The 60,948-nt window shown below is 46.8% G+C and overlaps 1 protein-coding gene across 1 annotated transcript; it reads right to left on the bottom strand.

The window, feature by feature from the left end:
• Positions 1 to 2,239: 2,239 nt before the first annotated feature.
• Positions 2,240 to 33,432, bottom strand: ZNF687 (zinc finger protein 687). The gene is made up of 9 exons (XM_082275145.1): positions 33,357 to 33,432; positions 18,002 to 20,250; positions 11,502 to 11,680; positions 11,239 to 11,415; positions 9,106 to 9,283; positions 8,684 to 9,010; positions 7,742 to 7,854; positions 6,428 to 6,563; positions 2,240 to 3,028 (listed from the first exon to the last, which is right to left on the bottom strand). Exons 2-9 carry the CDS (start codon positions 20,228 to 20,230, stop codon positions 2,582 to 2,584), a joined length of 3,786 nt encoding a protein of 1,261 aa, XP_082131271.1. The 5' UTR covers positions 20,231 to 20,250; positions 33,357 to 33,432; the 3' UTR covers positions 2,240 to 2,581.
• Between the last annotated feature and the right edge of the window lie 27,516 nt (positions 33,433 to 60,948).

Raw genomic sequence — 60,948 nt, 5'->3', positions numbered from 1 at the left:
GGGGGCCATACTGTCACATCTGTGGAGGGGTAGGAGGGTTATACTGGATCAGGGGGAGGAGCAAAAAGAAAAGAGCACTTATCCTTTTACAGCACAACTTCAGCAGGAGATACAGGCAGGACAGGTAGACAGGTATATCAGAATTGGGAAGCAGGACAGGTGTATCAGGAGAGAGAGAGGCAGGACAGGTGTATATCAGGACAGGTAGACGGGTATATCAGAATTGGGAAGCAAGACAGGTATATCAGGAGGCGGAGGCAGGGCAGGTATATCAGGAGAGGGAGGCGGGACAGGTGAATCAGGACAGGGAGGCAGGGCAGGTATATCAGGAAAGGGAGGCAGGACAGGTATATCAGGACAGGGAGGCAGGGCAGGTATATCAGGGCAGGTATATCAGGACAGGTATATCAGGAGAGGGAGGCAGGGCAGGTATACCAGGACAGGGAGGCAGGGCAGGTATATCAGGGCAGGTATATCAGGACAGGTATATCAGGGCAGGTATATCAGGACAGGGAGGCAGGACAGGTATATCAGGACAGGTATATCAGGAAAGGGAGGCAGGACAGGTATATCAGGAAAGGGAGGCAGGACAGGTATATCAGGACAGGGAGGCAGGGCAGGTATATCAGGGCAGGTATATCAGGGCAGGTATATCAGGACAGGGAGGCAGGACAGGTATATCAGGACAGGTATATCAGGAAAGGGAGGCAGGGCAGGTATATCAGGAGAGGGAGGCAGGGCAGGTATACCAGGACAGGGAGGCAGGGCAGGTATATCAGGACAGGTATATCAGGACAGGTATATCAGGACAGGGAGGCAGGACAGGTATATCAGGACAGGTATATCAGGACAGGTATATCAGGAGAGGGAGGCAGGGCAGGTATACCAGGACAGGGAGGCAGGGCAGGTATATCAGGGCAGGTATATCAGGGCAGGTATATCAGGACAGGTATATCAGGACAGGGAGGCAGGGCAGGTATATCAGGACAGGTATATCAGGAAAGGGAGGCAGGACAGGTATATCAGGAGAGGGAGGCAGGGCAGGTATATCAGGGCAGGTATATCAGGAAAGGGAGGCAGGACAGGTATATCAGGAGAGGGAGGCAGGGCAGGTATATCAGGGCAGGTATATCAGGAGAGGGAGGCAGGACAGGTATATCAGGAGAGGGAGGCAGGGCAGGTATATCAGGAGAGGGAGGCAGGACAGGTATATCAGGAGAGGGAGGCAGGGCAGGTATATCAGGGCAGGTATATCAGGAGAGGGAGGCAGGACAGGTATATCAGGAGAGAGAGGCAGGGCAGGTATATCAGGGCAGGTATATCAGGAGAGGGAGGCAGGACAGGTATATCAGGAGAGGGAGGCAGGGCAGGTATATCAGGGCAGGTATATCAGGAGAGGGAGGCAGGGCAGGTATATCAGGAAAGGGAGGCAGGGCAGGTATATCAGGAAAGGGAGGCAGGGCAGGTATATCAGGAAAGGGAGGCAGGGCAGGTATATCAGGAGAGGGAGGCAGGGCAGGTATATCAGGAGAGGGAGGCAGGGCAGGTATATCAGGAAAGGGAGGCAGGGCAGGTATATCAGGAAAGGGAGGCAGGGCAGGTATATCAGGAAAGGGAGGCAGGGCAGGTATATCAGGAAAGGGAGGCAGGGCAGGTATATCAGGAGAGGGAGGCAGGGCAGGTATATCAGGAGAGGGAGGCAGGGCAGGTATATCAGAAGACAGACACACTGCGGGAACTTTGCCATTTTATTACAGAGAATACACTGACAACGAGCCGTCCCCTTAGGAGCTCACACAACCCCGCCCTCCCGGAGCTTACTCCGCCCCCTGGAGCTCACTCCGCCCCCCTGGAGCCCCCCACCGTCCTCCAGCCACCATCAAACCTTTCCAGCATCAGCCAGAGTTCCCCAATCACCGGTCCGGGCCGGAACACGCACTGATTGGTGGTCCCCGAGGACTCGTCTGCCAATCACCTATCATTACATTATTAGTAAAAACAATTAAAAAGAAATCTCAGTTCCATTCTCCGGGGCCCCGAACTTTCCCACAACCGATAAAAGTCTTAGAACCGGGAAGTGGGTGTAGTGACCCTCCAGGACCAGAGGTGGCGCTGTGTGACCTCCCCTTAGTATCCAGTGTCCCCAGCCCGGCCCACCGGCACCAAAGGCCTTCCGCAGGCTCTCATAGAGAACATACCCCTCCCCTCCCCCCACCTACAGCATATAAATTAAACAATAACACGTCATTACCCCTCCCCCGCTGTAAATACAAAAAAAAAACTGGAAAAGAAAAAAGAGCGGCCGATCGGAGAAGTGACGCCGACTATTCCCTAGAAATTCTGTGCAGAAAAATAGACATTTATAATAAAGATAATTTACATATTTATAGGACCACTGCAGCCGGGGGATGGGGGGGCAGCGGTATCTCTGCAGCAGTGCCACCGCGGCCCGGCCTTGCTGGGAGGAGGGGGGGTCAGAGGGGGGCCGCAGCCCCTGGTGGTCGGAGAGGCAACGCTTTCCACGATTGGCGGAGAGGAGATATTAAGGCACTTAGTAGAGTTTTTGGTCGCCGGGAGGCGGTCAGTTGTCGCCGGCGCCGCTCTGGCGCTGTTTGATGAAGGCCATGCCGTGCGTACGGAAGTGAGTGTTGAGGTTCAGCTGGCTGTCGAAGGTCTTGTTGCAGACTTGGCAGACAAGCTTGCCGTCGGCGGACTCCCCCGTCGTCTTCTGGGGGGGCTCCTCCCCCTCCTCCAGGGGCACCGCCCCCTTCATCTTATGGGTCATGACGCGGTGGCGGCTCAGCGAGCTCTGCGAGGTGAAGCACACGCCGCACTCCCGGCACTGGTGGGAGCTCTCGTCCGTGCAGTGCTGGGGGATGTGCTGCCGGAAGTCGCTCAGGCTGCCCGTCTTGTAGCCGCACGCCCGGCACTGGAAGCTGCGCTTCGGCTTCGGGAGCGCCGGCTTCACCTTCTCCGGTTCATCGCTGCCGGATTCATCCGACGAGAGTTTCCTCTTCCTCAGCGCCACCTATGGGGAGAGAGGAGATCACATGACACTCTACCGTCTCTGACCATCTCCCGCACCACGTCTGCAGTCTCTGACCGTCTCCCGCACCATGTCTGCAGTCTCTGACCGTCTCCTGTACTATGTCTGCAGTCTCTGACTGTCTCCTGTACTATGTCTGCAGTCTCTGACTGTCTCCCGCACCACGTCTGCAGTCTCTGACCGTCTCCTGTACTATGTCTGCAGTCTCTGACCGTCTCCTGTACTATGTCTGCAATCTCTGACCATCTTCTGTACCACGTCTGCAGTCTCTGACCATCTCCTGTACCATGTCTGCAGTCTCTGACCATCTCCTGTACCATGTCTGCAGTCTCTGACCATCTCCTGTACTATGTCTGCAGTCTCTGACTGTCTCCCGCACCACGTCTGCAGTCTCTGACCGTCTCCTGTACAATGTCTGCAGTCTCTGACCGTCTTCTGTACTATGTCTGCAGTCTCTGACCATCTCCTGTACCATGTCTGCAGTCTCTGACCATCTCCTGTACCATGTCTGCAGTCTCTGACCATCTCCTGTACTATGTCTGCAGTCTCTGACTGTCTCCCGCACCACGTCTGCAGTCTCTGACCATCTCCTGTACTATGTCTGCAGTCTCTGACCATCTCCTGTACCATGTCTGCAGTCTCTGACCATCTCCTGTACCATGTCTGCAGTCTCTGACCATCTCCTGTAGTATGTCTGCAGTCTCAGACCGTCTCCTGTACCATGTCTGCAGTCTCTGACCGTCTCCTGTACTATGTCTGCAGTCTCTTACCGTCTCCTGTACTATGTCTGCAGTCTCTGACCATCTCCTGTACTATGTCTGCAGTCTCTGACCATCTCCTGTACTATGTCTGCAGTCTCTGACTGTCTCCCGCACCATGTCTGCAGTCTCTGACCGTCTCCTGTACTATGTCTGCAGTCTCTGACTGTCTCCCGCACCACGTCTGCAGTCTCTGACCGTCTCCCGCACCATGTCTGCAGTCTCTGACTGTCTCCCGCACCATGTCTGCAGTCTCTGACCATCTCCTGTACTATGTCTGCAGTCTCTGACTGTCTCCCGCACCACGTCTGCAGTCTCTGACCGTCTCCTGTACCATGTCTGCAGTCTCTGACCGTCTCCTGTACTATGTCTGCAATCTCTGACCATCTTCTGTACCACGTCTGCAGTCTCTGACCATCTCCTGTACTATGTCTGCAGTCTCTGACCATCTCCTGTACAATGTCTGCAGTCTCTGACCGTCTTCTGTACTATGTCTGCAGTCTCTGACCATCTCCTGTACCATGTCTGCAGTCTCTGACCATCTCCTGTACCATGTCTGCAGTCTCTGACCATCTCCTGTACCATGTCTGCAGTCTCTGACCATCTCCTGTAGTATGTCTGCAGTCTCAGACCGTCTCCTGTACCATGTCTGCAGTCTCTGACCGTCTCCTGTACTATGTCTGCAGTCTTTTACCGTCTCCTGTACTATGTCTGCAGTCTCTGACCGTCTCCTGTACTATGTGTGCAGTCTCTGACCGTCTCCTGTACTATGTCTGCAGTCTCTGACCATCTCCTGTACTATGTCTGCAGTCTCTGACCGTCTCCCGCACCATGTCTGCAGTCTCTGACCGTCTCCTGTACTATGTGTGCAGTCTCTGACCGTCTCCCGCACCATGTCTGCAGTCTCAGACCGTCTCCTGTACCATGTCTGCAGTCTCTGACCGTCTCCTGTACTATGTCTGCAATCTCTGACCATCTTCTGTACCACGTCTGCAGTCTCTGACCATCTCCTGTACTATGTCTGCAGTCTCTGACCATCTCCTGTACTATGTCTGCAGTCTCTGACCATCTCCTGTAGTGTGTCTGCAGTCTCTGACCATCTCCTGTAATATGTCTGCAGTCTCTGACCGTCTCCTGTAATATGTCTGCATTCTCTGACCATCTCCTGTACCATGTCTGCAGTCTCTGACCATCTCCTGTACTATGTCTGCAATCTCTGACCATCTCCTGTACTATGTCTGCAGTCTCTGACCGTCTCCCGCACCATGTCTGCAGTCTCTGACCGTCTCCTGTACTATGTGTGCAGTCTCTGACCGTCTCCCGCACCATGTCTGCAGTCTCCGACCATCTCCTGTACTATGTCTGCAATCTCTGACCATCTCCTGTACCATGTCTGCAGTCTCTGACCATCTCCTGTACTATGTCTGCAATCTCTGACCGTCTCCTGTACTATGTCTGCAGTCTCTGACCGTCTCCCGCACCATGTCTGCAGTCTCCGACCATCTCCTGTACTATGTCTGCAATCTCTGACCATCTCCTGTACCATGTCTGCAGTCTCTGACCATCTCCTGTACTATGTCTGCAATCTCTGACCATCTCCTGTACTATGTCTGCAGTCTCTGACTGTCTCCTGTACCATGTCTGCAGTCTCTGACCATCTCCTGTACTATGTGTGCAGTCTCTGACCGTCTCCTGTACTATGTCTGCAGTCTCTGACCGTCTCCTGTACTATGTCTGCAGTCTCAGACCGTCTCCTGTACTATGTCTGCAGTCTCTGACCGTCTCCCGCACCATGTCTGCAGTCTCCGACCATCTCCTGTACTATGTCTGCAATCTCTGACCATCTCCTGTACCATGTCTGCAGTCTCCGACCATCTCCTGTACTATGTCTGCAATCTCTGACCATCTCCTGTACCATGTCTGCAGTCTCTGACCATCTCCTGTACTATGTCTGCAGTCTCTGACTGTCTCCTGTACCATGTCTGCAGTCTCTGACTGTCTCCTGTACTATGTCTGCAGTCTCTGACTGTCTCCTGTACTATGTCTGCAGTCTCTGACCATCTCCTGTACTATGTCTGCAGTCTCTGACCGTCTCCTGTACTATGTCTGCAGTCTCAGACCGTCTCCTGTACTATGTCTGCAGTCTCTGACCGTCTCCCGCACCATGTCTGCAGTCTCCGACCATCTCCTGTACTATGTCTGCAATCTCTGACCATCTCCTGTACCATGTCTGCAGTCTCCGACCATCTCCTGTACTATGTCTGCAATCTCTGACCATCTCCTGTACCATGTCTGCAGTCTCTGACCATCTCCTGTACTATGTCTGCAGTCTCTGACTGTCTCCTGTACCATGTCTGCAGTCTCTGACTGTCTCCTGTACTATGTCTGCAGTCTCTGACTGTCTCCTGTACTATGTCTGCAGTCTCTGACCATCTCCTGTACTATGTCTGCAGTCTCCGACCATCTCCTGTACTATGTCTGCAGTCTCTGACCGTCTCCTGTAGGATGTCTGCTATCAGTGATGATTGTAAAGACCAATCAGAATCCAGTGTCATTGATGTGAAGTTGGAGAGCTGGAAGCGGATTGGTCGGTATAGAGGGCGGGGTTTCCACTATCAGTTACCTGGGATCTGACGTTCCGGGTCACCATCACCTCCTGGCTCCGGGTCTGGTCGGTGATTTTGATGCCATGACGCACTTGGATGTGTTTCTCCAGAATAAGGCGGCTGCTGAAAGTCCGTTTACCCTCCGTGCAATACCTGAGGGGGGACAAGGGGCAGATGGTCAGGGAAGGGGGGGACAAGGGGCAGGTGGGGGGAGGGGGGAGAACAACAAGGGGCAGGTGGTCAGGGAAGGGGGTGGACAAGGGGCAGATCATTGGAAAGGAGGACAAGGGGCAGATGGTCAGGGAAGGGGGGGGGGGACAAAGGGGCAGATGGTCAGGGGAGGGGAACAAAGGGGCAGATGGTCAGGGGAGGGGAACAAAGGGGCAGATGGTCAGGGGAGGGGAACAAAGGGGCAGATGGTCCGGGGAGGGGAACAAGGGGCAGATGGTCCGGGGAGGGGAACAAGGGGCAGATGGTCAGGGAAGGGGGGGACAAGGGGCAGATCATTGGGGAGGAGGACAAGGGGCAGATGTTAGGGAAGGGGGGGGACAAAGGGGCAGATGGTCAGGGGAGGGGAACAAGGGGCAGATGGTCAGGGGAGGGGAACAAGGGGCAGATGGTCAGGGAAGAGGGGAACAAGGGGCAGATGGTCAGGGGAGGGGAACAAGGGGCAGATGGTCAGGGAAGAGGGGAACAAGGGGCAGATGGTCAGGGAAGAGGGGAACAAGGGGCAGATGGTCAGGGAAGAGGGGAACAAGGGGCAGATGGTCAGGGAAGAGGGGAACAAGGGGCAGATGGTCAGGGAAGAGGGGAACAAGGGGCAGATGGTCAGGGAAGAGGGGAACAAGGGGCAGATGGTCAGGGAAGAGGGGAACAAGGGGCAGATGGTCAGGGAAGAGGGGAACAAGGGGCAGATGGTCAGGGGAGGGGAACAAGGGGCAGATGGTCAGGGAAGAGGGGAACAAGGGGCAGATGGTCAGGGAAGAGGGGAACAAGGGGCAGATGGTCAGGGAAGAGGGGAACAAGGGGCAGATGGTCAGGGAAGAGGGGAACAAGGGGCAGATGGTCAGGGAAGAGGGGAACAAGGGGCAGATGGTCAGGGGAGGGGAACAAGGGGCAGATGGTCAGGGGATTTCATATTGTGTCTGTATCGCCACCTTGGGGCCACTGTCTATATTTCTGTCACACCCCCGGGAAATGTATAAAAAATAACCGTCTGCAGAGGTGGAGAGGACGGTCGCTCTACGTCTTATTACCCAGAATTCCCTGCTCCCCCTGGAAGGTTCTCTGTATATATCACACATAACACAGGCAGAGGGGATCATACTGACCGGCACGGGTAAACCCGCTTTATCCCTTCATGATTGACCCGGACGTGTCGGCGCAGACTTGGGGCGGAGCAAAAAGAGCGATCACACAGACGGCAGGGAAATTTCTTCACAGACTGAAAGAAAACGACAAATAGATCTCATTGTATCCCTTCTATCAAATCCGTATAATTTACCCCCATATACCCCCACATATACCACCATAAACCTCATATACCATCACATATACCCCCATATACTCCATACACCTACATACCCCCATAAATTCCCCCCTTATACTCCATATGCTCCCACATATACCCCCTATATACTCCATATACCCCTCCATACTCACGGCTTCTCCTCCCTTATTTACTTCTCAGTCCAATTCTACCCCCCATATATAATCCTAAATTCAATCTACTCCTCATATATACCCCCAGATCAATTGCACCTCCCATATACCCCAAGATCTATTGCACACCCCCTGTATACCTCCAGATCAATTGTACCCCATATAATATCCTAAATTCATTATACTGTCTTATATAACCCCCCGATCCATTCTCAATCCATTCTACCCTCCTTTATACCCCATATTTCATCTCTCCTCCTATATACCCCCAGATCCACCCCCCCCCCCCCATATACAGATCATTTCTACCCTCCTATACCCCATATTCCTTCTCCCCTCCTTTATACCCCCAGATCAATTCTACCCCCTATCTACCCCCAGATTCATTCTACCTTCCTATCTACCCCCAGATTCATTCTACCCTATACACCCCCCCCCCATATACAGATCCTTTCTACCCTCCTATTTACCCCATATTCCTTCTCCCCTCCTATATACCCCCTGATATATTCTCCCCCTTGCTTCCCACTCCCCTAAATGCTCTCCTATTTTTCTCTGCCCCCTATATACCCCCAGATCCCCATAGAAGTACCCCGGGCCCCATCGCTGACCTTGCCGTGCTCCCTCTTCATATGCACCACGTATTCATCCCTCTCGGGGAACCAGGAGTGGCAGATGCCGCAGGTCCAGCAGTTGCTCCTCTGGCGGGGTCCGTCCGGTTTGCGGGGGTCTTTGGCCTTGGCTTTCTTCTTCACTTCGGGGGAGCTGGGAGAATCCGAGGACGACGACGACTCCTCCACCTCCGGTTCGGGTTCCGGTGCTGCCTCCGGTACAGGATCCGGCGGCCGACTTACTGGGATCTCCATGGGTTCCGGCTTTGGGGTGACGGGTTCCGGAGTCTGTGGGGGGTCTTCCTTCACCACACTGTTGTGAGTCGTCTGCAGGAAGAGGACCCAAGTTAGCGGGGCGGGGGGAGGGTAGATGGAGAAGGATTTGTGGGGGGGGGGGGGGGGGGTTATTCATGCACACCTACCTTTAGGTGCTCCAGCATGGTCCGCTTTTGGGCGAACAGCAGGGGGCACTCCGGGCATTTGAAAACGCTCACTCTCTGGTTACCCAACTGCTGGTCAAAGTGCGCATGGTCCAGGTGGGAGCAGAGCAGGGGCTTGTGGGTAAATACCGTGTCACACATCGCACACTTATAGATCATCCTGGAGGAGAACACCAACAACATTGCTCTTCCAGATTTTACACTTTAACGGGTTCCATTCTGCCCTCCTATATACCCCCTAGATCCAATCTACCCCCCCATGTACCCCCAGATCTATGCTACCCTCCTATATACCCCCTAGATCCAATCTACTCTCCTATATACCCCCAAATCTACTCTACCTTAATATATACCCCTCCAGATCCAAGCTATCCCCCCCCCCCATGTACCCCCAGATTCATTCTACCCCCCTATATACCCCCAGATCCATTCTACCCTCCTATATACCCCCAGATCCAATCTACCCTGCTATATACCTCCAGATCCAATCTACCCTCCTATATATCCCCAGATCCATTCTACCCCCTATATACCCCCTAGATCCAATCTACCCCCCCCCATGTACCCCCAAATCTATTCTACCCTCCTATATACCCCCTAGATCCAATCTGACCTCCTATATACCCCCAAATCTACTCTACCTTAATATATACCCCTCCAGATCCAAGCTACCCCCCTATATACCCCAAGATCCTTTCTACCTCCCTATATACTCCCAGATCCAATCTACCTCCCTATATACCCCCAGATCCATTCTACCCCCCTATATACCCCCAGATTCAATCTACCTCCCTATATACCCCCAGATCCATTCTACCCTCCTATATATTCCCAGATTCAATCTACCCTCCTATATATCCCCAGATTCAATCTACCCTCCTATATATACCCAGATCCATTCTACCCCCCTATATACCCCCAGATCCAATCTACCCTCCTCTATATCCCCAGGTCTATTCTGCCCGCATATATATTCCCCAGATCTAATCTACCCTCCTATATACCCCCAGATTCAATATACCCTCCTATATACCCCCAGATCCAGTCTACCCTCCTATATACCCCAAATCTATACTACTCTCTTATATACCTCCAGATCCATTCTACCTATACCCCCGGATCCAATCTTCTCCCTTATATGCCTCCCAGATCCATTCTCCCCCCTATATACCTCTAGATCCATTCTACCCTCTTATAAACCCCCTGAATCCCATTAACCCTCCTATATACCTACACATTCAATCAATCCTACAGATCCCATTTACCCTCCTATGTACTCCTGGACCCATTCTACCCTCCTCTATAACCCCAAATCTATACTACCCACTTATATACCTCCAGATCCATTCTACCGCTCTATACACCTCCAGATCCATTCTACCCCCTATATACCTCCGGATCCATTCTACCCCCTATATACCTCCGGATCCATTCTACCCTCCTCTATAACCCCAAATCTATACTACCCACTTATATACCTCCAGATCCATTCTACCCTAACATATACCCAAGTATGCACCCTCCTATTTACCCCCAGATCCATTCTACCTTAATATGTACCCCCAGATGCAAGCTACCCCCCTCCCGCCCAATATCCATCCTATCCTCCTATTTACCTCCAGATCCATTCTACTGCCCTATATACCCCCAGATCCAAAATACCCCCCCCCCCCCCCGATTGAATCTACTCTCCCATATTTCCCCAGATCCTACTTAAACGCATTATATACCCCCATATCCACTCTACCCCCTTTCAATCCCCAGATCCATTCTACCCTCTATATACCCCCAGATTCCATTCTCCCCTTCTATATACCCCCAAGATCCCTTCTCCCCTTCTTTATACCCCCAGATCCATTCTACTCTTCTGCATCCCCCCAGATTCAGTCTCCCCTTCTATATACCCCCCAGATCCTTTTATGACTCTATAGACTCTCTTCCTTACAAATCAGGTAGTACAGTCAGCTCCCTGGCTGAATGGCTGTGTATTTTTAGAGAAATTACCACAAAGGGGGGTGGAACGGGGTGTGAAAACTTTTCCTGTAAAACTGGAAAACTTGTGACCGATTCCCTTTATGGTCAATGTTACCCCCTCGCCCCCAAAACGTGACTTACTTGGCCTGCTGATTGCTGAATCCGGGGTGTTGGGTGTAAATGTGGGCGTGAGCACTGGGGGCAGATTTGAACGCCATAGGGCAGATGGGGCACTTATGGAAGACCTCGCAGTGCGCCGTCTGGATGTGGGACTTGATGGAATTGACGCCTCCGAATACCAGCGCGCAGCTCTGACACCTGGTGGGAAGGCAGAGGGAGAAGGTTAGTGATGCGGGGGTGAACCCCCCCCCATGGCGGTTCGTCATTCAGGACGTCGCCGGTACCTGTAACCGATCCTCCGGGAGAAGTGCAGGCAGGTCTCCTTCAGGTGGGTCTGGAAGTTCTCGATGCGGAAGTTGCCGCCGCACTCGGGGCAGACGTTTGGAGGCGTCTGCTTGTGCATGCGCTGGTGAGCCTCGAAACTGCACCGGTTAGGCATCATCATGGGGCAATGGGAGCACACCTGCCGGGAGGAACACGGCAATCAGTAATGCCCGACTACAACTACTGACTATATTCATTCTAAAACATTCCACAGCAACCAATCATTATGTGACGTAACCCCACAGCAGCCAATCAGAAGACACCACATAACCCCTTGCCTACTGGGCCAATTCTGACATTTATCTCCTAAAAATCTGTATTTTTATAGTTTTATTTTATTTGTTATTATTATTATTTTTTTATTGTAATACAATATAGCAACACAGCATGAGAGGTCCTCTTCACAGAGAAAACTGGGGTCTATAAGACCCCAAATCTCTCCTCTACCTTTAACCCCTTCAATACCGGGCAGACTGAAAATTTTTAACTTCTCGTAAAATCCATTTCTCTCATGTTCATTGACGGACACAGCTCCTGATCTTCCTAACCATTGGGTTATACTGCCCCCTACAGGAGTAGGACACTAGGCAGAAAAATAATCTGGCTACGCCTATGGGCAGTCCCAGGAGGTATACTCCCCCTCTCTGCTATAGGTACTCAGTTTTGTTACAAGCAGTGTCAGGAGAATTATAACTCCACAGAGGGGTGGGTGAAGTGTCAACCAATGAACATCAGAGAGATGATTTTACGGGAAGTCAAAAATCCCATTTTCTCTTTCATTCATTGAGGGACACAGCTCCTGATCTTCATAACCATTGGGACGTCCCAAAGCAGTGTTAAACATGGAGGGGTGGGAACAGCGAAAAGAAACTCCCAAGGCTAAACATTAGCCAACCAGGCAACCAAAACAACTGGAGCCCACCTCAAAAAAACAATACACCCTCAAAGAGGACCAGGTCATCTAAACAGCAGCTTGCAAAACCTGGCGGCCAAAGGAAGCATCCACAGATGCCAACACATCCACTTTATAGAACTTTGCGAAAGTGTGCACCGATGACCAGGTGGCCACCTTACTGACGCCTGATGACGGAAGGCCCAGGAGGCACCGAGCGCCCGAGTAGAGTGCGCCTTGACAGGGGAAGGAGGAACCTGACCCCTGATGGAATAGGCCTGGATCACCGTCTGTCTGATCCATCTGGAAATGGTTGCAGAGGAAGCGGACAACTCTTTCCAAGGTCCATCGATGAGCACAAAGAGAGTCTGACTTCCTAAAAGACTCCATACTTGCCAGGTACACCCTAATCACCTGGACCACATCCAAGGCATGCAAAGCAATTTCCTTCAGATGTTTTGGCCTGGGACACAGGGAAGGCAACACAACGTCTTCATTCGAATGAAAATCAGAGACAACCTTGAAGGGAGGGACGACAGACGAGGCGAAGAACCACCTTAACTCTGTAAACCACCAAGTAAGGTGGACAGAATAACGCCGCCAATTCCGACACCCTGCGCGCAGAGGTGAAAGACACCAAAAAGGCCACCTAAGCAGGGGAATCTCCCGAAGATTCTCAGAGGAGGCTTCTGGAGGACTGAGAGCACCAATTGAGGTCCCAAGGCGGCAACAGAGACCGCACTGAGGGGTCAAGTGCCCAACTCCCTGAAAAAAAAAATAAGCACCAAGGAGTAAGTGGCTAAGGGCCATTGAAAAAAGACCGCTAAGGCCGACACCTGACCCTTGATAGTACTTAAGGCCAGTTTCTCCTCAACCCCCTGTTGAAGGAAGGTCAAGATCCGAGCCACCGAATAAGGAGCGAGGATGAACCCCAAGAGACTCGCACCACACAATGTACATCTTACACGTACAATGGTAAAGCTTCCTAGAAGTAGATTTCCTAGCTTTTACTAGCATTGGAATCACTGACTCAGACAAACCTCTATCCATCAGCACCTGGCGTTCAACAGCCAAGCCATCAAGGCCAGCAACTGTAAAGCAGGATGGAAGATCGGTCCTTGGGACAGCAGATCCTCCCTGAGAGGAATTTTCCCAGGAACGTCGGCGACCAGCCGCACTGGAGCAGCGTACCAAGCCTGGCGAGACCAGTCCAGAGCCACTAAGATGACCGGAATCCCTTCTGCCTCAATCCTGGTAGAAGTCTTGGCAGAAGCTTGAGAGGAGGGAAGGCGTAAAGCAGACGATACTGACCCCATTGGGCCACCAGTGCATCTGTGGCGTCCGCCAGAGGATCCTGTGACCGAGGCACAAACCTCTGCACCTTTCTGTTGAGCTGGGACGCCAACAGATCCACCTTGGGGATGCCCCACCAGAGACACAACTGATGAAACACCTGCGGATGACGGAACCAATCCCCTTGGTCCAATGCCTGCCGACTAAGGTAATCTGCCTGCCTTTTTTCCACCATGGGAATGCGTATGGCAGAGAGGGCTGGAATGAACCGTTCTGCCCACCTTAGAATTCCGGCTACCTCCAGAGCTGCCAGGACACTTCTTGTGCCCCCCTGGTGATTGACATAAGCCATGGCCGTGGCATTGTTTGATTATTGAATGTGCACTGAAGGCGATCTGTCCAATAGTCCAGGCACAGTCTGTTCGCTCGGAATACCAAGATATGGATTGGTAGTCTGGACTCTTCCAGAGTCCAGGCCCCCTGAGCAGAATGTTTGCTGAGGACGCCTCCCCAGCCAGACAGGCTAGCATCCATGGTGACCACTGTCCAATACAAGGGGAGGAAGGATTTGGCCAGCTAAAGCACTGAAAAACGAAGCCACCATATCAGGGACTCTTTCATTCCCCGGCTCAGCTGGATCGGATTGTCCAGAAACTGCAGATTCTTGTCCCATTTGGCCAAAATCTCCCTTTGCAGGGACCTAGTATGGAACTGTGCAAATGGAACCGCCTCGAAGGTAGACACCATCAGGCTCAGCACCCGCATGCAAGTCCAGAGGGATTACCATCTGCTGGACAGAAGGAGATGAATTAAAGCCTGCAGTTTCTGGAGTTTGTCCAGAGGAAGGAGAACTCTGGCTAAGGCTGAGTCCAGAGTCAGACCCAGATATTCCAGCTTTGTGGACGGAACCAAAGCAGACTACTGAAAATTCAGAATCCAGCCAAACACCCTCAAGCTCATATGGAGATCTCCAGGTCTTTTACCAGACCACTCGCAGAAGAAAGTTGTCCAAGCAGCCCGGTACTGCGATCCCCATTGGCGTAACAACGCTAGCACCGGGGCCAACACTTTCGTGAAGACCCTAGGAGCAGAAGCGAGACCAGGAGGTAATGCCACAAACTGATAATACTCCTCTCCCACGGCAAAGCGGAGGAAGGGCTGGAGACCGACATCTATTGGAATGTGAAGGTAAGCGTGATTGACATCCTTGATGTCGATGGAAGCAACAAAAATCCCCCTGATGCAGGGAAGCCACCACCGTGCAAATGGACTCCATTCTGACCTTCTGCACCCGTACAAAGCAGTTCAGTGCCTTGAGGTTCAGAATTGGACGCACATTGCCTTCCTTCCTGGGAATTGTAAACAGGTAAAGTAAAAACCGCTGAAAACATTCCGAAGTCGGAAGCGGGACCATCACCCTTTAAACTAAGTAAAAGGTCTTGCACCGCCCCAAATAGAGCCTGTAAGCAAACCGGGGGAAAAAAAAAAAAACATGTGGGAAGTAAGAACCTTACCGGAGGGTAAGAACGAAAATTCGATCTTGTAGCCGGACCGAATGACCTCGTGGACCCACCTGACTTGTACCAGGAGAGTTCATCAGGTCCGGGAACCAGCGAAGATATCCCCCCACCCCATATACAGGCGAGGGTGCACCTTCATGTTGAAGGGGCCTTGTCCGCGGGTCTGGAGAAGCCCACTCTTGACTTGCCAGACCAAGTTTGCTTGGATCCTCCAGAGGAGGCCCCGAAGGGCTCCCCATCCCTTGTCAGTCGACCCTGAGGGACGAAAAAACTTCTTATGAGCCGAGGAGGGCCCACATCTACAACAAGGGTCCTTGCCCTTAGTAGCCTGTAGAAGAAAGGTACTCTTCACCCCTGTGAGACCTTCAATGAGGTCATCCAGGGTAGCTCCAAACAGGCGATCTCCTTGAAAGGGTAAATCAGTTTTAGAAGTCTGGTCCGCAGACCAGCATTTGAGCCAAAAGAAGGACCACTGCCGAAACAGAGAGCTGAGCCACTAGGGGAGCTGCATCCAAAGAGACATCACAGATAAACTGCAGCCCATGGACCAGCTGGTCCGCCAGCTCAGCAAAGGCAGGGGGGAGCGACTCCCCATCCAGGTCACGGCGCAAAAGCCTAGCCCAATCGGTCAGAGTCTGCACCACCAGGGCAATGGTGAATATCGGCTTCAGTGACGAACCAGCCATCGATGGATGGATGGGACCCAGGGGGCCCCGCAGCCTCAGAGAGGGAATCAGGTAGGGAGATGTGCTCCATGACTCACCAGGGGAACCCCCACAAAAGAGTGTAAAACACTGCTAAGGGACAACCCCCACTGCTCTGGCAGCACCACCCGGTTGCCAGCCACAGAGCACCAATCGATCCTCGGTAGGGAGGAGAGGACCCCACCAGACTCACCCCCCGCAGAAACCAGGAGAATTTGCACTGCACGAGCGGGATCAGGAAATTAAAGGATCCAGGAGTCAGCACCAGGAGGTGAGGAGGGGCTCCCCCCCCGCCTAAGTCACCACCCAGAGGGCTCCACTGTCATGGCCGCCGCTATTTTCAATGGCAAACCACCGAAAAATGGCTGCCCGACTACACAAACATGGCCGCCGTGCATTAGGCACACAGGCTACAAGAAAATTCCGGCACCACAAGGCTCCCAGGGATCCCTAGACCACAGAAAATGGCACAGGCAGGAGGGGGGCGGTGTGAACCTTAATTAAGAAACTCAATAATGAATTTCGGCAATTTGGAAAACAAGGGTGATTCGTTTTATTTATATGCACATGGAGATAAGTACAGAGTTCAGACAAGCAGTCTGTCTATGTCTTGTCTTCCAACAGGGGGCCCTTGCAGGAGCCCCCACCAGGTACAGCCCCCCCCACAGCCGATCGTCCAGTCGCCGGTGGCGAACCCCAACCCTATCGCCAGCACAGCACCCTGCCCCCACCCTAGCGGTGAACCAGGCCACCCCACAGCCCCAGCATTATTGAGGGGGGGTGAGATGGCCCACGAGACCAATGAGGGGGGTGCCTAACGGGAAGTGAGGGAACCCGGGGGTCCGACCACCCCATGGATGGGCCCACATCCACCCCAAAACCCTCCAAGGGGAGAGGGGGGGGACAGTTAATTACCATACCAGGAACCAGGTGGGCGCTGCTCCAGACAGAACCTCCTCTCCATCAAAATGGGGGTGCTGTCGGGAAGGAGGAGACCCGGTCATACGCGACCTTGCAAGGCGTTAACTCGCAGGCCAGCCCCTGCCCTGTGGGGCTATGTCACAGCCAACCAAGCACAGAGCTGAGGTCTGCGCACACTCGCTGCCCAGACTGGGTAGATCACTGGATCTAGAGTATCCAGCCCCTCGCCCAGTCCGAAAGTTGATTGTAGAACCCCCCCAAATGACCCCTTTCTGGAAAGTAGACAGTCAAAAGGTATTTGGTAAGAGGCCTGGCAAGATTTTTGAAGTTGTAGATTTATGTGCAGAATTTTGTGGGAAAAGGAAGAAAATTATAAAGTAAAAAATAAAATTGTAATAAAAATAAAAAAAACTTTTTTTTTGTACAGTTACCAGTCAGTGTCCCTGATTACCCCCCTCCCCCCCCCCCATCTGTTATATGATAATGCTGTACTGCACTAGTGACAGTATGTTATATATAATATATATATATATTTTTTTTATATATATATATATATATATCAATTTTTATCTATTTTTTTTTAACATACTGTCACCAGTGCAGTACAGCATTATCATATAACAGTTGGGGGGTAATTAGGGACACTGACTGGTAACGGTACAAAAACAAAAAACAAAAAAACGTAATAATTTTTTCTTTACAATTTTATCATTTTTTTTTTTTATTTTAAACCCACTGACCAGAGCAATATAATGTTACCATAGTAACATTGCACTACTCTGGGGAAGAGATCAGGATTTTTTAAATTTATTATGTTTTGATTAGCTGTGATTGGCCAGTGCTAATCAGGTGGTACAGATGGGCTGTGATTGGCCCCCGTCTGTACCATGTGATCACACTGACCAATCACAGCTAGCAACACAATGGATGGCATGAAAGGAAGCCTTCTATTGTTTACAACTGTCATGTGACCTACTGTCATACATCATGGCGATCACATGGTACCGGCAACAAGCCGATCCTCGGATCGGTCATGTCTCAGAAAGTCATTTGTCTATGGCCTGGTCGGCAAGTAGGTAAAGGCTGACATGATTGGTGGTTCGGTGCACCGTGCTGCCATGGCTACTTACCGTGCTGCCAATAGTGGTGGTGGCTGCGATCTGCTGGAAGTGCTGCGCCAACCCAGCCTTGTTCTTGCACTGCTCCTTGCACTCCAGGCACCGGAACGTGGAGTAGGTGGACTGTTCGGGAAGAAGGGCGGGATCTCCGGGCGGGCTAGCTGTGGCAGTGGCGGTGGCAGTGGCGGTTGCGGTGGCAGTGGCAGCATCCTGGGTGGGGCCGGGGGTAGAAGCCTTTCCAGGAGTTAGAACAGCTACAGAGACGAGAGGCGTGACGTCCGGCTGTCCAATCATCTGCTCTAAGGCGATCGGCCGCATGACCAGGTGGGAGCACTGCATGACCAGGCCATTGTCCTTATGCTTGCGGGCGTGCAGGAGCAAGCTGCACTTGTTGAAGAAGACTAGGCGTTTGGTGCAGTGGTTGCAGGTCACCTCAATCCTCATGCTCCGCCTGTCGTAGTGCCGGGCTAAGCTCTTCTCCAAGGCAAAGGAGTCCCCACATTCTAGACATCGGAAACCGAAGGCCGGAAGGCTGAGGCTGGAGTCGGCCGGCGGCGCGAGGTTGGGCTTGTACGTCGGAAGTAGGTTTTTGCTGTTGAGAATCTTGTTAAAGGACTCTACCAAGCTGGACTGAGTCCGGGAGATGACGGTGCCAGTCACAGGTGGTGTGGGTTTCTGGGATTGCACCATGACTACTGTAGCGTTGCGTTGCGGGCTGGTCGTAGTGGTTATGGTGGCAGTGCTGGACACCTGGTTGGTCAAGTTTATGTTGGTGAGGGGGATGCTGGTTGGGATAGGCTGCTGTACCAGGTGGAAAATGTTCTTGGCCACAACCTTGCTGGCCTTGGGAGGCATGACCACAGCCTTCTGTTGGGCAACACTGGCCGCCATCAGCATGACACTGCTAGCGTTCTGAATAGTGGACACAGGAAGGATGGGGCCCTGGAATTTAACCCCGTTGCCTAGAGGAAGCTTGACCACCGGTGATGCCTCCGTTTTAGGTGGACTTGAAGAGATAGGTAGATCACTCTTCTGAGGAGACGGCACTTTATCGCCTTGTTTGGCCTCCGCGGGAGCTTCCTGGCTTGATTCAGAAGCTGGAAGTTGCGAGGATTCCTCCGATGCCGGAGCAGAAGCCACTGTGTCTGAATCCGAGGACACCGTGGTGACCGTTCTCGTAATGCTCCCTGATTGGGTCTTAATGGTCTTGATACGGACTTTGAGTGGTCTTGATGAGTTAGAAGATGGTGAGCTGATGTCATCTTCCTCCTCCATGTCGCTGCCCAAACTTTTCGGACTCCAGCATGGCTCTGGCTTCACGCCCGGCGCGTTAGCCTCGGGACTTGTTTTGGGTTCCTTTGAGACCTTGGAGAACTCCACCTCTGGTGCGGCACTGGCTGAAGTCTTGAGGGCTGCATCTTCTGGGCCTTCCGGCGAACTCATTTTTGTGATGAGCTTGTTAGCACCCTCTGGTTCTTGCTCTGTGTTTGTCCAAGAAGAAACTGGGGGTTCCTCTGTAGGGTAGTGAACGTTGACGTGCTGCAAGTGTTCTAATGGACTCTCTCTTGGAACTGTTGGACTCTGTGTACGCTCTTCAACAGGCTCCTCCTTAATAGCCTGCGTAGTTAGACTCAGGCCTATAGGCCCGGTGCCCGATGCTATCTTGCTGATGCTAAAGGCCTGCGGAATGACTCTCGCCAGACTATGTCCACCCTCCGTTGGGGAATCGCTAGGAGGGGGACAAAGAACCGGATCTTGGGTCTCAAATAATGGCCTCTCTTTTGGCTTACTGTCACGTGGTCTGTCAATCAAGTCCGACACGTTGCTATCGATGGGACTCTCCACCGGTGTAAAGTCAGTGAACAAATCAATGGGTTTGGCCTTTGCCCTGGGTCCCCAGCTCTCTCCACCATTAGAAGCAGCTGGCCCAGATGACCGGGAGACCTCCGGACTGTTGAATCCATTCTGGAGGAGTCGAGGCCCAAGACCCTGAACGTCTTTTGCATGCATGTCGAGGAGGTCCACCTGCTCGGGGCACACAGTGTTCTTGACGATGACACTGACCGTGGTGATGTCTGTGTGAGGAAGTCCGTGGTCGGAGCTGACGGCTTCCCCTGGTGCCGGCTTAGCCGGACTTTCGCTGTCCTCAGGTCCAGAGTGAATGGCTTCGCTGGCGTCCATGTCTGGGATATCGAACGCGGCCAGCAGGTCGTCGAAGTCCGGGGTCTTCATGTCGCCCATGGTGGACCACACAGAGGGGCCTACAAGAGAACACACGGGGGGTGAATGTTACACAGAGCAGACTTCGAATATCAAGATACATCTCTAGGGATCAGAAGGACCCTCCTACAAGTGTACTGAACACTGAGTGGAGGGTGTCTGATACTAGAGGATACACAGCCTGGAGGGCCCTCACCCAAACCTAAAAAAGGCCCTTCCCATAACCCAACTGCTTGTGATCAACTGATCTGCTTGTGTGTCCAGCCCAACCCATTCACCTACCCTGCCAATTACATGCCTTCACCGCTACAAGTTACTATACGCCCAGTAGAGGACTTCTCACCAACATCTACTACAAGATGGGCACCAGAGGATACACAGGCTGGAGGGCCCTCAGCCTAACCTATGGAGGCCCTTCCCATAACCCAACTTTGACCTGCTTGTATACCCATACCCCCTCAATCGTGCCAAATTACCAGCCCTCACTGCTACAGGTTACGGAACATAGAGTATAGGACTTCTCTCCACCATCTCCTACAAGATAGGCACCAGAAGGACCCTCCTACAAGGTACTGAACACGAAGTAGAGGGTGAGGGACACCAGAAGATACTAAAGTCTGGAGGGCTTTCGCCCCAACCTAGGGGGGCCCTTCCCATACCCTAAGTATGACCTTCTTGTATGACCAGGCCAACCCATCCCCCTAACTCTGGCATTTAACTCCCTTCACCGCTACAAATGACTGAAAACCGAGTAGAGGACTTCTCTCCACCATCTCCTACAAGAGGGACACCAGAGAATACACAGGCAGGAGAGCCCTTATCCCAAGCTATGGGGGCCCTTCCCATAACCCAACTCTGTGTGACCATCCCCCCAACCCATTCATCAACCCAACATGGAATGGCAGAAACATTACAGGAGACTGCCGCCATTTCATGTCCACCGCACACCAGCCAATCATCAAGAGCGACAAAACCAGTTTTGCGTCAACACATTTTACAGTCTGCGTTGTGTTAGGGCCACCTGCCAATGTCCTGAGAACCGTACGTCACAAAATCTGTAAAGGAACTGGGGTTCAACTCAAAAGAAATGCCACCGCAAAGCATGGAACGTGCGCATCAACGGAAGATAGAAATGAGCCCCAATGGGAAATGTGCCTTCCGTGACTTCATTGTGAATGGAACCCCCAATACAATAAGGAGACGCAAATCTGCTGGGTCCCTGACGGGTCTGATTATTAGGACATTTTCATGTGTCATACAGGCAGAGGGGCCCCCATACAGACAGAGGGCCCCCCATACAGACAGATGGGTCCTCATACAGGCAGAGGGGCCCCCATACAGACAGAGGGGCTCTCATACAGACATAGGACAGAAGGGCTCCCATACAGAGGGGTCCTCATACAGGCAGAGGGGCCCCCATACAGACAGAGGGGCTCTCATACAGACATAGGACAGAAGGGCTCCCATACAGAGGGGTCCTCATACAGGCAGAGGGGCCCCCATACAGACAGAGGGGTCCTCATACAGACAGAGGGGCCCCCATACAGACAGAGGGGTCCTCATACAGACAGAGGGGCTCTCATACAGACAGAGGGGTCCTCATACAGACAGAGGGGCTCTCATACAGACATAGGACAGAAGGGCCCTCATACAGACAGAGGGGCTCCCATACAGACTTAGGACAGAAGGGCCCTCATACAGGAAGGGGCCCCCATACAGAGAGAGGGGCTCTCATACAGACAGAGGGGCCCTCATACAGACAGAGGGGCCCTCATACAGACAGAGGGGCCCTCATACAGACAGAGGGGCCCTCATACAGACAGAGGGGCCCTCATACAGACAGATGGGTCCTCATACAGACAGAAGGGCCCTCATACAGACAGATGGGTCCTCATACAGGCAGAGGGGCCCTCATACAGGCAGAGGGGCTCTCATACAGGCAGAGGGGTCCTCATACAGGCAGAGGGGCCCTCATACAGACAGAGGGGCCCTCATACAGACAGAGGGGCCGGCATACAGACAGACGGGCCCTCATACAGACAGATGGGTCCTCATACAGACAGAGGGGCCCCCATACAGACAGAGGGGCTCTCATACAGACAGACGGGTCCTCATACAGACAGACGGGTCCTCATACAGACAGACGGGTCCTCATACAGGCAGAGGGGCCCCCATACAGGCAGAGGGGCTCTCATACAGACAGACGGGTCCTCATACAGACAGAGGGGCTCTCATACAGACAGACGGGTCCTCATACAGGCAGAGGGGCCCCCATACAGGCAGAGGGGCTCTCATACAGACAGAGGGGCTCTCATACACGCAGAGGGGTCCTCATACAGACAGAGGGGCCCCCATACAGGCAGAGGGGCTCTCATACAGGCAGAGGGGTCCTCATACAGACAGAGGGGTCCTCATACAGACAGAGGGCCCCCCATACAGGCAGAGGGGCTCCCATACAGACAGATGGGTCCTCATACAGGCAGAGGGCCCCTCATACAGGCAGAGGGGCCCCCATACAGGCAGAGGGGCCCCCATACAAGCAGAGGGGCCCCCATACAGGCAGAGGGGCTCTCATACAGACAGACGGGTACTCATACAGGCAGAGGGGCTCTCATACAGGCAGAGGGGCCCCCATACAGACAGAGGGGCTCTCATACAGGCAGAGGGGGTGCCATACAAGCAGTGGGGATCTCATACAGGTAGAGGGGCCCCCATACAGGCAGAGCAGCTCCCGGACAGATAGAGGGGCCCCTATACTGACAGTGGGAACCCCACATGAACAGACTGAGGGGGGCCTAACACAGACAGACAGAGGGGCCCTCATATGAACAGAGGGGTCCCCATATAGAAGGGCCCTCATATAGAGGGCCCCCCAGATCGGTCACTTACCAGTATGGTGACCTATGAAGTGCAGACCTCTCTGGTTCCCAGGACACCTGCCCAGCCCCCCCCTCTCAGGGAGAGGGACAGGAAGTGGTCGGGGGAGGGGTGTGGGAACCAGTCAGGCCAGAGTCTGGATGAAGAGACCCCCCCCCCCCCCTCAGCTCAGGGCTCCATGGTGAGAGCTGTTGGTGCTCTGTGCAGAGGGGTCCCCGGAACTACAAACAGAATGTACCATAAAATCCCCGCACTGCTGGCGGCTCCTCCTCAGGTCCGGCACTGCAAGACGCTGCCTACTGGGTGCTCAGAGCACTGAATACTGGGTGCTGCCCATAAGCTGTTAGGTGGGGGTGTGTGGGGGGGGGGGGTTGCTGTGCGCTGAATGTTAGGTGGGGGTTGCTGGGTGCACTCTATGGTGGTGCTGCCTGCTGGGTCCACTCTGTGCTTGGTGTGGGGTGAGCGGGGTGCTGACCGTTAGGGAGGGGGGGGGGGTGCTGAATATTAGGTGGAGGGTGTGCTGGGTGCAGGGTGTGCAGGCTGTGCTGGGTGCAGGGTGTGCAGGCGGTGCTGGGTGTGCTGGGTAGAGGGTGTGCAGGCTGTGCTGGGTGCAGGGTGTGCAGGCTGTGCTGGGCGCAGGGTGTGCTGGGTAGAGGGTGTGCAGGCTGTGCTGGGTGCAGGGTGCAGGGTGTGCAGGCTGTGCTGGGCGCAGGGTGTGCTGGGTGCAGACTGTGCTGGGTGGAGGGTGTGCTGGGTGGAGGGTGTGCAGGGTGTGCAGGGTGCTGGGTGCAGGGTGTGCAGGCTGTGCTGGGTGCAGGGTGCAGGGTGTGCAGGCTGTGCTGGGCGCAGGGTGTGCTGGGTGCAGACTGTGCTGGGTGGAGGGTGTGCTGGGTGCAGGGTGTGCTGGGTGCAGGGTGTGCTGGGTAGAGGGTGTGCAGGCTGTGCTGGGTGCAGACTGTGCTGGGTGGAGGGTGTGCTGGGTAGAGGGTGTGCTGGGTAGAGGGTGTGCAGGGTGTGCTGGGTGCAGGGTGTGCAGGCTGTGCTGGGTGCAGGGTGTGCAGGCTGTGCTGGGCGCAGGGTGTGCTGGGTGCAGACTGTGCTGGGTAGAGGGTGTGCAGGCTGTGCTGGGTGCAGACTGTGCTGGGTGGAGGGTGTGCTGGGTAGAGGGTGTGCTGGGTGGAGGGTGTGCAGGGTGTGCTGGGTGCAGGGTGTGCAGGCTGTGCTGGGTGCAGGGTGCAGGGTGTGCAGGCTGTGCTGGGCGCAGGGTGTGCTGGGTGCAGACTGTGCTGGGTGGAGGGTGTGCTGGGTGCAGGGTGTGCTGGGTGCAGGGTGTGCAGGCTGTGCTGGGTGCAGACTGTGCTGGGTGGAGGGTGTGCTGGGTGCAGACTGTGCTGGGTGGAGGGTGTGCTGGGTAGAGGGTGTGCTGGCTGCAGGCTGTGCTGTGCAGGGCCGGGTGTGAGTCCTCGGTGTGGCCGTTGCAGGCTGAGCAGTGAGGAGCAGAGCGTTGGTCAGGTGACTGTGACATCACAGGGTCAGGGCGGCCCCGACAGCAAAACATTGGGCTGCCGCAAAGCATTCTGGGAGAGCCGAGCCGAAGGAGGAGTTAACCCCGCGTGTGCTGGAGCCTGACCAATCCCTCAATCTACACAGAGCTCTACAGGAGGAATAGGACGGTCATACCGATCCCTACTGAGACCGAACCAACCGATCCCTACTGACCCCGAACCAACCGATCCCTACTGACACCCAACCAACCGATCCCTACTAACAACGAACCAAACAATCCCTACTGACACCGAACCAACCGATCCTCACTACTGACACCCAACCAACCGATCCCTACTGACACCGAACCAACCGATCCTCACTACTGACACCCAACCAACCGATCCCTACTGACACCGAACCAACCCATCCCTACTGACACCGAACCAACCAATCCTCACTACTGACACCCAACCAACCGATCCCTACTGACACCGAACCAACCAATCCCTACTGACACCGAACCAACCAATCCTCACTACTGACACCAAACCAACCGATCCCTACTAACACCCAACCAACCGAACCTCACTACTGACACCCAACCAACCGATCCCTACTGACACCAAACCAACCGATCCCCACTGACACCCAACCAACCGACCCTCACTACGGACACCAAACCAACCGATCCCTACTGACACCCAACCAACCGATCCCTACTGACACCCAACCAACCAATCCCTACTGACACCCAACCAACCAATCCCTACTGACACCCAACCAACCGATCCCTACTGACACCCAACCAACCGATCCTCACTACTGACACCGAACAAACTGATCACTACTGACACCGATCCTCCCTACTGACACCGACCTGACATACCGATCCTCCCTACTGACACCGACCTGACATACCGATCCTCCCTACTGACACCGATCCTCACTACTGACACCGATCCTCACTACTGACACCGATCCTCCCTACTGACACCATCCTGACATACCGATCCTCCCTACTGACACCATCCTGACATACCGATCCTCCCTACTGACACCGACCTGACATACCGATCCTCCCTACTGACACCGATCCTCACTACTGACACCATCCTGACATACCGATCCTCCCTACTGACACCATCCTGACATACCGATCCTCCCTACTGACACCGACCTGACATACCGATCCTCACTACTGACACCGACCTGACATACCGATCCTCACTACTGACACCGATCCTCACTACTGACACCATCCTGACATACCGATCCTCCCTACTGACACCGATCCTCCCTACTGACACCATCCTGACATACCGATCCTCACTACTGACACCGACCTGACATACCGATCCTCCCTACTGACACTGATCCTCCCTACTGACACCATCCTGACATACCGATCCTCACTACTGACACCGACCTGACATACCGATCCTCCCTACTGACACTGATCCTCCCTACTGACACCATCCTGACATACCGATCCTCACTACTGACACCAACCTGACATACCAATCCTCACTACTGACACCGATCCTCACTACTGACACCATCCTGACATACCGATCCTCCCTACTGACACCGATCCTCACTACTGACACCGATCCTCACTACTGACACCATCCTGACATACCGATTGTAAGGGAACCGCGACCCACACTGTTTGTGGTCTTCCGTCAGAATACGGCTTCCACCAGTCTGAACAGAGATATCAGATATTACAGCTATAACTTTTATAGATCTGGAACATTTATTGAACAAACTCACACTGAATATATACCCCACATGAGGACCCCCCCCCTCCTGATCAGATTACCCCACCAGGTCAGGTGCCTGATTACATTATCACATTCAGATTAAATTGTGTACAGAAATAGAATTAACCTGAGCTAATTATCTAGCCAGAAACAATAGGTGAATGGGAATCCACATCTAGACAATGTTATAATTAACATGCTAATTAACTCAGCACTGCAACAAGGCTAAAACAACATACATTACACATTATCCTAAGTATAAACACAGAACACCTCATTATACAGACAATAGGAAGAGACCACCAGTGACAGACTGTCCGTCTCCTACATTGAAGTACATGGAACAGAGGACAATGTGATTGGCTCTTTCGATGTTCAGAATCAAAACAGGCCAGGAATAGTCCTCACATTTTTCTTGAGAGATGTTGTTGATAAATATTATTGTCCCATTTGAAGTAATCCAAACCATTTTCTCAGTGTCCATGAAGTATCTGTCCATCATTACCTTGGTCACCCCGTATCCCTCATAGACATAGGGGGACTTACACATAAAGAGGGGCCTAGGGACCTGAGAGAGGGATTTCTCAACCTCTCTAAGGTAAGCTGGGTTCAACGGGCCCCCCAACCAAAGTGACCCCAGTCACATCGCTCCCCTGAGACCCCAAACGGGTTGACTTCGAAGTTAGTCCGTAGTTCCCGTCCCCCCAATGTCTGTACCCCAAACAAATTGTCCAGAACACAGCGTTACTCACCCAGCCAACCTCTGCCTCTCTCGTAGAACATACCCCCCGCTGATTGGGAGAAGCGTGGACTGGCCCTTCTCCCTGGGGTCCTTTTAGCCGCTGGAGAGAAGACGGGGTGGCTGGGGTCACTCCATCATGCTGTTGGGGGGGATCTGGGCCGACTTCCCAGCATCCCTGGGGTATCCAGGTGGAGATCATAGTCTCATCCACTTTTTCTCAATGAAAATCCCCCAGTGATTGTACCGCAAGGTGGACATCCTCCTGTCCCAATGCCGGACCTTTTTCGGAGGCTTCGTTAGTAGAAATCAAAGTCCCATCCACTACCACAGGAAATCCATCCTTTGTTAGTTGAGGGCAGAGGCTAGCAGCACTCTGCTCTGTTGCCAGCTCTTCTGCTGGGATGGTGTCATCATTCTGGGATACCGTCTGCTGCTGGGAAGAGGAGTCGGCTGCTCCATCTTCCTTACCCTCATCTGGCTGTTGGGACAACCTTTCTCCAGTACCGTCTCCCAGGTGTACAGATCCTGGCTGGGGAGGGAAGACAGTTTCCTCTGCTCTGACTGACTGTTGAGGAGGGAGGACGACAACCTCCTCTCCCTTCTTCCCCTGGATCCTGATCTGCTGCTGGGAAGAGGAGTCAGCTGCTCCATCTTCCTAACCCTCATCTGGCTGTTGGGACAACCTTTCTCCAGTACCGTCTCCCAGGTGTACAGATCCTGGCTGGGGAGGGAAGACAGTTTCCTCTGCTCTGACTGACTGTTGGGGAGGGAGGAAAGAACCTCCTCTCCCTTCTCCCCCTGTATCCTGATCTGCTGCTGGGAAGAGGAGTCAGCTGCTCCATCTTCCTAACCCTCATCTGGCTGTTGGGACAACCTTTCTCCAGTACCATCTCCCAGGTGTACAGATCCTGGCTGGGGAGGGAAGACAGTTTCCTCTGCTCTGACTGACTGTTGAGGAGGGAGGATGACAACCTCCTCTCCCTTCTTCCCCTGGATCCTGATCTGCTGCTGGGAAGAGGAGTCAGCTGCTCCATCTTCCTTACCCTCATCTGGCTGTTGGGACAACCTTTCTCCGGTACCGTCTCCCAGGTGTACAAATCCTGGCTGGGAAGGGAAGACAGTTTCCTCCGCTCTGACTGACTGTTGAGGAGGGAGGACGACAACCTCCTCTCCCTTCTTCCCCTGGATCCTGATCTGCTGCTGGGAAGAGGAGTCAGCTGCTCCATCTTCCTTACCCTCATCTGGCTGTTGGGACAACCTTTCTCCGGTACCATCTCCCAGGTGTACAGATCCTGGCTGGGGAGGGAAGACAGTTTCCTCTGCTCTGACTGACTGTTGGGGAGGGAGGATGAGAACCTCCTCTCCCTTCTTCCCCTGTATCCTGATCTGCTGCTGGGAAGAGGAGTCAGCTGCTCCATCTTCCTAACCCTCATCTGGCTGTTGGGACAACCTTTCTCCAGTACCATCTCCCAGGTGTACAGATCCTGGCTGGGGAGGGAAGACAGTTTCCTCTGCTCTGACTGACTGTTGAGGAGGGAGGATGACAACCTCCTCTCCCTTCTTCCCCTGGATCCTGATCTGCTGCTGGGAAGAGGAGTCAGCTGCTACATCTTCCTTACCGTCATCTGGCTGTTGGGACAACCTTTCTCCGGTACCGTCTCCCAGGTGTACAAATCCTGGCTGGGAAGGGAAGACAGTTTCCTCCGCTCTGACTGACTGTTGAGGAGGGAGGACGACAACCTCCTCTCCCTTCTTCCCCTGGATCCTGATCTGCTGCTGGGAAGAGGAGTCAGCTGCTCCATCTTCCTTACCCTCATCTGGCTGTTGGGACAACCTTTCTCCGGTACCGTCTCCCAGGTGTACAGATCCTGGCTGGGGAGGGAAGACAGTTTCCTCTGCTCTGACTGACTGTTGGGGAGGGAGGATGAGAACCTCCTCTCCCTTCTCCCCCTGTATCCTGATCTGCTGCTGGGAAGAGGAGTCAGCTGCTCCATCTTCCTAACCCTCATCTGGCTGTTGGGACAACCTTTCTCCAGTACCATCTCCCAGGTGTACAGATCCTGGCTGGGGAGGGAAGACAGTTTCCTCTGCTCTGACTGACTGTTGAGGAGGGAGGACGACAACCTCCTCTCCCTTCTTCCCCTGGATCCTGATCTGCTGCTGGGAAGAGGAGTCGGCTGCTCCATCTTCCTTACCCTCATCTGGCTGTTGGGACAACCTTTCTCCGGTACCGTCTCCCAGGTGTACAGATCCTGGCTGGGAAGGGAAGACAGTTTCCTCTGCTCTGACTGACTGTTGGGGAGGGAGGAAAGAACCTCCTCTCCCTTCTTCCCCTGGATCCTGATCTGCTGCTGGGAAGAGGAGTCGGCTGCTCCATCTTCCTTACCCTCATCTGGCTGTTGGGACAACCTTTCTCCGGTACCATCTCCCAGGTGTACAGATCCTGGCTGGGGAGGGAAGACAGTTTCCTCTGCTCTGACTGACTGTTGGGGAGGGAGGATGAGAACCTCCTCTCCCTTCTCCCCCTGTATCCTGATCTGCTGCTGGGAAGAGGAGTCAGCTGCTCCATCTTCCTAACCCTCATCTGGCTGTTGGGACAACCTTTCTCCAGTACCATCTCCCAGGTGTACAGATCCTGGCTGGGGAGGGAAGACAGTTTCCTCTGCTCTGACTGACTGTTGAGGAGGGAGGACGACAACCTCCTCTCCCTTCTTCCCCTGGATCCTGATCTGCTGCTGGGAAGAGGAGTCAGCTGCTCCATCTTCCTTACCCTCATCTGGCTGTTGGGACAACCTTTCTCCGGTACCGTCTCCCAGGTGCACAGATCCTGGCTGGGAAGGGAAGACAGTTTCCTCCGCTCTGACTGACTGTTGAGGAGGGAGGACGACAACCTCCTCTCCCTTCTTCCCCTGGATCCTGATCTGCTGCTGGGAAGAGGAGTCAGCTGCTCCATCTTCCTTACCCTCATCTGGCTGTTGGGACAACCTTTCTCCGGTACCGTCTCCCAGGTGTACAGATCCTGGCTGGGGAGGGAAGACAGTTTCCTCTGCTCTGACTGACTGTTGGGGAGGGAGGATGAGAACCTCCTCTCCCTTCTCCCCCTGCATCCTGATCTGCTGCTGGGAAGAGGAGTCAGCTGCTCCATCTTCCTAACCCTCATCTGGCTGTTGGGACAACCTTTCTCCAGTACCATCTCCCAGGTGTACAGATCCTGGCTGGGGAGGGAAGACAGTTTCCTCTGCTCTGACTGACTGTTGAGGAGGGAGGACGACAACCTCCTCTCCCTTCTTCCCCTGGATCCTGATCTGCTGCTGGGAAGAGGAGTCGGCTGCTCCATCTTCCTTACCCTCATCTGGCTGTTGGGACAACCTTTCTCCGGTACCGTCTCCCAGGTGTACAGATCCTGGCTGGGGAGGGAAGACAGTTTCCTCTGCTCTGACTGACTGTTGAGGAGGGAGGACGACAACCTCCTCTCCCTTCTTCCCCTGGATCCTGATCTGCTGCTGGGAAGAGGAGTCGGCTGCTCCATCTTCCTTACCCTCATCTGGCTGTTGGGACAACCTTTCTCTAGTGGTGTAGGAGAAAGGCCGGCTGCCTCTTCTCTCAGCAAGGCTGAAGCTGCTGTTGCTGTTGGGCAACACTCAGTGATGTTTGGCCCTGATGCCAACTCTTCTGCTGGAGGCTCACCAGGTTGTTCTTCCTCAGCAGAAGAGTCTTTTAAATTCCCAGTCTCTGGAATTGCTGTAAGTCCAGGGCACGGCTGGTGGCCCTTGGGCCCAGTGCCAACACGTTGGCAGGTGACTTATCATATCATCTATAACATCTTCTGTTAAATCCATACTGAGATCCATGGCTGGGGAATGAGGACGGCTTCCTCTTCTCCCGAGCCCTTAAACTGCAGCTGGAAGGATGAGCCGGCTGCTCCATCTCCCGCACCTTTATCCAGCTGCTGGACAGACGCATTCCTCCATCCAAGATCGTCCCAGGTTCATCAAGGCCAGTCAACACTTGCTGCATCCACCATAGGAGCTCCGCTTCCATAGCTGCGGGTGCAGGGGAGCACACGGTCGACTCTTCAGCCAGGACTTCCGGACTGTCAACTGGTACTTCTGGACATTCCCAGACAAGGGGAGCCCAGCCCTAGGATCTCTTCTCTGTAATCCAAAATTTCCTCCAACCGCCACTCCAAATCACTCCCAAAGTTGGGGGTCTTCAAATGGGACAGAAATATTTATCAACCATATATCTCAAGAAGTATATGAGGACTATTCCTGGCCTGTTTGATTCTGAACATTGAAAGAGCCAATCACATTGTCCTCTGTTCCATGGCCTTCAATGTAGGAGACGGACAGTCTGTCACTGGTGGTCTCTTCCTATTGTCTGTATAATGAGGTGTTCTGTGTTTATACTGAGGATAATGTGTAATGTACTTTGTTTTAGTCTTGTTACAGTGCTGAGTTAATTAGCATGTTAATTATAACATTGTCTAGATGTGGATTCCATGTTCTTCAATGTAGGAGATGGAGAGTCTGTCACTGGTGGTCTCTTCCCATTACAGACAGTCTGTCACTGGTGGTCTCTTCCTATTGTCTGTATAATGGGGTGTTCTGTGTTTATACTTAGGATAATGTGTAATGTATTTTGTTTTAGCCTTGTTGCAGTGCTGAGTTAATTAGCATGTTGATTATAACATTGTCTAGATGTGGATTCCCATTCACCTATTGTTTATGTCCAGATGTCTAGATAATTAGCTCAGGTTATTTATGTTTCTGTACACAATTTCATCTACATATGATAATGTAATCAGGCACCTAACCTGGTGGGGTAATCTGATCAGGAGGGGGGAGGTCCTCATGTGGGGTATATATTGTGTGTGAGTTTGTTCAATAAATGTTCCAGATCTATAAAAGTTATTCTCAGATAGTTTTGTATGGTGGGGGGGGGGGGGGGGGCGCGGCTATAATATCTGATATCTATGTTCAGACTGGAGGAAGCCCACACACAGTGTGGGTCGCGGTTCCCTTACAATCGGTATGTCAGGTTGGTGTCAGTAGTGGGGGGGGGGGGACACACAGCGGGGAATCTCCCCAGAGGGGGACACAGACGAGGATGTCGGTTGGCCCTCCTCAGGGTGGGTTTCCTGATGGTGACACCAGTGGACAATGTCTGTGTAATGAGTGTAGAAATGGCCCCGGGGTGTCACCTGTGTCAGGGGCCCCGCTGAGGAGATTCAACCATATTTCAGGGTTCTTATTTTCGGTGATTTTGCAGCTTCATAAATGGCCCTCTAGAGGACTCTTCATGAATGAGACCCATACAAAACCAGAGGAGACCCAGCATTGACCCCGCCCCCAAAGATCCTCCACCATTCACATACCAGGAGGAGCCTCTGGTCTAATCATAATGCAATCTCTCCCCACCCATGAGTACCATCAACCCCTCCCCCAGCTCTTATTCTCTCCCTGACCCCTCCCCCAGCTCTTATTCTCTCCCTGACCCCTCCCCCAAATCTCATTCACCCCCTGACCCTTCCCCAACTCTCATCCACTCCCTGACCCCTCCCCCTACTCTCATCCACCCCCTGACCCCTCCCCCAACTCTCATCCACTCCCTGACTCCTCCACTGACTTTTTCCACCTCTTGACCCCTCCCCCAACTCTCATCCTCTCCTTGACCCCTCCCCTGGCTCCCATCCATTCCCTGACCCCTCCCGTAGCTCTCATTCACTCCGTGACCCCTGCCCTGGATCTTTCATCTTCTGACCCCTCCCCCAACTCCTATTCACCCCCTGACCCCTCCCCCCAGGTCCATTCCCTCCCTGACTCCTCCCCCGGCTCTCATTCCCTCCCTGCCCCCCTCTTCTAATATAACTCACTTTTAAATCACCACCCTAAAAAATGTTTCCACTCCCTGACCCCTCCCCTGAAGAACAACCAATGACTCCGCCTCTGAGGACCCCCTCCCATTTTGTATCACCCATTGACACACCACGCCCCTTTTATTCCCTCCCCTCCCATTGACCCCTCCTCTGCAGAGCCATTTTCCACACATGACTTCCTCCTGACCCCTCAGGCTGCTCTCCGGTCCCCAGGATATCAGGTCACACTCTGGCTCCGCCTCTGAGCAATGATAGGCCCCTCCCCCGAGGATCCTCTCCTCTCATTCCTCCCCACATTGGTTCCCTTTCCCCCATTGATTGACCCCGCCCCCTGAACAACCGCACGGCTCCTCCCCGTGAACAAGAAGGCCTGTTAGGCCCCGCCCCTCGGTGGGTTACCTGTGTGGGTTCGGGTGTCCCGGGTATCGGAGCTCCGGCCTGGAATCTCTCTTCCTGCTTCCCCGGAGCCGCTCGCCCCGCCCTCCGGTGTCTCGTCCCGCCCAGGGATTCCTATTAGCTGGACGGCCTAGGCCCGCCCCCCTTCCTCCTTCTTCCTTAAGACCATTGGCCATCTCCCTGTCAGTCACATCATAACTCCGCCTCCTCCGCGGTAATAGTCCGCAGTCAGCAAAGCATCGGCCACGCCTATCCTGCGGCCGCTGATTGGTCGCACGGCTACATTGACACGCCCACTAGCCAGAATGGCTGTCAGCCATCGCTTGACCCCGCCCTTTTCTGAAACACGTGACACCTAAATGTATCCGCCCTCTGAAGAAACTTTATTAACAATTTCAACACGGACACTTCCGGCTGCCATCAGAATCTCCGCGCCCCGGACCCGGGGGGAGGGGGTTCGCCATGTCAGGCTGAGCCGAGTCCGGGGACCGTCATGTCTGACCTATCAAACCCCCCCCCCCCCCGGGATCAGTGTGCGGGACTTCACTAGCTACATGCTGCTTTCAGGATGCCATGGGCGGAGCGTCATGTGACCCCTCCCTGATGTCACATGATTGCCTTGGCAGACACGCCCCCTCACTTCCACACCGGTGACAACGTGTATATTCTAATGTGAGATGTACAATGTCCAAATACACCAATACTGACCTGATCAATAGAATATACTGATCAATACCATACCCTGATCAATATAATATCCTGATCAATATATTACCCTGATCAATATAATATCCTGATCACTACCCTGATCAATATAATAACCTGATCAATACCATACCCTGATCAATATATTATCCCGATGAATACAATACCCTGATCAATATATTATCCTGATCAATATAATATTTATATAGTAGTGATATAGCGTGTATACTAGTGATCGACTAATATCGTTTTTCTATTGACGATATTTTTGGATATTTTGGATATATTTGTCTCAGGTAATCTTGTGGGGGGATCTGGGGATCCTAAACCCCTCCTCCGCACTGAAAAGCATTCAAAACCCCAAGTTTGTCTGTTTTGAATGCGGTCATTTTTTTTAATCTGGCGCCGAGTCCCTGGAAGTGACGTCAGCTGTGGACGCCGCTCATGACATCACTTCCGGGATTTTACATGGAGAACCAATCAGAGCTGAATGCAGATTTGATCCGGTCTTCGGGGGCCGTGCAGGATGGTCGCCTGGTGGGACAGGAGACCGGGTGAGCCATGGAAGATGGCGGGAGGGGGGGGAGGGGACGTCCCCTCCCACTCCTTGTAATGACAGCCGAGCGACTTCTCAGCCTCATCGATTGTCATTACAAGACAGCCAACCGTCCGCTATGGACGCCGGTACCGGGGTGACGCCTCTACCTGCAGCCATCACTCCGGTACAGAACTTTCCTGGAATATCGGTAACCTCCGAGGCCGATTCCGATATATCGGGGGAAGTGCAGATCGGCCCTCAATATATCTGCTTTACTGATAATAGATCAACGCTAGTGTATAATAGTGATATAGGAGGTATAGTAGTGATATAGGAGGGATACTAGTGATATAGTAGGTGTAGTAGTGATATAGGAGGTACAGTAGTGATATAGTAGGTGTAGTAGTGATATAGGAGGGATAGTAGTGATATAGGAGGTATAGTAGTGATATAGGAGGGATAGTAGTGATATAGGAGGGATAGTAGTGATATAGGAGGGATAGTAGTGATATAGGAGGTATAGTAGTGATATAGTAGGTATAGTAGTGATATAGGAGGTACAGTAGTGATATAGGAGGGATAGTAGTGATATAGGAGGTACAGTAGTGATATAGGAGGGATAGTAGTGATATAGTAGGTGTAGTAGTGATATAGGAGGGATAGTAGTGATATAGGAGGTATAGTAGTGATATAGGAGGGATAGTAGTGATATAGTAGGTGTAGTAGTGATATAGGAGGGATAGTAGTGATATAGGAGGTATAGTAGTGATATAGTAGGTATAGTAGTGATATAGGAGGTACAGTAGTGATATAGGAGGGATAGTAGTGATATAGGAGGGATAGTAGTGATATAGGAGGTATAGTAGTGATATAGTAGGGATAGTAGTGATATAGGAGGGATAGTAGTGATATAGGAGGTATAGTAGTGATATAGTAGGTGTAGTAGTGATATAGGAGGTATAGTAGTGATATAGGAGGTATAGTAGTGATATAGTAGGTATAGTAGTGATATAGGAGGTACAGTAGTGATATAGGAGGGATAGTAGTGATATAGGAGGGATAGTAGTGATATAGGAGGTGTAGTAGTGATATAGGAGGGATAGTAGTGATATAGGAGGGATAGTAGTGATATAGGAGGTACAGTAGTGATATAGGAGGGATAGTAGTGATATAGGAGGTATAGTAGTGATATAGGAGGGATAGTAGTGATATAGGAGGGATAGTAGTGATATAGGAGGTGTAGTAGTGATATAGGAGGTATAGTAGTGATATAGGAGGGATAGTAGTGATATAGGAGGTATAGTAGTGATATAGGAGGGATAGTAGTGATATAGGAGGGATAGTAGTGATATAGGAGGGATAGTAGTGATATAGGAGGTACAGTAGTGATATAGGAGGGATAGTAGTGATATAGGAGGTGTAGTAGTGATATAGGAGGTATAGTAGTGATATAGTAGGGATAGTAGTGATATAGGAGGGATAGTAGTGATATAGGAGGTGTAGTAGTGATATAGGAGGTATAGTAGTGATATTGGAGGTATAGTAGTGATATAGGAGGTATAGTAGTGATATAGGAGATATAGTAGTGATATAGGAGGTATAGTAGTGATATAGGAGGTATAGTAGTGATATAGGAGGTATAGTAGGGATATAGGAGGGATAGTAGTGATATAGGAGGTGTAGTAGTGATATAGGAGGTATGGTAGTGATATAGTAGGTGTAGTAGTGATATAGGAGGGATAGTAGTGATATAGGAGGTATAGTAGTGATATAGTAGGTATAGTAGTGATATAGGAGGTATAGTAGTGATATAGGAGGGATAGTAGTGATATAGGAGGTACAGTAGTGATATAGTAGGTGTAGTAGTGATATAGGAGGGATAGTAGTGATATAGGAGGTATAGTAGTGATATAGTAGGTATAGTAGTGATATAGGAGGTACAGTAGTGATATAGGAGGGATAGTAGTGATATAGGAGGTACAGTAGTGATATAGGAGGTATAGTAGTGATATAGGAGGTATAGTAGTGATATAGGAGGTACAGTAGTGATATAGGAGGGATAGTAGTGATATAGGAGGTATAGTAGTGATATAGGAGGGATAGTAGTGATATAGGAGGGATAGTAGTGATATAGGAGGTGTAGTAGTGATATAGGAGGTATAGTAGTGATATAGGAGGGATAGTAGTGATATAGGAGGTATAGTAGTGATATAGGAGGGATAGTAGTGATATAGGAGGGATAGTAGTGATATAGGAGGTACAGTAGTGATATAGGAGGGATAGTAGTGATATAGGAGGTGTAGTAGTGATATAGGAGGTATAGTAGTGATATAGTAGGGATAGTAGTGATATAGGAGGGATAGTAGTGATATAGGAGGTGTAGTAGTGATATAGGAGGTATAGTAGTGATATTGGAGGTATAGTAGTGATATAGGAGGTATAGTAGTGATATAGGAGATATAGTAGTGATATAGGAGGTATAGTAGTGATATAGGAGGTATAGTAGTGATATAGGAGGTATAGTAGGGATATAGGAGGGATAGTAGTGATATAGGAGGTGTAGTAGTGATATAGGAGGTATGGTAGTGATATAGGAGGTATAGTAGTGATATAGGAGGGATAGTAGTGATATAGGAGGTATAGTAGTGATATAGGAGGGATAGTAGTGATATAGGAGGTATAGTAGTGATATAGGAGGTGTAGTAGTGATATAGGAGGGATAGTAGTGATATTGGAGGTATAGTAGTGATATAGGAGGTATAGTAGTGATATAGGAGGGATAGTAGTGATATAGTAGGTGTAGTAGTGATATAGGAGGTACAGTAGTGATATAGTAGGTGTAGTAGTGATATAGGAGGGATAGTAGTGATATAGGAGGTATAGTAGTGATATAGTAGGTATAGTAGTGATATAGGAGGTACAGTATTGATATAGGAGGGATAGTAGTGATATAGGAGGTACAGTAGTGATATAGGAGGTATAGTAGTGATATAGGAGGGATAGTAGTGATATAGGAGGTACAGTAGTGATATAGGAGGGATAGTAGTGATATAGGAGGTATAGTAGTGATATAGGAGGGATAGTAGTGATATAGGAGGGATAGTAGTGATATAGGAGGTGTAGTAGTGATATAGGAGGTATAGTAGTGATATAGGAGGGATAGTAGTGATATAGGAGGTATAGTAGTGATATAGGAGGGATAGTAGTGATATAGGAGGGATAGTAGTGATATAGGAGGTACAGTAGTGATATAGGAGGGATAGTAGTGATATAGGAGGTGTAGTAGTGATATAGGAGGTATAGTAGTGATATAGTAGGGATAGTAGTGATATAGGAGGGATAGTAGTGATATAGGAGGTGTAGTAGTGATATAGGAGGTATAGTAGTGATATTGGAGGTATAGTAGTGATATAGGAGGTATAGTAGTGATATAGGAGATATAGTAGTGATATAGGAGGTATAGTAGTGATATAGGAGGTATAGTAGTGATATAGGAGGTATAGTAGGGATATAGGAGGGATAGTAGTGATATAGGAGGTGTAGTAGTGATATAGGAGGTATGGTAGTGATATAGGAGGTATAGTAGTGATATAGGAGGGATAGTAGTGATATAGGAGGTATAGTAGTGATATAGGAGGGATAGTAGTGATATAGGAGGTATAGTAGTGATATAGGAGGTGTAGTAGTGATATAGGAGGGATAGTAGTGATATTGGAGGTATAGTAGTGATATAGGAGGTGTAGTAGTGATATAGGAGGGATAGTAGTGATATAGGAGGGATAGTAGTGATATAGGAGGTATGGTAGTGATATAGGAGGTATAGTAGTGATATAGGAGGTATAGTAGTGATATAGGAGGGATAGTAGTGATATAGGAGGGATAGTAGTGATATAGGAGGTATGGTAGTGATATAGGAGGTATAGTAGTGATATAGGAGGTATAGTAGTGATATAGGAGGGATAGTAGTGATATAATAGGTATAGTAGTGATATAGGAGGTGTAGTAGTGATATAGGAGGTATAGTAGTGATATAGTAGGGATAGTAGTGATATAGGAGGGATAGTAGTGATATAGGAGGTATAGTAGTGATATAGGAGGGATAGTAGTGATATAGGAGGTGTAGTAGTGATATAGGAGGGATAGTAGTGATATTGGAGGTATAGTAGTGATATAGTAGGTGTAGTAGTGATATAGGAGGGATAGTAGTGATATAGGAGGTATAGTAGTGATATAGGAGGTACAGTAGTGATATAGGAGGGATAGTAGTGATATAGGAGGTATAGTAGTGATATAGGAGGGATAGTAGTGATATAGGAGGTATAGTAGTGATATAGGAGGGATAGTAGTGATATAGGAGGGATAGTAGTGATATAGGAGGGATAGTAGTGATATAGGAGGTACAGTAGTGATATAGGAGGGATAGTAGTGATATAGGAGGTGTAGTAGTGATATAGGAGGTATAGTAGTGATATAGTAGGGATAGTAGTGATATAGGAGGGATAGTAGTGATATAGGAGGTGTAGTAGTGATATAGGAGGTATAGTAGTGATATTGGAGGTATAGTAGTGATATAGGAGGTATAGTAGTGATATAGGAGATATAGTAGTGATATAGGAGGTATAGTAGTGATATAGGAGGTATAGTAGTGATATAGGAGGTATAGTAGGGATATAGGAGGGATAGTAGTGATATAGGAGGTGTAGTAGTGATATAGGAGGTATGGTAGTGATATAGGAGGTATAGTAGTGATATAGGAGGGATAGTAGTGATATAGGAGGTATAGTAGTGATATAGGAGGGATAGTAGTGATATAGGAGGTATAGTAGTGATATAGGAGGTGTAGTAGTGATATAGGAGGGATAGTAGTGATATTGGAGGTATAGTAGTGATATAGGAGGTGTAGTAGTGATATAGGAGGGATAGTAGTGATATAGGAGGGATAGTAGTGATATAGGAGGTATGGTAGTGATATAGGAGGTATAGTAGTGATATAGGAGGTATAGTAGTGATATAGGAGGGATAGTAGTGATATAGGAGGGATAGTAGTGATATAGGAGGTATGGTAGTGATATAGGAGGTATAGTAGTGATATAGGAGGTATAGTAGTGATATAGGAGGGATAGTAGTGATATAATAGGTATAGTAGTGATATAGGAGGTGTAGTAGTGATATAGGAGGTATAGTAGTGATATAGTAGGGATAGTAGTGATATAGGAGGGATAGTAGTGATATAGGAGGTATAGTAGTGATATAGGAGGGATAGTAGTGATATAGGAGGTGTAGTAGTGATATAGGAGGGATAGTAGTGATATTGGAGGTATAGTAGTGATATAGTAGGTGTAGTAGTGATATAGGAGGGATAGTAGTGATATAGGAGGTATAGTAGTGATATAGGAGGTACAGTAGTGATATAGGAGGGATAGTAGTGATATAGGAGGTATAGTAGTGATATAGGAGGGATAGTAGTGATATAGGAGGTATAGTAGTGATATAGGAGGGATAGTAGTGATATAGGAGGTATAGTAGTGATATAGGAGGTGTAGTAGTGATATAGGAGGTATAGTAGGGATATAGGAGGGATAGTAGTGATATAGGAGGTGTAGTAGTGATATAGGAGGTATGGTAGTGATATAGGAGGTATAGTAGTGATATAGGAGGGATAGTAGTGATATAGGAGGTATAGTAGTGATATAGGAGGGATAGTAGTGATATAGGAGGTATAGTAGTGATATAGGAGGTGTAGTAGTGATATAGGAGGGATAGTAGTGATATTGGAGGTATAGTAGTGATATAGGAGGTGTAGTAGTGATATAGCAGGGATAGTAGTGATATAGGAGGGATAGTAGTGATATAGGAGGTATGGTAGTGATATAGGAGGTATAGTAGTGATATAGGAGGTATAGTAGTGATATAGGAGGGATAGTAGTGATATAGGAGGGATAGTAGTGATATAGGAGGTATAGTAGTGATATAGGAGGTATAGTAGTGATATAGGAGGTATAGTAGTGATATAGGAGGGATAGTAGTGATATAATAGGTATAGTAGTGATATAGGAGGTGTAGTAGTGATATAGGAGGTATAGTAGTGATATAGTACTGATAGTAGTGATATAGGAGGGATAGTAGTGATATAGGAGGTATAGTAGTGATATAGGAGGGATAGTAGTGATATAGGAGGTATAGTAGTGATATAGGAGGGATAGTAGTGATATTGGAGGTATAGTAGTGATATAGTAGGTGTAGTAGTGATATAGGAGGGATAGTAGTGATATAGGAGGTATAGTAGTGATATAGGAGGTACAGTAGTGATATAGGAGGGATAGTAGTGATATAGGAGGTATAGTAGTGATATAGGAGGGATAGTAGTGATATAGGAGGTATAGTAGTGATATAGGAGGGATAGTAGTGATATAGGAGGTATAGTCAGTGGTGGGATTCAGCCGGTTCGCACCGGTTCCATAGAACCGGTTGCTAACTTTCTGCAAGTTCGCAGAACCGGCTGAATCCCTGTGCGCGTCTGAGGACGCGCAGGACAATTGAATGTCCCGCGCTCGGGCAGACGTGGCGCCACGGCCCGCCCATTCTGTGACAATAGCGAATGAGAATTCGCTATTGTCACATGATCCTCCTCCTGGCCAATCAGGGAGCGGGTCCTCCCGCTTCCTGATTGGCCGAAAGGCAAACACCGTGCCGTTGGACGAGAAGGAGGCTCCGCGGGAGGACTCAGAGACGCGGGGAGCCGACTGCGAGACCGTCCGTGAGGTAAGTACATGGGTCTCGCGGGGGGGGGGATCGCTGGCACTCTGCAATTGGGGGCAATGTTGTGGCTGGCACTTTGCAATCATTGGGGGCAATGCTGTGGCTGGCACTCTGCAATCATTGGGGGCAATGCTGTGGCTGGCACTCTGCAATCATTAGGGGCAATGTTATGGCTGGCACTCTGCAATTGGGGGCAATGTTATGGCTGGCACTCTGCAATCATTGGGGGCAATGCTGTGGCTGGCACTCTGCAATCATTGGGGGCAATGCTGTGGCTGGCACTCTGCAATCATTGGGGGCAATGCTGTGGTCACTGTGCATTGAAAGGGGGGCACGCTGGTCATTCTGCTGGGAAAGTCGGAACTGGTTACTAAAATTTTTGAATCCCACCACTGGGTATAGTAGTGATATAGGAGGGATAGTAGTGATATTGGAGGTATAGTAGTGATATAGTAGGTATAGTAGTGATATAGGAGGTACAGTAGTGATATAGGAGGGATAGTAGTGATATAGGAGGGATAATAGTGATATAGGAGGGATAGTAGTGATATAGGAGGTGTAGTAGTGATATAAGAGGGATAGTAGTGATATAGTAGGTGTAGTAGTGATATAGGAGGGATAGTAGTGATATAGGAGGGATAGTAGTGATATAGTAGGTGTAGTAGTGATATAGGAGGTATAGAAGTGATATAGGAGGTATAGTAGTGATATAGTAGGTATAGTAGTGATATAGGAGGTATAGTAGTGATATAGGAGGGATAGTAGTGATATAGTAGGTATAGTAGTGATATAGGAGGGATAGTAGTGATATAGTAGGTATAGTAGTGATATAATAGGTATAGTAGTGATATAGGAGGTATAGTAGTGATATAGGAGGGATAGTAGTGATATAGTAGGTATAGTAGTGATATTGGAGGTATAGTAGTGATATAGTGGGTGTAGTAGTGATATAGGAGGGATAGTAGTGATATAGGAGGGATAGTAGTGATATAAGAGGGATAGTAGTGATATAAGAGGGATAGTAGTGATATAGGAGATATAGTAGTGATATAGGAGGTATAGTAGTGATTTAGGAGGTGTAGTAGTGATTTAGGAGGGATAGTAGTGATATAGTAGGTGTAGTAGTGATATAGGAGGTATAGTAGTGATATAGTAGGTGTAGTAGTGATATAGAAGGTATAGTAGTGATATAGTAGGTGTAGTAGTGATATAGGAGGTATAGTAGTGATATAGTAGGTGTAGTAGTGATATAGTAGGTATAGTAGTGATATACAGTAATCCCCCGCTCCATCGCGGTTCAGTTTTTGCGGTCCCGGTTATTTTGCGTTTTTTTTTGTAATGTTATTTTACTATATAAATCATTAAAAATGAAATATTTTTGTGTTTTTCATAGCTCTTGCTATGTCTCTTAGTATCTTTTATGTGTTTAAATGAGTTTCTATTGTTTTAAAAGTGTGTTTAAAGACCTTAAAATGCTTCTACACGTACAGTGACAGTAAAATAAACATGCCTACAATGCATTTTAATAGGGTTTTTCTATTTCGCGGTATTTCACTTTTCGCGGCTGGGTCCGGAACGTAACCCCCGCAATGGAGGGGGGTTTACTGTAGTAGGTGTAGTAGTGATATACCAGGGATAGTAGTGATATACCAGGGATAGTAGTGATATAGTAGGGATGGTAGTGATATAGGGGGTATAGTAGTGATATAGGAGGTATAGTAGTGACACAGTGGGTGTAGTAGTGATATAGGAGGGATAGTAGTGATATAGTAGGTGTAGTAGTGATATAGTAGGTGTAGTAGTGATATAGGAGGGATAGTAGTGATATAGTAGGGATGGTAGTGATATAGGGGGTAGAGTAGTGATATAGTAGGTGTAGTAGTGATATAGTAGGTGTAGTAGTTATATTGTAGGTGTAGTAGTGATATAGGAGATATAGTAGTGATATAGTAGGTGTAGTAGTGACACAGTGGGCGTAGTAGTGATATAGGAGGTATAGTAGTGATATTGGAGGTATAGTAGTGATATAGGAGGGATAGTAGTGATATAGGAGGTGTAGTAGTGATATTGGAGGTATAGTAGTGATATAGGAGGGATAGTAGTGATATAGGAGGGATAGTAGTGATATAGTAGGTGTAGTAGTGATATAGGAGATATAGTAGTGATATAGGAGGGATAGTGGTGATATAGGAGGGATAGTAGTGATATAGAAGGTATAGTAGTGATATAGGAGATATAGTAGTGATATAGGAGGGATAGTAGTGATAAAGAAGATATAGTAGTGATATAGGAGGGATAGTAGTGATATAGTAGGGATAGTAGTGATATAGGAGGGATAGTAGTGATATAGGAGGTGTAGTAGTGATATAGAAGGTATAGTAGTGATATAGGAGATATAGTAGTGATATCGGAGGTATAGTAGTGATTTAGGAGGGATAGTAGTGATATAGTAAGTGTAGTAGTGATATAGTAGGTATAGTAGTGATATAGTAGGTGTAGTAGTGATATAGTAGGTATAGTAGTGATATACCAGGGATAGTAGTGATATAGGAGGGATAGTAGTGATATAGGAGGTGTAGTAGTGATATAGGAGGGATAGTAGTGATATAGGAGGGATAGTAGTGATATAGTAGGTGTAGTAGTGATATAGTAGGTGTAGTAGTGATATAGGAGGTATAGTAGTGACACAGTGGGTGTAGTAGTGATATAGGAGGGATAGTAGTGATATAGTAGGTGTAGTAGTGATATAGTAGGTGTAGTAGTGATATAGGAGGTATAGTAGTGATATAGGAGGTATAGTAGTGATATAGTTGGTATAGTAGTGATATAGTAGGTATAGTGATATAGTAGGTGTAGTAGTGACACAGTGGGTGTAGTAGTGATATAGTAGGTATAGTAGTGATATAGTAGGTATAGTAGTGATATACTAGGTATAGTAGTGATATAGGAGGTGTAGTAGTGATATAGTAGGTGTAGTAGTGTTATAGTAGGTGTAGTAGTGATATAGTAGGTATAGTAGGTGTAGTAGTGACACAGTCGGTTTAGTAGTGATATAGGAGGTGTAGTAGTGATATAGGAGGTGTAGTAGTGATATAGGAGGTGTAGTAGTGTTATAAGAGGTGTAGTAGTGATATAGTAGGTATAGTAGTGATATTGGAGGTATAGTAGTGATATAGTAGGTGTAGTAGTGATATAGTAGGTTTAGTAGTGATATAGTAGGTATAGTAGTGATATATGAGGTGTAGTAGTGAGCAGGTATAGTAGTGATATAGTAGGTGTAGTAGTGATATAGTAGGTGTAGTAGTGATATAGTAGGTATAGTAGTGATATAGTAGGTATAGTAGTGATATACCAGGGATAGTAGTGATATAGGAGGGATAGTAGTGATATAGTAGGTGTAGTAGTGATATAGTTGGTGTAGTAGTGATATAGGATGTATAGTAGTGACACAATGGGTGTAGTAGTGATATAGTAGGTATAGTAGTGATATAGGAGGGATAGTAGTGATATAGTAGGTGTAGTAGTGATATAGTAGGTGTAGTAGTGATATAGTAGGTGTAGTAGTGATATAGTAGGTATAGTAGTGATATACAAGGGATAGTAGTGATATAGGAGGGATAGTAGTGATATAGTAGGTGTAGTAGTGATATAGTAGGTGTAGTAGTGATATAGGAGGTATAGTAGTGACACAATGGGTGTAGTAGTGATATAGTAGGTATAGTAGTGATATAGGAGTGATAGTAGTGATATAGTAGGTGTAGTAGTGATATAGGAGGTATAGTAGTGACACAATGGGTGTAGTAGTGATATAGTAGGTATAGTAGTGATATAGGAGGGATAGTAGTGATATAGTAGGTGTAGTAGTGATATAGGAGGGATAGTAGTGATATAGTAGGTGTAGTAGTGATATAGGGGGTATAGTAGTGACACAGTGGGTGTAGTAGTGATATAGGAGGGATAGTAGTGATATAGTAGGTGTAGTAGTGATATAGTAGGTGTAGTAGTGATATAGGAGGGATAGTAGTGATATAGTAGGGATAGCAGTGATATAGGGGGTATAGTAGTGATATAGTAGGTGTAGTAGTGATATAGTAGGTGTAGTAGTGATATAGGAGGTATAGTAGTGATATAGTAGGTGTAGTAGTTATATTGTAGGTGTAGTAGTGATATAGGAGATATAGTAGTGATATAGTAGGTGTAGTAGTGACACAGTGGGCGTAGTAGTGATATAGGAGGTATAGTAGTGATATTGGAGGTATAGTAGTGATATAGGAGGTGTAGTAGTGATATTGGAGGTATAGTAGTGATATAGGAGGGATAGTAGTGATATAGGAGGGATAGTAGTGATATAGTAGGTGTAGTAGTGATATAGGAGATATAGTAGTGATATAGGAGGGATAGTAGTGATATAGGAGGGATAGTAGTGATATAGAAGGTATAGTAGTGATATAGGAGATATAGTAGTGATATAGGAGGGATAGTAGTGATAAAGGAGATATAGTAGTGATATAGGAGGGATAGTAGTGATATAGTAGGGATAGTAGTGATATAGGAGGGATAGTAGTGATATAGGAGGTGTAGTAGTGATATAGTAGGTGTAGTAGTGATATAGGAGGGATAGTAGTGATATAGTAGGTGTAGTAGTGATATAGTAGGTGTAGTAGTGATATAGAAGGTATAGTAGTGATATTGGAGGTATAGTAGTGATATAGTAGGTGTAGTAGTGATATAGTAGGTGTAGTAGTGATATAGTAGGTGTAGTAGTGACACAGTGGGTGTAGTAGTGATATAGTAGGTATAGTAGTGATATAGTAGGTATAGTAGTGATATACTAGGTATAGTAGTGATATAGGAGGTGTAGTAGTGATATAGTAGGTGTAGTAGTGTTATAGTAGGTGTAGTAGTGATATAGTAGGTATAGTAGTGATATAGTAGGTATAGTAGTGATAAAGTAGGTGTAGTAGTGATATAGTAGGTGTAGTAGTGACACAGTCGGTTTAGTAGTGATATAGGAGGTGTAGTAGTGATATAGGAGGTGTAGTAGTGATATAGGAGGTGTAGTAGTGTTATAGGAGGTGTAGTAGTGATATAGTAGTTATAGTAGTGATATTGGAGGTATAGTAGTGATATAGTAGGTGTAGTAGTGATATAGTAGGTTTAGTAGTGATATAGTAGGTATAGTAGTGATATATGAGGTGTAGTAGTGAGCAGGTATAGTAGTGATATAGTAGGTGTAGTAGTGATATAGTAGGTGTAGTAGTGATATAGTAGGTATAGTAGTGATATAGTAGGTATAGTAGTGATATACCAGGGATAGTAGTGATATAGGAGGGATAGTAGTGATATAGTAGGTGTAGTAGTGATATAGTAGGTGTAGTAGTGATATAGGAGGTATAGTAGTGACACAATGGGTGTAGTAGTGATATAGTAGGTATAGTAGTGATATAGGAGGGATAGTAGTGATATAGTAGGTGTAGTAGTGATATAGTAGGTGTAGTAGTGATATAGTAGGTGTAGTAGTGATATAGTAGGTATAGTAGTGATATACCAGGGATAGTAGTGATATAGGAGGGATAGTAGTGATATAGTAGGTGTAGTAGTGATATAGTAGGTGTAGTAGTGATATAGGAGGTATAGTAGTGACACAATGGGTGTAGTAGTGATATAGTAGGTATAGTAGTGATATAGGAGGGATAGTAGTGATATAGTAGGTGTAGTAGTGATATAGGAGGGATAGTAGTGATATAGTAGGTGTAGTAGTGATATAGGAGGGATAGTAGTGATATAGTAGGTGTAGTAGTGATATAGGAGGTGTAGTAGTGATATAGGAGGGATAGTAGTGATATAGTAGGTGTAGTAGTGATATAGGAGGTACAGTAGTGATATAGTAGGTGTAGTAGTGATATAGGAGGGATAGTAGTGATATAGGAGGTATAGTAGTGATATAGTAGGTATAGTAGTGATATAGGAGGTACAGTAGTGATATAGGAGGGATAGTAGTGATATAGGAGGTACAGTAGTGATATAGTAGGTGTAGTAGTGATATAGGAGGGATAGTAGTGATATAGGAGGTATAGTAGTGATATAGTAGGTATAGTAGTGATATAGGAGGTACAGTAGTGATATAGGAGGGATAGTAGTGATATAGGAGGGATAGTAGTGATATAGGAGGTGTAGTAGTGATATAGGAGGGATAGTAGTGATATTGGAGGGATAGTAGTGATATAGGAGGTACAGTAGTGATATAGGAGGGATAGTAGTGATATAGGAGGTATAGTAGTGATATAGGAGGGATAGTAGTGATATAGGAGGGATAGTAGTGATATAGGAGGTGTAGTAGTGATATAGGAGGTATAGTAGTGATATAGGAGGGATAGTAGTGATATAGGAGGGATAGTAGTGATATAGGAGGGATAGTAGTGATATAGGAGGGATAGTAGTGATATAGGAGGTACAGTAGTGATATAGGAGGGATAGTAGTGATATAGGAGGTGTAGTAGTGATATAGGAGGTATAGTAGTGATATAGTAGGGATAGTAGTGATATAGGAGGGATAGTAGTGATATAGGAGGTGTAGTAGTGATATAGGAGGTATAGTAGTGATATTGGAGGTATAGTAGTGATATAGGAGGTATAGTAGTGATATAGGAGATATAGTAGTGATATAGGAGGTATAGTAGTGATATAGGAGGTATAGTAGTGATATAGGAGGTATAGTAGGGATATAGGAGGGATAGTAGTGATATAGGAGGTGTAGTAGTGATATAGGAGGTATGGTAGTGATATAGTAGGTGTAGTAGTGATATAGGAGGGATAGTAGTGATATAGGAGGTATAGTAGTGATATAGTAGGTATAGTAGTGATATAGGAGGTATAGTAGTGATATAGGAGGGATAGTAGTGATATAGGAGGTACAGTAGTGATATAGTAGGTGTAGTAGTGATATAGGAGGGATAGTAGTGATATAGGAGGTATAGTAGTGATATAGTAGGTATAGTAGTGATATAGGAGGTACAGTAGTGATATAGGAGGGATAGTAGTGATATAGGAGGTACAGTAGTGATATAGGAGGTATAGTAGTGATATAGGAGGGATAGTAGTGATATAGGAGGTACAGTAGTGATATAGGAGGGATAGTAGTGATATAGGAGGTATAGTAGTGATATAGGAGGGATAGTAGTGATATAGGAGGGATAGTAGTGATATAGGAGGTGTAGTAGTGATATAGGAGGTATAGTAGTGATATAGGAGGGATAGTAGTGATATAGGAGGTATAGTAGTGATATAGGAGGGATAGTAGTGATATAGGAGGGATAGTAGTGATATAGGAGGGATAGTAGTGATATAGGAGGTACAGTAGTGATATAGGAGGGATAGTAGTGATATAGGAGGTGTAGTAGTGATATAGGAGGTATAGTAGTGATATAGTAGGGATAGTAGTGATATAGGAGGGATAGTAGTGATATAGGAGGTGTAGTAGTGATATAGGAGGTATAGTAGTGATATTGGAGGTATAGTAGTGATATAGGAGGTATAGTAGTGATATAGGAGATATAGTAGTGATATAGGAGGTATAGTAGTGATATAGGAGGTATAGTAGTGATATAGGAGGTATAGTAGGGATATAGGAGGGATAGTAGTGATATAGGAGGTGTAGTAGTGATATAGGAGGTATGGTAGTGATATAGGAGGTATAGTAGTGATATAGGAGGGATAGTAGTGATATAGGAGGTATAGTAGTGATATAGGAGGGATAGTAGTGATATAGGAGGTATAGTAGTGATATAGGAGGTGTAGTAGTGATATAGGAGGGATAGTAGTGATATTGGAGGTATAGTAGTGATATAGGAGGTATAGTAGTGATATAGGAGGGATAGTAGTGATATGGTAGGTGTAGTAGTGATATAGGAGGTACAGTAGTGATATAGTAGGTGTAGTAGTGATATAGGAGGGATAGTAGTGATATAGGAGGTATAGTAGTGATATAGTAGGTATAGTAGTGATATAGGAGGTACAGTATTGATATAGGAGGGATAGTAGTGATATAGGAGGTACAGTAGTGATATAGGAGGTATAGTAGTGATATAGGAGGGATAGTAGTGATATAGGAGGTACAGTAGTGATATAGGAGGGATAGTAGTGATATAGGAGGTATAGTAGTGATATAGGAGGGATAGTAGTGATATAGGAGGGATAGTAGTGATATAGGAGGTGTAGTAGTGATATCGGAGGTATAGTAGTGATATAGGAGGGATAGTAGTGATATAGGAGGTATAGTAGTGATATAGGAGGGATAGTAGTGATATAGGAGGGATAGTAGTGATATAGGAGGGATAGTAGTGATATAGGAGGTACAGTAGTGATATAGGAGGGATAGTAGTGATATAGGAGGTGTAGTAGTGATATAGGAGGTATAGTAGTGAAATAGTAGGGATAGTAGTGATATAGGAGGGATAGTAGTGATATAGGAGGTGTAGTAGTGATATAGGAGGTATAGTAGTGATATTGGAGGTATAGTAGTGATATAGGAGGTATAGTAGTGATATAGGAGATATAGTAGTGATATAGGAGGTATAGTAGTGATATAGGAGGTATAGTAGTGATATAGGAGGTATAGTAGGGATATAGGAGGGATAGTAGTGATATAGGAGGTGTAGTAGTGATATAGGAGGTATGGTAGTGATATAGGAGGTATAGTAGTGATATAGGAGGGATAGTAGTGATATAGGAGGTATAGTAGTGATATAGAAGGGATAGTAGTGATATAGGAGGTATAGTAGTGATATAGGAGGTGTAGTAGTGATATAGGAGGGATAGTAGTGATATTGGAGGTATAGTAGTGATATAGGAGGTGTAGTAGTGATATAGGAGGGATAGTAGTGATATAGGAGGGATAGTAGTGATATAGGAGGTATGGTAGTGATATAGGAGGTATAGTAGTGATATAGGAGGTATAGTAGTGATATAGGAGGGATAGTAGTGATATAGGAGGGATAGTAGTGATATAGGAGGTATAGTAGTGATATAGGAGGTATAGTAGTGATATAGGAGGTATAGTAGTGATATAGGAGGGATAGTAGTGATATAATAGGTATAGTAGTGATATAGGAGGTGTAGTAGTGATATAGGAGGTATAGTAGTGATATAGTACTGATAGTAGTGATATAGGAGGGATAGTAGTGATATAGGAGGTATAGTAGTGATATAGGAGGGATAGTAGTGATATAGGAGGTATAGTAGTGATATAGGAGGGATAGTAGTGATATTGGAGGTATAGTAGTGATATAGTAGGTGTAGTAGTGATATAGGAGGGATAGTAGTGATATAGGAGGTATAGTAGTGATATAGGAGGTACAGTAGTGATATAGGAGGGATAGTAGTGATATAGGAGGTATAGTAGTGATATAGGAGGGATAGTAGTGATATAGGAGGTATAGTAGTGATATAGGAGGGATAGTAGTGATATAGGAGGTATAGTAGTGATATAGGAGGGATAGTAGTGATATAGGAGGGATAGTAGTGATATAGGAGGGATAGTAGTGATATAGGAGGGATAGTAGTGATATAGGAGGTACAGTAGTGATATAGGAGGGATAGTAGTGATATAGGAGGTGTAGTAGTGATATAGGAGGTATAGTAGTGATATAGTAGGGATAGTAGTGATATAGGAGGGATAGTAGTGATATAGGAGGTGTAGTAGTGATATAGGAGGTATAGTAGTGATATTGGAGGTATAGTAGTGATATAGGAGGTATAGTAGTGATATAGGAGATATAGTAGTGATATAGGAGGTATAGTAGTGATATAGGAGGTATAGTAGTGATATAGGAGGTATAGTAGGGATATAGGAGGGATAGTAGTGATATAGGAGGTGTAGTAGTGATATAGGAGGTATGGTAGTGATATAGTAGGTGTAGTAGTGATATAGGAGGGATAGTAGTGATATAGGAGGTATAGTAGTGATATAGTAGGTATAGTAGTGATATAGGAGGTATAGTAGTGATATAGGAGGGATAGTAGTGATATAGGAGGTACAGTAGTGATATAGTAGGTGTAGTAGTGATATAGGAGGGATAGTAGTGATATAGGAGGTATAGTAGTGATATAGTAGGTATAGTAGTGATATAGGAGGTACAGTAGTGATATAGGAGGGATAGTAGTGATATAGGAGGTACAGTAGTGATATAGGAGGTATAGTAGTGATATAGGAGGGATAGTAGTGATATAGGAGGTACAGTAGTGATATAGGAGGGATAGTAGTGATATAGGAGGTATAGTAGTGATATAGGAGGGATAGTAGTGATATAGGAGGGATAGTAGTGATATAGGAGGTGTAGTAGTGATATAGGAGGTATAGTAGTGATATAGGAGGGATAGTAGTGATATAGGAGGTATAGTAGTGATATAGGAGGGATAGTAGTGATATAGGAGGGATAGTAGTGATATAGGAGGGATAGTAGTGATATAGGAGGTACAGTAGTGATATAGGAGGGATAGTAGTGATATAGGAGGTGTAGTAGTGATATAGGAGGTATAGTAGTGATATAGTAGGGATAGTAGTGATATAGGAGGGATAGTAGTGATATAGGAGGTGTAGTAGTGATATAGGAGGTATAGTAGTGATATTGGAGGTATAGTAGTGATATAGGAGGTATAGTAGTGATATAGGAGATATAGTAGTGATATAGGAGGTATAGTAGTGATATAGGAGGTATAGTAGTGATATAGGAGGTATAGTAGGGATATAGGAGGGATAGTAGTGATATAGGAGGTGTAGTAGTGATATAGGAGGTATGGTAGTGATATAGGAGGTATAGTAGTGATATAGGAGGGATAGTAGTGATATAGGAGGTATAGTAGTGATATAGGAGGGATAGTAGTGATATAGGAGGTATAGTAGTGATATAGGAGGTGTAGTAGTGATATAGGAGGGATAGTAGTGATATTGGAGGTATAGTAGTGATATAGGAGGTATAGTAGTGATATAGGAGGGATAGTAGTGATATGGTAGGTGTAGTAGTGATATAGGAGGTACAGTAGTGATATAGTAGGTGTAGTAGTGATATAGGAGGGATAGTAGTGATATAGGAGGTATAGTAGTGATATAGTAGGTATAGTAGTGATATAGGAGGTACAGTATTGATATAGGAGGGATAGTAGTGATATAGGAGGTACAGTAGTGATATAGGAGGTATAGTAGTGATATAGGAGGGATAGTAGTGATATAGGAGGTACAGTAGTGATATAGGAGGGATAGTAGTGATATAGGAGGTATAGTAGTGATATAGGAGGGATAGTAGTGATATAGGAGGGATAGTAGTGATATAGGAGGTGTAGTAGTGATATCGGAGGTATAGTAGTGATATAGGAGGGATAGTAGTGATATAGGAGGTATAGTAGTGATATAGGAGGGATAGTAGTGATATAGGAGGGATAGTAGTGATATAGGAGGGATAGTAGTGATATAGGAGGTACAGTAGTGATATAGGAGGGATAGTAGTGATATAGGAGGTGTAGTAGTGATATAGGAGGTATAGTAGTGAAATAGTAGGGATAGTAGTGATATAGGAGGGATAGTAGTGATATAGGAGGTGTAGTAGTGATATAGGAGGTATAGTAGTGATATTGGAGGTATAGTAGTGATATAGGAGGTATAGTAGTGATATAGGAGATATAGTAGTGATATAGGAGGTATAGTAGTGATATAGGAGGTATAGTAGTGATATAGGAGGTATAGTAGGGATATAGGAGGGATAGTAGTGATATAGGAGGTGTAGTAGTGATATAGGAGGTATGGTAGTGATATAGGAGGTATAGTAGTGATATAGGAGGGATAGTAGTGATATAGGAGGTATAGTAGTGATATAGAAGGGATAGTAGTGATATAGGAGGTATAGTAGTGATATAGGAGGTGTAGTAGTGATATAGGAGGGATAGTAGTGATATTGGAGGTATAGTAGTGATATAGGAGGTGTAGTAGTGATATAGGAGGGATAGTAGTGATATAGGAGGGATAGTAGTGATATAGGAGGTATGGTAGTGATATAGGAGGTATAGTAGTGATATAGGAGGTATAGTAGTGATATAGGAGGGATAGTAGTGATATAGGAGGGATAGTAGTGATATAGGAGGTATAGTAGTGATATAGGAGGTATAGTAGTGATATAGGAGGTATAGTAGTGATATAGGAGGGATAGTAGTGATATAATAGGTATAGTAGTGATATAGGAGGTGTAGTAGTGATATAGGAGGTATAGTAGTGATATAGTACTGATAGTAGTGATATAGGAGGGATAGTAGTGATATAGGAGGTATAGTAGTGATATAGGAGGGATAGTAGTGATATAGGAGGTATAGTAGTGATATAGGAGGGATAGTAGTGATATTGGAGGTATAGTAGTGATATAGTAGGTGTAGTAGTGATATAGGAGGGATAGTAGTGATATAGGAGGTATAGTAGTGATATAGGAGGTACAGTAGTGATATAGGAGGGATAGTAGTGATATAGGAGGTATAGTAGTGATATAGGAGGGATAGTAGTGATATAGGAGGTATAGTAGTGATATAGGAGGGATAGTAGTGATATAGGAGGTATAGTAGTGATATAGGAGGGATAGTAGTGATATAGGAGGTATAGTCAGTGGTGGGATTCAGCCGGTTCGCACCGGTTCCATAGAACCGGTTGCTAACTTTCTGCAAGTTCGCAGAACCGGCTGAATCCCTGTGCGCGTCTGAGGACGCGCAGGACAATTGAATGTCCCGCGCTCGGGCAGACGTGGCGCCACGGCCCGCCCATTCTGTGACAATAGCGAATGAGAATTCGCTATTGTCACATGATCCTCCTCCTGGCCAATCAGGGAGCGGGTTCTCCCGCTTCCTGATTGGCCGAAAGGCAAACACCGTGCCGTTGGACGAGAAGGAGGCTCCGCGGGAGGACTCAGAGACGCGGGGAGCCGACTGCGAGACCGTCCGTGAGGTAAGTACATGGGTCTCGCGGGGGGGGGGGATCGCTGGCACTCTGCAATTGGGGGCAATGTTGTGGCTGGCACTTTGCAATCATTGGGGGCAATGCTGTGGCTGGCACTCTGCAATCATTGGGGGCAATGCTGTGGCTGGCACTCTGCAATCATTGGGGGCAATGCTGTGGCTGGCACTCTGCAATCATTGGGGGCAATGCTGTGGCTGGCACTCTGCAATCATTGGGGGCAATGCTGTGGCTGGCACTCTGCAATCATTGGGGGCAATGCTGTGGCTGGCACTCTGCAATCATTGGGGGCAATGCTGTGGTCACTGTGCATTGAAAGGGGGGCACGCTGGTCATTCTGCTGGGAAAGTCGGAACTGGTTACTAAAATTTTTGAATCCCACCACTGGGTATAGTAGTGATATAGGAGGGATAGTAGTGATATTGGAGGTATAGTAGTGATATAGTAGGTATAGTAGTGATATAGGAGGTACAGTAGTGATATAGGAGGGATAGTAGTGATATAGGAGGGATAATAGTGATATAGGAGGGATAGTAGTGATATAGGAGGTGTAGTAGTGATATAAGAGGGATAGTAGTGATATAGTAGGTGTAGTAGTGATATAGGAGGGATAGTAGTGATATAGGAGGGATAGTAGTGATATAGTAGGTGTAGTAGTGATATAGGAGGTATAGAAGTGATATAGGAGGTATAGTAGTGATATAGTAGGTATAGTAGTGATATAGGAGGTATAGTAGTGATATAGGAGGGATAGTAGTGATATAGTAGGTATAGTAGTGATATAGGAGGGATAGTAGTGATATAGTAGGTATAGTAGTGATATAATAGGTATAGTAGTGATATAGGAGGTATAGTAGTGATATAGGAGGGATAGTAGTGATATAGTAGGTATAGTAGTGATATTGGAGGTATAGTAGTGATATAGTGGGTGTAGTAGTGATATAGGAGGAATAGTAGTGATATAGGAGGGATAGTAGTGATATAAGAGGGATAGTAGTGATATAAGAGGGATAGTAGTGATATAGGAGATATAGTAGTGATATAGGAGGTATAGTAGTGATTTAGGAGGTGTATTAGTGATTTAGGAGGGATAGTAGTGATATAGTAGGTGTAGTAGTGATATAGGAGGTATAGTAGTGATATAGTAGGTGTAGTAGTGATATAGAAGGTATAGTAGTGATATAGTAGGTGTAGTAGTGATATAGGAGGTATAGTAGTGATATAGTAGGTGTAGTAGTGATATAGTAGGTATAGTAGTGATATACAGTAATCCCCCGCTCCATCGCGGTTCAGTTTTTGCGGTCCCGGTTATTTTGCGTTTTTTTTTGTAATGTTATTTTACTATATAAATCATTAAAAATGAAATATTTTTGTGTTTTTCATAGCTCTTGCTATGTCTCTTAGTATCTTTTATGTGTTTAAATGAGTTTCTATTGTTTTAAAAGTGTGTTTAAAGACCTTAAAATGCTTCTACACGTACAGTGACAGTAAAATAAACATGCCTACAATGCATTTTAATAGGGTTTTTCTATTTCGCGGTATTTCACTTTTCGCGGCTGGGTCCGGAACGTAACCCCCGCAATGGAGGGGGGTTTACTGTAGTAGGTGTAGTAGTGATATACCAGGGATAGTAGTGATATACCAGGGATAGTAGTGATATAGTAGGGATGGTAGTGATATAGGGGGTATAGTAGTGATATAGGAGGTATAGTAGTGACACAGTGGGTGTAGTAGTGATATAGGAGGGATAGTAGTGATATAGTAGGTGTAGTAGTGATATAGTAGGTGTAGTAGTGATATAGGAGGGATAGTAGTGATATAGTAGGGATGGTAGTGATATAGGGGGTATAGTAGTGATATAGTAGGTGTAGTAGTGATATAGTAGGTGTAGTAGTTATATTGTAGGTGTAGTAGTGATATAGGAGATATAGTAGTGATATAGTAGGTGTAGTAGTGACACAGTGGGCGTAGTAGTGATATAGGAGGTATAGTAGTGATATTGGAGGTATAGTAGTGATATAGGAGGGATAGTAGTGATATAGGAGGTGTAGTAGTGATATTGGAGGTATAGTAGTGATATAGGAGGGATAGAAGTGATATAGGAGGGATAGTAGTGATATAGTAGGTGTAGTAGTGATATAGGAGATATAGTAGTGATATAGGAGGGATAGTGGTGATATAGGAGGGATAGTAGTGATATAGAAGGTATAGTAGTGATATAGGAGATATAGTAGTGATATAGGAGGGATAGTAGTGATAAAGGAGATATAGTAGTGATATAGGAGGGATAGTAGTGATATAGTAGGGATAGTAGTGATATAGGAGGGATAGTAGTGATATAGGAGGTGTAGTAGTGATATAGTAGGTGTAGTAGTGATATAGGAGGGATAGTAGTGATATAGTAGGTGTAGTAGTGATATAGAAGGTATAGTAGTGATATAGGAGATATAGTAGTGATATCGGAGGTATAGTAGTGATTTAGGAGGGATAGTAGTGATATAGTAAGTGTAGTAGTGATATAGTAGGTATAGTAGTGATATAGTAGGTGTAGTAGTGATATAGTAGGTATAGTAGTGATATACCAGGGATAGTAGTGATATAGGAGGGATAGTAGTGATATAGGAGGTGTAGTAGTGATATAGGAGGGATAGTAGTGATATAGGAGGGATAGTAGTGATATAGTAGGTGTAGTAGTGATATAGTAGGTGTAGTAGTGATATAGGAGGTATAGTAGTGACACAGTGGGTGTAGTAGTGATATAGGAGGGATAGTAGTGATATAGTAGGTGTAGTAGTGATATAGTAGGTGTAGTAGTGATATAGGAGGTATAGTAGTGATATAGGAGGTATAGTAGTGATATAGTTGGTATAGTAGTGATATAGTAGGTATAGTGATATAGTAGGTGTAGTAGTGACACAGTGGGTGTAGTAGTGATATAGTAGGTATAGTAGTGATATAGTAGGTATAGTAGTGATATACTAGGTATAGTAGTGATATAGGAGGTGTAGTAGTGATATAGTAGGTGTAGTAGTGTTATAGTAGGTGTAGTAGTGATATAGTAGGTATAGTAGTGATATAGTAGGTGTAGTAGTGATATAGTAGGTGTAGTAGTGACACAGTCGGTTTTGTAGTGATATAGGAGGTGTAGTAGTGATATAGGAGGTGTAGTAGTGATATAGGAGGTGTAGTAGTGTTATAGGAGGTGTAGTAGTGATATAGTAGGTATAGTAGTGATATTGGAGGTATAGTAGTGATATAGTAGGTGTAGTAGTGATATAGTAGGTTTAGTAGTGATATAGTAGGTATAGTAGTGATATATGAGGTGTAGTAGTGAGCAGGTATAGTAGTGATATAGTAGGTGTAGTAGTGATATAGTAGGTGTAGTAGTGATATAGTAGGTATAGTAGTGATATAGTAGGTATAGTAGTGATATACCAGGGATAGTAGTGATATAGGAGGGATAGTAGTGATATAGTAGGTGTAGTAGTGATATAGTTGGTGTAGTAGTGATATAGGAGGTATAGTAGTGACACAATGGGTGTAGTAGTGATATAGTAGGTATAGTAGTGATATAGGAGGGATAGTAGTGATATAGTAGTGATATAGTAGGTGTAGTAGTGATATAGTAGGTGTAGTAGTGATATAGTAGGTATAGTAGTGATATACCAGGGATAGTAGTGATATAGGAGGGATAGTAGTGATATAGTAGGTGTAGTAGTGATATAGTAGGTGTAGTAGTGATATAGGAGGTATAGTAGTGACACAATGGGTGTAGTAGTGATATAGTAGGTATAGTAGTGATATAGGAGTGATAGTAGTGATATAGTAGGTGTAGTAGTGATATAGGAGGGATAGTAGTGATATAGTAGGTGTAGTAGTGATATAGGAGGGATAGTAGTGATATAGTAGGTGTAGTAGTGATATAGTAGGTGTAGTAGTGATATAGGAGGGATAGTAGTGATATAGTAGTGATATAGTAGGTGTAGTAGTGATATAGTAGGTGTAGTAGTGATATAGTAGGTATAGTAGTGATATACCAGGGATAGTAGTGATATAGGAGGGATAGTAGTGATATAGTAGGTGTAGTAGTGATATAGTAGGTGTAGTAGTGATATAGGAGGTATAGTAGTGACACAATGGGTGTAGTAGTGATATAGTAGGTATAGCAGTGATATAGGAGTGATAGTAGTGATATAGTAGGTGTAGTAGTGATATAGGAGGGATAGTAGTGATATAGTAGGTGTAGTAGTGATATAGGAGGGATAGTAGTGATATAGTAGGTGTAGTAGTGATATAGTAGGTGTAGTAGTGATATAGGAGGGATAGTAGTGATATAGTAGGGATAGCAGTGATATAGGGGGTATAGTAGTGACACAGTGGGTGTAGTAGTGATATAGGAGGGATAGTAGTGATATAGTAGGTGTAGTAGTGATATAGTAGGTGTAGTAGTGATATAGGAGGGATAGTAGTGATATAGTAGGGATAGCAGTGATATAGGGGGTATAGTAGTGATATAGTAGGTGTAGTAGTGATATAGTAGGTGTAGTAGTGATATAGGAGGTATAGTAGTGATATAGTAGGTGTAGTAGTTATATTGTAGGTGTAGTAGTGATATAGGAGATATAGTAGTGATATAGTAGGTGTAGTAGTGACACAGTGGGCGTAGTAGTGATATAGGAGGTATAGTAGTGATATTGGAGGTATAGTAGTGATATAGGAGGTGTAGTAGTGATATTGGAGGTATAGTAGTGATATAGGAGGGATAGTAGTGATATAGGAGGGATAGTAGTGATATAGTAGGTGTAGTAGTGATATAGGAGATATAGTAGTGATATAGGAGGGATAGTAGTGATATAGGAGGGATAGTAGTGATATAGAAGGTATAGTAGTGATATAGGAGATATAGTAGTGATATAGGAGGGATAGTAGTGATAAAGGAGATATAGTAGTGATATAGGAGGGATAGTAGTGATATAGTAGGGATAGTAGTGATATAGGAGGGATAGTAGTGATATAGGAGGTGTAGTAGTGATATAGTAGGTGTAGTAGTGATATAGGAGGGATAGTAGTGATATAGTAGGTGTAGTAGTGATATAGTAGGTGTAGTAGTGATATAGAAGGTATAGTAGTGATATTGGAGGTATAGTAGTGATATAGTAGGTGTAGTAGTGATATAGTAGGTGTAGTAGTGATATAGTAGGTGTAGTAGTGACACAGTGGGTGTAGTAGTGATATAGTAGGTATAGTAGTGATATAGTAGGTATAGTAGTGATATACTAGGTATAGTAGTGATATAGGAGGTGTAGTAGTGATATAGTAGGTGTAGTAGTGTTATAGTAGGTGTAGTACTGATATAGTAGGTATAGTAGTGATATAGTAGGTATAGTAGTGATAAAGTAGGTGTAGTAGTGATATAGTAGGTGTAGTAGTGACACAGTCGGTTTAGTAGTGATATAGGAGGTGTAGTAGTGATATAGGAGGTGTAGTAGTGATATAGGAGGTGTAGTAGTGTTATAGGAGGTGTAGTAGTGATATAGTAGTTATAGTAGTGATATTGGAGGTATAGTAGTGATATAGTAGGTGTAGTAGTGATATAGTAGGTTTAGTAGTGATATAGTAGGTATAGTAGTGATATATGAGGTGTAGTAGTGAGCAGGTATAGTAGTGATATAGTAGGTGTAGTAGTGATATAGTAGGTGTAGTAGTGATATAGTAGGTATAGTAGTGATATAGTAGGTATAGTAGTGATATACCAGGGATAGTAGTGATATAGGAGGGATAGTAGTGATATAGTAGGTGTAGTAGTGATATAGTAGGTGTAGTAGTGATATAGGAGGTATAGTAATGACACAATGGGTGTAGTAGTGATATAGTAGGTATAGTAGTGATATAGGAGGGATAGTAGTGATATAGTAGGTGTAGTAGTGATATAGTAGGTGTAGTAGTGATATAGTAGGTGTAGTAGTGATATAGTAGGTATAGTAGTGATATACCAGGGATAGTAGTGATATAGGAGGGATAGTAGTGATATAGTAGGTGTAGTAGTGATATAGTAGGTGTAGTAGTGATATAGGAGGTATAGTAGTGACACAATGGGTGTAGTAGTGATATAGTAGGTATAGTAGTGATATAGGAGGGATAGTAGTGATATAGTAGGTGTAGTAGTGATATAGGAGGGATAGTAGTGATATAGTAGGTGTAGTAGTGATATAGGAGGGATAGTAGTGATATAGTAGGTGTAGTAGTGATATAGGAGGTGTAGTAGTGATATAGGAGGGATAGTAGTGATATAGTAGGTATAGTAGTGATATAGTAGGTGTAGTAGTGATATAGGAGGTATAGTAGTGACACAGTGGGTGTAGTAGTGATATAGGAGGGATAGTAGTGATATAGTAGGTGTAGTAGTGATATAGTAGGTGTAGTAGTGATATAGGAGGGATAGTAGTGATATAGTAGGGATAGTAGTGATATAGGGGGTATAGTAGTGATATAGTAGGTGTAGTAGTGATATAGTAGGTGTAGTAGTGATATAGGAGGTATAGTAGTGATATAGTAGGTGTAGTAGTGATATAGTAGGTGTAGTAGTGATATAGGAGGTATAATAGTGA

The sequence above is a fragment of the Pelophylax lessonae genome, assembly GCF_965119305.1.
Source record: "Pelophylax lessonae genome assembly, chromosome: 13".
NCBI classification, from domain to species: Eukaryota; Metazoa; Chordata; class Amphibia; order Anura; family Ranidae; genus Pelophylax; species Pelophylax lessonae.
This window is presented reverse-complemented; position numbering and strand designations above follow the sequence as displayed.

Excerpts from the sequence above, each read along its gene's own strand:
- ZNF687 (XM_082275145.1), bottom strand. The coding sequence starts at position 20,230 with ATGGGCGACATGAAGACCCCGGACTTCGACGACCTGCTGGCCGCGTTC. Across the intron at positions 11,416-11,501 it reads TCCCGGAGGATCGGTTACAG|GTGTCAGAGCTGCGCGCTGG; the intron begins GTACCGGCGACG and ends CCTTCCCACCAG. Across the intron at positions 9,284-11,238 it reads TTCAGCAATCAGCAGGCCAA|GATGATCTATAAGTGTGCGA; the intron begins GTAAGTCACGTT and ends GTTCTCCTCCAG.